This window comes from Ananas comosus, linkage group 6 (assembly GCF_001540865.1).
Source record: "Ananas comosus cultivar F153 linkage group 6, ASM154086v1, whole genome shotgun sequence".
Lineage (NCBI taxonomy): Eukaryota > Viridiplantae > Streptophyta > Magnoliopsida > Poales > Bromeliaceae > Ananas > Ananas comosus.
Window position 1 is genome coordinate 12,791,658 of NC_033626.1, and position 68,422 is coordinate 12,860,079.

The 68,422-nt window shown below is 37.1% G+C and overlaps 8 protein-coding genes and 2 long non-coding RNA genes across 29 annotated transcripts in view; 4 read left to right on the top strand and 6 right to left on the bottom strand.

Annotated features, from left to right (window-relative positions):
• On the bottom strand, positions 1,677 to 10,302 carry LOC109711708 (potassium channel KOR1-like). Of its 2 annotated transcripts, none has more exons than XM_020234878.1 (13): positions 9,898 to 10,302; positions 6,979 to 7,203; positions 6,781 to 6,844; positions 6,060 to 6,399; positions 5,539 to 5,834; positions 5,211 to 5,291; positions 4,827 to 4,925; positions 4,026 to 4,247; positions 3,705 to 3,893; positions 3,418 to 3,493; positions 2,994 to 3,288; positions 2,451 to 2,569; positions 1,677 to 2,213 (listed from the first exon to the last, which is right to left on the bottom strand). In XM_020234878.1, the coding sequence occupies exons 1-13, from the start codon at positions 10,095 to 10,097 to the stop codon at positions 1,963 to 1,965; spliced, it is 2,457 nt and encodes an 818-aa protein (XP_020090467.1). In that variant the 5' UTR covers positions 10,098 to 10,302; the 3' UTR covers positions 1,677 to 1,962. The 2 variants fall into 2 exon arrangements, with proteins under 2 accessions (XP_020090467.1, XP_020090466.1); XM_020234877.1 differs by having other exon boundaries at positions 3,705 to 3,896.
• LOC109711765 (tRNA threonylcarbamoyladenosine dehydratase) lies at positions 16,341 to 23,510 on the top strand. Of its 10 annotated transcripts, none has more exons than XM_020234978.1 (12): positions 16,341 to 16,529; positions 16,728 to 16,792; positions 17,326 to 17,419; positions 17,823 to 17,970; positions 18,444 to 18,656; positions 19,394 to 19,528; positions 20,063 to 20,197; positions 20,998 to 21,213; positions 21,547 to 21,671; positions 22,325 to 22,382; positions 22,840 to 22,970; positions 23,066 to 23,510. In XM_020234978.1, the coding sequence occupies exons 1-11, from the start codon at positions 16,438 to 16,440 to the stop codon at positions 22,948 to 22,950; spliced, it is 1,392 nt and encodes a 463-aa protein (XP_020090567.1). In that variant the 5' UTR covers positions 16,341 to 16,437; the 3' UTR covers positions 22,951 to 22,970; positions 23,066 to 23,510. The 10 variants fall into 10 exon arrangements, 8 of the variants coding, with proteins under 8 accessions (XP_020090567.1, XP_020090566.1, XP_020090568.1 ...); XM_020234977.1 differs by having other exon boundaries at positions 16,342 to 16,529; positions 22,840 to 22,951; XM_020234979.1 differs by having other exon boundaries at positions 16,342 to 16,529; positions 17,335 to 17,419; positions 22,840 to 22,951.
• LOC109712212 (dihydropyrimidine dehydrogenase (NADP(+)), chloroplastic) lies at positions 25,057 to 29,144 on the top strand. The gene is made up of 7 exons (XM_020235653.1): positions 25,057 to 25,514; positions 26,810 to 27,073; positions 27,151 to 27,321; positions 27,552 to 27,664; positions 27,751 to 27,934; positions 28,380 to 28,489; positions 28,761 to 29,144. Exons 1-7 carry the CDS (start codon positions 25,236 to 25,238, stop codon positions 28,915 to 28,917), a joined length of 1,278 nt encoding a protein of 425 aa, XP_020091242.1. The 5' UTR covers positions 25,057 to 25,235; the 3' UTR covers positions 28,918 to 29,144.
• Positions 33,663 to 38,828, top strand: LOC109711153 (MACPF domain-containing protein At1g14780). 2 transcript variants are annotated; one of them, XM_020234074.1, is made up of 8 exons: positions 33,663 to 34,026; positions 35,634 to 35,875; positions 36,522 to 36,723; positions 36,822 to 36,893; positions 37,006 to 37,189; positions 37,319 to 37,488; positions 37,564 to 37,628; positions 37,718 to 38,827. In XM_020234074.1, exons 1-8 carry the CDS (start codon positions 33,793 to 33,795, stop codon positions 38,340 to 38,342), a joined length of 1,794 nt encoding a protein of 597 aa, XP_020089663.1. In that variant the 5' UTR covers positions 33,663 to 33,792; the 3' UTR covers positions 38,343 to 38,827. The 2 variants fall into 2 exon arrangements, with proteins under 2 accessions (XP_020089663.1, XP_020089662.1); XM_020234073.1 differs by having other exon boundaries at positions 37,319 to 37,628; positions 37,718 to 38,828.
• On the bottom strand, positions 35,373 to 39,298 carry LOC109711155. Of its 3 annotated transcripts, none has more exons than XR_002216523.1 (5): positions 39,214 to 39,298; positions 39,057 to 39,129; positions 38,844 to 38,952; positions 36,613 to 36,695; positions 35,373 to 35,879 (listed from the first exon to the last, which is right to left on the bottom strand). It is a non-coding gene; the product is annotated as an uncharacterized LOC109711155 (long non-coding RNA). The 3 variants fall into 3 exon arrangements; XR_002216522.1 differs by lacking the exon at positions 39,214 to 39,298 and adding an exon at positions 38,445 to 38,490 and having other exon boundaries at positions 39,057 to 39,166; XR_002216521.1 differs by lacking the exon at positions 39,214 to 39,298 and having other exon boundaries at positions 39,057 to 39,166.
• LOC109711152 (probable RNA-dependent RNA polymerase 1) lies at positions 39,384 to 45,557 on the bottom strand. Of its 2 annotated transcripts, none has more exons than XM_020234070.1 (5): positions 45,476 to 45,557; positions 43,978 to 44,516; positions 41,586 to 43,477; positions 41,025 to 41,175; positions 39,384 to 40,460 (listed from the first exon to the last, which is right to left on the bottom strand). In XM_020234070.1, the coding sequence occupies exons 2-5, from the start codon at positions 44,503 to 44,505 to the stop codon at positions 39,630 to 39,632; spliced, it is 3,402 nt and encodes a 1,133-aa protein (XP_020089659.1). In that variant the 5' UTR covers positions 44,506 to 44,516; positions 45,476 to 45,557; the 3' UTR covers positions 39,384 to 39,629. The 2 variants fall into 2 exon arrangements, with proteins under 2 accessions (XP_020089659.1, XP_020089661.1); XM_020234072.1 differs by lacking the exon at positions 45,476 to 45,557 and adding an exon at positions 45,404 to 45,427.
• Positions 46,977 to 48,525, top strand: LOC109711154. The gene is made up of 3 exons (XM_020234075.1): positions 46,977 to 47,124; positions 47,599 to 47,648; positions 48,224 to 48,525. Exons 1-3 carry the CDS (start codon positions 47,037 to 47,039, stop codon positions 48,356 to 48,358), a joined length of 273 nt encoding a protein of 90 aa, XP_020089664.1. The 5' UTR covers positions 46,977 to 47,036; the 3' UTR covers positions 48,359 to 48,525.
• LOC109711151 (probable RNA-dependent RNA polymerase 1) lies at positions 50,835 to 56,702 on the bottom strand. 2 transcript variants are annotated; one of them, XM_020234069.1, is made up of 5 exons: positions 56,662 to 56,702; positions 55,409 to 55,947; positions 53,026 to 54,917; positions 52,462 to 52,612; positions 50,835 to 51,917 (listed from the first exon to the last, which is right to left on the bottom strand). In XM_020234069.1, the coding sequence occupies exons 2-5, from the start codon at positions 55,934 to 55,936 to the stop codon at positions 51,087 to 51,089; spliced, it is 3,402 nt and encodes a 1,133-aa protein (XP_020089658.1). In that variant the 5' UTR covers positions 55,937 to 55,947; positions 56,662 to 56,702; the 3' UTR covers positions 50,835 to 51,086. The 2 variants fall into 2 exon arrangements, with proteins under 2 accessions (XP_020089658.1, XP_020089657.1); XM_020234068.1 differs by lacking the exon at positions 56,662 to 56,702 and having other exon boundaries at positions 55,409 to 56,647.
• Positions 61,284 to 67,091, bottom strand: LOC109711904 (probable RNA-dependent RNA polymerase 1). 3 transcript variants are annotated; one of them, XM_020235267.1, is made up of 5 exons: positions 67,074 to 67,091; positions 65,888 to 66,426; positions 63,518 to 65,409; positions 62,924 to 63,074; positions 61,284 to 62,380 (listed from the first exon to the last, which is right to left on the bottom strand). In XM_020235267.1, exons 2-5 carry the CDS (start codon positions 66,413 to 66,415, stop codon positions 61,550 to 61,552), a joined length of 3,402 nt encoding a protein of 1,133 aa, XP_020090856.1. In that variant the 5' UTR covers positions 66,416 to 66,426; positions 67,074 to 67,091; the 3' UTR covers positions 61,284 to 61,549. The 3 variants fall into 3 exon arrangements, with proteins under 3 accessions (XP_020090856.1, XP_020090855.1, XP_020090854.1); XM_020235266.1 differs by having other exon boundaries at positions 67,067 to 67,086; XM_020235265.1 differs by having other exon boundaries at positions 67,038 to 67,081.
• Positions 68,330 to 68,422, bottom strand: part of LOC109711944 — a 1,011-nt gene continuing 918 nt past the window's right edge. For all 3 annotated transcript variants that reach the window (XR_002216727.1, XR_002216726.1, XR_002216725.1), the window contains exon 4: positions 68,330 to 68,401. This is a non-coding gene — a long non-coding RNA (uncharacterized LOC109711944). The remainder of the gene's footprint in view (positions 68,402 to 68,422) is intronic.

Below are 68,422 nucleotides of genomic sequence, written 5' to 3' on the forward strand. Positions count from 1 at the left end.
CAATGGCAAATATATAATTTTTCTGAAAGAAAATATATATCATATTGTGAAATTGCAACGATTCAGGTACAATATAATTTTTGCAATTCTAATGTAAAACATATATAGAACTATAACTCTCTCTCTATATTTTTTTTAACATTTTTTTTGTTACTCAACATTATTAGAAACTCTTTGATACCAAACGGATTCTTACTCTAATTGATAATCAGGTCATACGGATTTTAATCCACCATATAATAAAAATTTAGCATAATTTGGATTTGAGTGGACTACTGTTATTGACTCATTTACGCACCCGATCAAAAGATCAAAAGATTTTACTTTAGCAGTTATTTTTTTTTTTCCTTTTTAAGTCAACATTTGCATTAAACACGTGACATCATAAGGGAGTTACTTGGATAATTCCCTAGCAAACCCGCGCAAAACACATGTTATATGTAATTTTATGCTGATGATAATAATAATAATAATTAGTAGCTATTACTGACCGTTTCTGGAGCAAGTGGCGAAGGGTTTAGTGGTTGGAACCCGAGGTCTCAAGTTTGAATCCTAGTTGATTCACATTTCCAGTTAAGTTTATTTCTAAATGAAATAAACAAAACGGATAGATCTCTCTCAAAAAAAAAAAAAAAAAATAGTAGCTATTTAATTTAGGCTAAATTACATTTTTGGTGTCGTAACTACAATGCATGTAACACTTTGATCTTTTGTCGCAATTTCAAACTTAAACTTGTTGATTGTTACAATTAAGTCTCACGAGCAAATTTGATTGACTAAATATTGACAGGCCGCTAATATAAACGTACACAATATTTTAAGAGAGAGAGAGAGAGAGAGAGAGAGAGGATGGGATTATTTTTTGGCTAAATTACAGAAAACCCCCTGTAATAACCCGCTTTTTCACTTTCCCCCCTAACATTTAAAAACCTACACTTTGCCCCCTTGTAAAATGAAAAATGTGTACTTCATCCCTATCGTTAGGGTTCCGTTAGGGGTTCTGTTAAAAAATATTTTTTTATACCGAAAATACCCCTCTGCCTCTTCTCTGATGCTTCGCTCCCTCCGGCTCGCCGCTTCGCCGCCTCGCCGCCTCGCCGTCCTCCACTGCTTCGCCCTTGCCCACATCCCTTTCGTCCTCCTCTGCCACCTCGCCTTCGCCCTCGTTGTCCCTGCCTACCTCTCCATCAACACCCATCTTAGTATCCTCCCTACTGTCGCCGAAATCGATGGGCGGCGACGGTGTAGGAGGAGAAGGGGAGCAGGTGGAGAAGAAATTGGAGAGGAATCGTGGCCGATTGAGGTGGAAATAGCGGCGGATCGAAGGGGCGGCTGAGGAAGCTCAGGAAGAAGACAACAATGGCGATGGGCAAAATGGTCATTTTACACACCGTGACCTCCCTGTGAACATTTTTCATTTTACAAAGAGGTAAAGTGTAGGTTTTTAAATGTCAAGGGGGGAAAGTGAAAAAGCGGGTTATTACAGGGGGGTTTTCTGTAATTTAGCCTATTTTTTTTTTCAAATTCTCGAACAACGTTACGAAAGATCATCCATATTGAAGAGCCCTGCGATTATCAGCTCCACGCATAAGTTACATAACCAAATTGGTGACAACATATAATAACACAGGATAAAAATGGTATAAAAGACATATATATAGGTAAACAACAAGAAAGCAAAGGAGGAAAATTACATGCTTCAAATTTAACATTCAAAATCCAATATACAAATATCAAATCCACGCCTAAGGAATAGAGAAAACCAAAACTGTACTGCTTGACTATCAATAAGCCCTGCTTATAGAGCTGCTTCTGATTACAATACAACAGCACGAGTAACAATTTGTTCATCACAACATAAATGCAACCCCAACGAAAAACGAGGGCACGCATAACAAGATATGAATTCTACAAGTAATGAGCTTCGTGACGTGTTTATCTACAAATCAATTGAGCTGCACACTATTCGGACTTCACATCCCGATCTGCAACAAAGTACAGCTTCTGCCCGTCGGTAATCATGTCAACATCTACTATCCGGGCTCCATCTTCGGACAACAAGCGCGAGCCTGGGCAATTTAGCTGCTCTTCGCATGATTTGATGAGATCCTCTATTGTGTGTGGGATCCATAACACCACGCCCTCTCTTCTCTTCTCTTTCGGGTCCCATGGATGGAAAGGGAACACAGAGCATCTTCTTGGATGCATTTTATCTGTACGCCAACAAGTTGTCAGCAGATACTCAATACAAGGTTATTGATACTGAATAATTGTATTCATATTGTCATTGAGAACATGATGGGGATTACAATGCTGCTGTAAAAAAGAGAAAACATGATGTGTAAGTTTAATTACATTAATATTGTTATTAATCGAATCATGACATCATCTTAAATTTATTGTCATTAAATACCAAAGAGAAAAGGAAGTAGCAGGCGGCTGGATTTTACCTCGAAAATCTGCACGGTCAGGAAACTTAGAGAGCTCATCGGCTTTTGCAGCTTCCAACAGCATCATCAAAGATTTGCTACCACATTTCCGTCCTTCTTCCAGTGGAGTAGTTCCCCATCTAAAATATTTAGCAGTGTTTTAACAAATTATTGTCCATACAGTACATTTTCCGCATGGAAGAAAAGTAGAATCCAAATATGAAGGCATATCTAAACATTTCGATACAAAAGCAAAAAATGATTCTGGCTATGGTTAAAAAATTCAAGGTTACAATTTTTAAATGTTTTGGCACTAATCGATTCACTTTTCAGTTTTTTTTTTTTAAAAAAAGGCGATAGGTGTTACCTACAGCATTCTAGAACTAATGGTAAATAACAGCACCATTTGATTCCAACAGACCTTAATTTCATGTAATTACAACTGGTCGATAAAAAGGAAAGATGCCAATATTCACGATATCCTGATCAGTTAAATATCTCTCAAAATTTAAAGTATCTATTGAATTAAAAGTCTAGAACAGACAAGTTGTCACACAACAATACCTGTCCATAACTAAAACGCTAGCCCCAGCATCTATCAGTAGTTTGGCTATCAAGTATAACCCTTCAGCAGCAGCTATATGAAGTGGAGTGCGGTGATCATAATCTTTTGAATTTGGATCAGCACCATATGATATGGCCCTTCTGATAAAATCTGCATCACCCCGCGAAACAGCTGCACATAGATGACTTCCAGCATCTTTAAGATTCAATTCAGCTCCTTCTTTGTAAAGTAAAGAAGCCACTCGATCATGCCCCTCCTTGACAGCCTCCAACAAGGGTGTGTTTCCAAATTTATCTAATTGTAAAAAATATATCATTATGCGCATACACCATTACATTATAGGAGCAGAGAGCAGTTACATTTACAATACATATCAACGTAAACGAATATAAACAATTAGAAAGGGGGAAAAGATGGATATACCAGGAAGATTAATGTCCACCCCTTCTCGAATGAGGAATGAAACGATATCTTCATGTCCTCTTGATGCGGCAAGATGCTGGTACAGGAATAGTTTAGGTCAACCGACAGCATTGGTGCCAAATAGAGCATCAAGAGAAATGTAAACTTTTAGCATCTCCTGACAAATGCACTAGTTCTTTGTTTTTTTTCCCTTTTCTTTATGAAGAAGAAATAAAAGTAGGAAAAATAAGAAACATCAAAAAAGATAGAAATAGTTCACATAGAAGGATATTAAAGAAGTTTAATACCAAAGGTGAGCGTCCATCATAGTCGGTCTTCTTGGGATCTGCTCCTGCCCGGATTAGACCTTTTAGGTGATGCAAATCCCCATAAAAAGCAGCACTGTTTACTCTTAAAGCAAGCACAGCTTCTTGCTTTACAATATGGAATGTAATATCAGATTCCAGCTGCTTGATCCGTAAGTTGGATTCGTTACCCTGCTGTTCAATTGGAAATATTTATTAATTTATACCAAATATTTCATGTAGAAGTTATTATATTTCAAATGCACCAAAGAATGTAATGACCAAGTAATACAAATAATATAAAGGTCTCATTTGATAAAATACCTCAGTAAGATTGCTCAAGATTGTCCGACCATCAACAAAATAGATATCCAGAATATTAGACAAATTTTGTTTATCAAGTCGAAGGAGTCTACAAAGTTCACAAACACGAACAGTATAAGGCTGAGGAATGTTGCATAGAATAGCAATCTCTCCAAATGAACTATTAGGCTCCAATCGCAAAACAGTTTCCTCTGTTCCGTCTTCACCAATCCCTACACCTTCCTTTACAAACAAAAGCATTATAAGGAGCTAATATATTGATTACGATAACATCTTATTTCTGTTGCATCCATTGCAATGAACATTATGTATATTTAACTTACAGTGGTTAATAGAACAATGAATAAATTTTATCAAATCTGGAACTGAAAAGATGCATCCCAGTAATGAAACCTAAACTTCAAAACAAAAACACTTCTGTTTTCTAAAGGAACCAGAATCTACAATTTTATTTAGCACCATCCTTCTTCGCTAAACGACTCAACAAAACATGCAACAATTAAATTTGATCCAACTATACAAAAGAAAGAAAAATGGAGCAAAAGAAAACCTCCTCAAAATATTAACATATGTATGACTGTTTCGGGTACATCAAACAAAATGCCTGCCAACTAATGTTTGCAAGAAGTCTTGTCTTTAGAAACATATAGCAGGACATAGACATTCAATGAGATAACATAAAGATCGGATAAAATCACATGCAAGTAAAAGTTAAAGCAGAGCAAACTCTAATGCCTTATGTGCATTGCTTCCGTATAAAAGTTGCAGAGGATTAAACATAGTGATTAGGCATCAACTCACAAGCACACCGTGACAGACAAAATACAGCTGATCAACTGCACTACCCTGCTCCAAAATCACTTCTCCAGGAAGGAAAAATTCTTCTTGTAGCCTAACCACCTGCTCAATCAAAAAATATAGGGCAAAATTTTGTTATAAAAATTTTTAGAAAGAAACTTAAGCACGTCTGAAAAGTAGATTAAAGCAAGTAATTTATATTGCAGAACCAAAGGGACACAACATATAGATAAATATTCTTAGAGAATGAAATGATTTCTTCGAACTCTAAAAAGATACTTCCAAGTCTTAAAACATGACATAACTGTCAACCAAATTCCCTAATATGAGTGACAAAAACTACTATACTTAGGGTAATAAAATATATAGAAGAACAAACACACTTACAATCTGTTGAATGAATTCAGCTGAGCACCCTCTAAACAATGGAACGTTTTTAATATATGGTTTGTACAGTGTTTGAGAGATCTGCATATAAATCTTGCATTAGTCACCACAATTACAGAAGAAAAATAAGATTAAATTAATAGAAGTCAACATCACAAGCACCATAAGTAAATCAAGAAGCTGATTAAAGTCTCAGCTCTCAAGCATTTTCACCAAACGGGAGCTAATTTAGCATTTTTACTAAATGAATAGATACTACCCAGCTCTGTAAAGCAAACTCTCTTTAGGATACAATAATTAAAGGAGACGGTGTCTCTTTTTAATGCACCTTAGCGCGAATTGAAACTGGGATATCCTGGAGAACAGAAGCCTCCGTATAGCTGCTCTCATACTGTAACCGCAAGTGTCCCTTGATCTGGTCCCGTATGTCCTTTCCAAGCCTATTTCGGTTCATGTACTTTATTATATCTTTCATTTTGTCCCTGAATTTTTCTGTCTTTGATCCTTTGACAATCAGCGCAGTCATGTTGCCAATGAGGTAAGCTCCGAGAATCATATCGAAAGAAACATAAATCATAATGAATACCATTTCTCTGATATTAACTGCATGTATGTCTCCATAACCTGCGGAATGCAATACAGTTATGCAAATTAAACAACGAGATGATGAGACGGAAAAATCATGAAACCACTCGATAGAAAGAAAATTTAACACAAAAAGTTCAATAAAAAAGGTATCACTATCAAAAGGATAGTACATAGCCTATCAAAACTCCTATGTGCAGAGTAAGCAGCGGTTGCGACAGAAATAGACAAAAATGAAAATCATATAATGAAAACGGAAGTTACCTACAGTTGCCATGGTAACTATGGCAAAATATAATGAAGTTATGTAGCGGCTAGCAAGATCAATTTCCCTGAAGCGGGCATAGCTGTAGTCTCCCAACCGCAAACTCCCAATCCATGTATAGCCTTCTTTCGCTTCAGGCAGAGTCGTGGCAAGATAGTAAAAGATACAGGCAGCCGTATGCGTGCAATAGAGCTCAACAGCTATAAGTTTCACTATCCTCGTGAACAAGTAATTGATGCGGATGTCCTTCTCCAGCTTTTGAAAGAAGTCTGTAACTTTGCGCACTCGCGTTAACCTAATCCACAGGAGGTACCTCACTTCTTCTCTCCTTCCAGAAGCCTGGTTTGAGCAAGCAAGATTTTTTTTTTTTTTTTTTTAGGAAAAAAAAAAGAAACTTGTAAGAAAGATCTTTAAATTTCTTCTAAGCAGTCATAAAAGCGAACATAACAACCATAATCTGGGAACGATACGAATCACGACGCAAAGAAACAAACGCATTGAATTTGTAAAAGTACGCATAAGGAAGAAGACGAAAGCAGATGCTTTCGCTAACTAAGACCTTCAAATTCAGAAAAACTACCGAATCTTAAGTGGGAATTCACAAAATTCGGCTAAAATAGAGAGTGTAGGTAATTTGATCACAGGTCCTGCGACTAAGCATTATATATTAGACATGCACTGCTGAATGAACAAAATGCAGCATATTCGGGTAGGTGAAACCTTATAGATGATATCCCACGGTAGGCAGCCGAGGAGGTCGAAAATGAAGTTCGACTTACAGTACCTGATGCAGGTTTACAAAAACAGAGGCGAAGCAAAGCATCAGATCGAACACATATATGTTAGTGAAGTTATTAGAGATTTATCCCTCAAAACTTTTAACTGTACATTGATAACTAAAGAGAAGGGGAGAAATACCGGAGGGCGATGGAGGCGGGGCTGTAGACGATGAGGTAGGTGTGGGGGTCGCGGTAGGCGACGAAGAACTGTAGGGCGATGTCGACGAGGAAGGTGAGCTGGCCCACCACGTCCAGGAAGAGGAGGTTCTTCGGCAGCCCCCGGAAGAACCCGAACTCCATGGGGGTGAAGAACGACGAGTACACCGCCCATACCAGTATGAACTTGGTCCACGCCTCGTACCATCTGCGTGCGCCACCACCATTAGACACCACCCGAAAACAAACAACGCTTTAGAGGCCAAAATCAAATTTCGAAATTGACAATAGTAACAAAAAGTATAATATATGTATACAAATGGCCCAAAGTGACCCTGCAGTAGCCTTAAATGTAGTCGAGCCCAGGCCCAATTATGGCCCGAGTACGATGCTGGACTAAACAAAGCTACCTGGTGACACATTCTCGTGGCAGTTTCCTAGCGGTATAATAATAATAATAATAATAATAGTTTAATAGCTAAAAAAGAGAGCAAGGAAAAGGAGGGGAGCAAACACGGGGCTGAAATCGCGCATTTCCTGCGTGAGCATTAAAGAGCTGTCGCGATCATTCACGGAAGTGAGGACAGAAGAAGAACATGTCGATCGATTCCACGTGTATCCCATTAATGACTCGTTAAAGTCGCCATCTCTCAGCATCGGCAAATTTTAAGGAAGCCAAACCTCACACAACCAGATAAATAAAATGAAATGCAATATTTTAGAGAAGGGCAGTATTAGGGATATCCCTAACACTACCGTGCAGCTAAGAAATGATTGGCTCTGAAATAAATTCGGAGAAATGCTTCGATTCCTACAAAAGATACTTTTATATATTTTTTTGAAAAAAAAATAGCACGTTACTGACCGACCGTCCTTAAAGCAAGTGATAGAAAGTTTGGTAGTTGGTATTCGAGACCCAAGTTCGAATCCTAGTTGATTCATATTTCCAGCTAAGTTTATTTCTAAATAAAATAAACGAAACGGGTACCGTGCTTATCTATCTATCTCAAAAAAAGAAGAAGAAGAAGATAGCACACCACCCGCTTCATTCATTCAGAAGAGCCCTTCTATATATTGATAACCTATTAGCATTCTTATTTATTATTTTTAGATTCGATATATTAATTTATTAAAAATTTATATGTTATGCGTGCTAATGTGTTATTAACTTATAAACATAAAAAAAAATAATCTATAAATAGAATTCTTTTTAAATAACTTCGAACAGTGCTCGTATGCCAATTTATTAGCTAGTAGTTTTTTGAAGTGTGGCACATCAATTATACATTGCCATCGCTTATGGCTACGTATAAGTATTTTTCTTTCAGACACACCACATTATTGCAAAGTTATTGTCTGGACCGGGTTTGTCATATTAGCTGTAGACCACCACGACTGTTACAGCACATCATTCTTTTTTTTGGGGGGGATCTCTACCACTTATTAATTAGTTAAACTCTACGTACCAGATTAATTTAATTTTTTTAATATAATATTACAATTTTCATCTCTGAAGTCTATAGAAAGAATCTTTCTAATACTTGTACAAATTGATAACACACAAGTACGGAAAACATTTGTTTTACGATTTCTAATAAATTATTATTATTAGTATTATTATTATTTTATCAAGAGAGAGCAGGAATAGATAACAGATCGATCGTGGCAATTCGCAAGATAAGCACATCTGATAACGAGATACGTCACATTATTTTATGTATTTTCTTACACAAACAGGTTATACATTCACACCATATACAGACAAAATATGATTAAGTACTCGGACTCCAATATGAACAGCTAACGTATGTAGCTTAATAAGCTTAGTCACCAATGAACAAATTTAAAGTATTTTTATATATGGTGTTAGACCTCAATAAGTGCAGTCGCCAAATTAATAAGATTCTGAGAACACGTAGTATATATCCCCCATAAAATTATTTTTTTTTAGAGGTGATCACTATCAATTCTAAGTTCCGCAATTAAGGGCGCAGAGATCTCTTATGCTATGTTGTGAATATTATGTTTATCATCATTTTTTTATATATTTCATTGATCTATAATAATGAGACAAGTCAATTCCGCACCGTAATTTTATTTTTTAATTTGAACACCATATATCCGAATATTTAAAACCCAAGCTGAATCAGATGATCAGATCGACGGTACCCACTGCCCAAATCGATTCGCTTTTGTTCATAAAATCAGACTTGCTTAAATCTCCTTTTGGTCCAATTTGGACCAGCAGTTCAACCGGCAAAATGATGAACCGGCCGATTTCTGTCTTCAATTATATTTTAATAATTAATTAAAAATATGTATTGGAATATATTTTTATAATATAAAAATATTAAATATATTTATGATGAGGCGTCCTTATATTAAATATTTATGCCTGGTCCTACCAATCATACATAACACGGCTGAGAAATAAGCGGATAAGAAACCATGTTTCCGTGTGCTCATCAATGGACGGCCACGATCGGTCCCTTTAGCTGCGAAATTACTGTGCACTCAGTGTATCCGTGCCTCTTATACATCGGACTCCTAAAAACACTACCGTGGAGTCTCAAATTATAATTTAATTTAGTTAACTGACAGTGTAACGTGATTATTCGAAAGGGCGAGTATATATAAATATAATGGATCGAATATCAGGTGTGGTGTATAGAGTGCACCGATACACCAGATGCAGGGAGTAATTCTCCTCTCCACTTCCGTGGGAACGTGCAATTCAGTTATGATCACCTCGATCGCAGTGCCCAACTATGGCAAAAACCGCAGTAACAGAAAATCAAACGAAAAAAAGGGGAAAAAAAAAAGAAATAAGAAAAAGAGGGAGGAGGGATGGGGAGGGAGAGGAGAGGGGAGAGGGGATTTTTATTTATTTTTATTTTTTTACCGGTTGTCGGGGAGGATGACGAAGCGTTGGAAGAGGCGGTGGCGGCTCGCGGCGCGGCGGCGGAGTCGGGCAAGGCCGAACTCGGAGGAGATGAGGGAGAAGCGGCTCCCCTGCGACGACCCCATCCGATCATCCAGCTCCTCCACCTCGTACTCGATCTCCGGCGTCCGTACGCCGTCGTCCTTCGCCCTCGGCGCCATGGCCTCCCCCGATCGGAGACCGTCCACTCCGGGATCGGACGATCGGGAGCGAGCCGCTCCTGCTCGGCCTCCTCGGAACGTCGTCCGTGCGTCGATGGCGCTCGATCGATCGACTGCTCGATTAGGGTTTGGGATGCGAAGGCGAAAGCGGAGGGTGGACGGGGTTCGCGTTGTGTGTGGAGGAGGAAGAGGGGGGAGGGTGTGGGGGATTTGATTGTCTTCGAAAGGAGGGAGGAGAGTTTATATAGGGGCGGGGGCCGGGCTCAGGATTAATAAAAAAAGAGAAATAAAAGCGTGAGGCACTTCGGGATGGATCGGGGATGGTGAGCCAATCAAATGATCAGAATTGTTTGTGGACCTGGTCCACCACGTCGCTGAAGAACCAACAAATATCTATATATATATTTCTTTTATTGAGAAAAAAAATAGAATTTTAATTGTAAATCATGTTATGATCTACAGCTTCAATGATATTGTTTGGAAGCTTATTATTTAGTTCAAAAAACCAACACAATAGTCATGCATGGTTTATTACATACAAAAGATATTTATCAAAAAATATAAATTGAAATATATAGACTTTTAAAAGCATTATAAATCATTTGCAACTAACATTTTATTTTTAAGACATCTATGATAATTTTAAAAACACTTGGTGGGCAATAGAGCTAGCTAGCATTTTACAATTTTTCTACACAATCTTAAATGCCAAGTTATGCACTTACCTGATTCTTATTGTTGGATATCACTAACTTGGATCATAAACTACTGCAAAACAATATTCGATGGCATATAAAATGCATCTAGAAACGACCGATCTAATTATTTTTCTTTACCGACAGAAATATAGCTAGTATAGTACTATTTGTTTTGTTCATTTTTCAAAAATAAATGCTGCTGAAAATGTAAAATAATAAGACTTCGAACTTCTGATCTCGAATACCTACCATTAAATCTTTTGCTACATGCACTCGAGATGGGTGATTTTTTTATTTTTTTGTTTTTCAATTGTGATACAGCGCACGCGATAGTGAGACACAGCACGGGATGACTTGTAATCACTTATCAAGGATGGGTGTCCTCGATCCCACTTGAGTCCAACGGTTTGTACTCTCGTTTCTGATCAAATCGGTGGGACCTTGCTTTTTCGGTAGAAGTCGCATTCTTCAATTTGGTTAGCTGTTCACTTTGCCTTTTGCAAAACTGTTTGCAAAAAAAAAAAACAAAAAGACTTTATGTTTTCATGGTGAAATATGAATGTGGTGGCTATGGAATACCCGTGCTATGGGCGTGTTTGATTTTCTTTAACTCGAAGGCCAAAGTGGAGTGTCCACCACACCGAGAACTATCGTAGCTTCGATATTATTGTTGACGACTCTATATATTTCACTGAGATATGCGCACGATCAATCGCATGAACTGCTGAATTCATCTGCTGCTGCATAGAGTCACCATGTCGCTCGCTCCTTGTGAGTGATCGATGTATATATATAGTTTACTTAACTCACAAGTGCATTACAGTGACAGGTCCAGCGAAACAAACAGTCTCTTTATTTTATTAAATCTAGTTAACCTTTTCGAGTTTACGCTTGAAATGGTAAAGAAGTTATATTAATAATGTGAGATTGCGCCATTCTTTTTTTTTATATATATAAACTAATTATCATTCTCAAAACATTAAGAGAAGTTTCATGTTTTCACAAGCTATAAGGTCGAAGGTTCTTGTGGGATTAAGTACCAATATTAAAGTTTCAAGTTCTTCTAGGCATAGTAGTTACCAAAAAAATCGACTCAGTTGGAAATATGCTAAGAAATATATATATATATATATATTAGACGTATAATTAATAGGTAAGATAGGAATTGACAAATATTTAATTCATTATATAATGCGAAAATTGAATTTGTTAAATGTTAAATATACGAATTAAACTCACGACGACCTCACAGAGTGAAGGGTTTAGAACTTAATTCATACTGATACGTACTATGTTACCAGGAAATTATATCTAGTAGAAAATGAGTCTCAAATAATAAACTTTAATGATAAACACAATCTAGTAGGAAACACGACTCAAATAATGGACTTTGATGATAAACACTAACGCATCGCATGCCTCTCCATTTTCTATCTTAGTGGTGTGGAAAAAAGGGTGGCGTGGTTCTTTCTTTCTTTCTTTTTCTTTTTTCCTAAATGCGCTTCGAGATCTCTTTGGCTTGGTTACAATCTTCGAGTGCACCAACTGAATAAAGTTGTTTGAAAAGTTCATAATTATTCGATTCTGTATATCAACAAATGTCACAAATTAGTGCTACTATAATTTTTGCGAAAGCTAATTTATCTTCAACTAAAAGTATATATATAGAGAGAGCACTACGAACTTTTTTTGTGCTCAAGCATACAGATTATGTATCAAGCAGTAAAACGATGGTCGACGGAATTTAAGCTCATCGAATCTTTGCATTTTCTTTCTCGTCATTAATTTCTTCTGCATCTTATGCCCTTCGAAAGGCCACACTTGTTTGTCATAATATTTATATCCTGTGTAAGTGATCGAGGAGAAAAAGAGATTGAATGAGGTATATATCCTTGCGTTTTCTTTTATTAGTATTTCAATCAGTTGGATGGCTCATTTTATTCCTCGTCTCTTCATTCATCTTTTGGGCATCTGTTCACTCAAATTATGAGTTGTTAAGTGTTAAATTGTGCGAATCGTTTTATATTTTTTAATATGATACGAGAGATAAGAGGTTCAGAGTTCTTGTCTCATCAAGTTCCTTTCTTCATTTAATTTCCTCCTATTTAGTAATTCTACGGTTTAGCTAGGCCCTATAAAAATGTCCAGAGTTCAAACCTAAGGAGCAATTAAACACAAATTTAACTTGATTTGGTTACATTATAGACAAAATGCATAAACTTAGGCCCTTTAAATGGGGAGGCTATGTGGGTTACCTTAATTTATAATGCATGTCACATGCCACATTAAGCTAATAAGTATTATCTAATACAAAAGTATACTCAACTAGGATGTAACTGGATAAAGCTAAGAAAAAGTCAATGCTCAATTGAGCTAGCACAACAAATATTCATAGTACCGGCACAGTTCAAAGAACCAAGGCCTTAACCTCCCTGGCGGCTACTTGGTGGGTTGTCTGGACGGAAAGAAACAACCTCATTTTCAGAACAACGTCTCCTAATGCCACCCGAGCTCTGGAGCAGGCTTTTCTTCTTACAAATTTGTGGTCTAATTCTCCGACGTTACCCTCCGCGCACCACCTTTTTTAATCCTTTCTCCTTTTTTCCTATTTTTTGTTTTCTTTTCGTCTTATTTCCTGTTTTCTTCTTTTTCTTGTTTTGTTTCTCTTCTTGCTTTTCTTTTGCCCCGGAAGCCCTGGCTGCTTCCATACTGTTTGCCTAGTTCACTTATCAATGAATGAAGTAGGTAGCTAGTCTACCTCGTTCTCAAAAAAAAAAAAACAAATATTCATAGTAATCTGCTCCTAAGTATGATGGATATGTCCAATTAATTGTCCTAAGTGAGATTTATGCGGTCGGTCGCTTGCTTTATTCACCTGCTCTCCTTCCCTTCTTAGTAATTACACACCGAATTCTAAATTAAGCTAACAACTTGTGCAGATCATCGCAAAATCTGTGGGTGGATGCCTTTTGAGTGAAGGATAATATATAACAACGTTCACGATATTTGAGTTAAATTGCGATATCCTGCTTGATCTCAGCATCTCAAGGTGTAAGCAAGTACATATATAGGATTACTTGTTCCAGATGGAGCTTATATAAATAAAACAATATACTATTTGGATAGAATTAATTATAGAATATAGGTTCTAATAGTTTTTCCATATCTTTAGATTAAAGATTTTTTGGAACTTACAAACTATACATTCCTCAAAAGTTTTTAAAATTTTATTTTTCAAAACTACATATTTTTTGTTTATAAAGTAGAAAAGCTATTATTTTAGAAACTAATTTCGTAACCATATTGCAGAAGATCTGACCAGTAATATGGTGCGAAGTAATAAAGCGCATTCTTTTCCAAATAGAGTAACGTTGTCATGTCATAGTTAGTTTGTCAAAGATTAAAAAAGAAAAGTTAGTGGGCATTAAGCACAGGGCATTAATTATAACTTTACCAACTCAAATGCCAATCGCGTACATATATAGTATAAAAATATGATAAATGGTGTTGGAAAATACCTTGTGAGGTTGGTAATTAAGAGGATTATATGTTTAATCAATGCGCGTTGCGCTGTGTCCACATCAGCTTCGTTGTCTTTAAGCTCTCTTTTATGCACACTTCAAACTACGTAGTATCTTTTGATGATTTTGGACATGTAATGGAGGTAGTGAATCTCTATTATATCTGTTTATTATTGATTAATTAATCATTATGATCTGAACCAGCTTTTCCCTGAAGCCCATATCACAAAATGCATATATATATATACATATATATATTATATACATATGTATATAGGTGCATCTTGAGTGCTCTAGTCAGGTTCAATATCACCACCATTAATACAAAATTATATATAGGCAATTAGGATCCAGCCATAAAGCAGAGTATGATGCAAAGTGCACTGAGCCTTGCAGAATAAGAAGAAGAACCTAACATTATCCACTGTCGCCCATTAATTTTTATTTCTAATTTTTTTGAGAGAAGAGTAGCACGCTACCCGCTTCATTCAGTAAGTAAATGAATTAAGCTATATGGGTGAGGCAGCAATGCCTCGGTGTAAGGCGAGTCAAAAGCGGAAAAAAAAGAAAAAGAAAAAAAAGAAAAGAAAAAAGAAGCTACTAGTTCATGTAGAAACCGATCAATCGTGAGCTGTTGTCATCCACAGGTCCATCAGCTGCTTGGTCTTGTAGATGCCTACTGATGGATCGGGCATAGTCGTGAAGATAGCATTATTCCTGAGTTCCCAGGTAACCCACTAACCAACTATAAGCCCTATCTATCTGCTCTGTTTTGGCTTATTATTTTTATTTCTAATTTGAAAATAAGAATAATAAGCCAAAACAGAGATGGCGGTTTGATTTATATTTTCAGTTAAGTTTAAACAAAACGAATAACATATTACCTATATATATATATATATAAGGCCACTATCAAATATCAATTCGCTCTGATCCTAGAAGTTTCTTTTTTTTTTCGAAATTAGAGCGTCCACTTTCTACACCATGGTCACAATCCAATTATATATTTTAAAAATGCCCACCTTACATTTTGTCAAAAAGAAAAAAATTTCTTAAAGGAAAGTGTAACCTTTTGGTTGATTTGAATTTAAAATAAAAATTAGATCACTAAAACGTTGGACCGGATTCGTAGGAAAATTTTTTAAGCGCACAAGAGACCAACTTGTGTGTCCGTTCTTTTTCTGAAGCTTATCACCTTTTGACTGTGATGATAAGTTATCAGTTATCACCGCAACATTCACTAAAATAAGTATTAATTAATTTCTCGAAAAAGAGGAAACAGAAACTGCATATCATTAAGAAAAGAGAAAAATTCACTGAGATCATGTGATGCTTACAAGTTGCTAGCTTTAGTGACGGCGCGAATGTTAAATCATGACATATTTGCCGTTTCGTGGAGTTTTAGACCTGCAATCACTGAATTACTGTTGTTGGGTAAAAAAGAAGAATACGAAAGATATGGATGTAAGTAATTTTCAAAGCTTTTTAAAAAAGAGTTTGTGTTATCATGATCTTTGTGGTGAGATTAAGGAAAAATTTTAGAATGTAACGGGTATATTGGTGACGTGACGTAACAAATCAATCAAATATCTCCTTTTAGAAGTATATGTCCCATCATGATTGTAAAAAAATATTTTTATTATATTTTTGTTTGAAAAGAAGAAATGTGATTGGCTTGTTATTGATGACGTGGTGTAAGTGTGATAGTGTAGAATTTCTCGAGATTAAGGCTTAGGTCCTTTTCTTCCTTTTTTTTTTTTTTCTTTTTAACATAGCATTTAATAATCAGAAATTTTTTAAAATTTTTAGCTCTCGGTTGGTTCTTTCATTGGGTTCGGGCTCTGGGCCTTTAAATGGTCCGGTCCACGGTGGCGTGGTGCAACAAGCCTATGGATGATTTCCGGCGCAAAAGGTGGGCCCTTAAACGGGCTTCTCCGCCTCCAGTTCACGAGCCCGACTTAAGTTTATGGACCATAGCCCAACCCAATCCATCCTATAAATGTCCCCTCCCCCGTCCCCTCGCACGAAAACTCGAACGCGTCTCCGCGCCCCCTCCTCTTCTTCCTCCAAATCTCTTCGTCTAGGGTTTATCCTCTCTCGCCTCCGAGATCCAACTGGGAGATGGGAGAGAGGTCGAAGCAGTGGATATTGATCGGGACCGGAGCTCTCTTCGGCTCCCTCTCCACCATCGCTCTCCTCAAGTTCTTCTCCAGGTTAGCCTCTCTCTCTCTCTCTCTCTCTCTCTCTCTCGATCTTTATTTTGAGCCGATGATCATCCAATGTGCCCGAGATCGCATCTTTTATTCTCTCTTTGATTGGGTCTCTTGCAGCTTGGGCCTTTATGGTTCAGGGGTTTAGGGCTTGGTATCGTTGTTGCGTGGAGGTTCTTATGACTTGATTCGTGTTCGCAGATACGCATCGAGGCTACGAATAAAATCTGTAGATGATGGGTTTGCAGCGGATGATGATATGAATGGTTGGTCTTTTTCTCCGTTAATTGCGTTTATCAACGCGTGCGAATCTTGATGCTATTTCCGAGGACAATCTTATGTTTAAACACGTCTTTTCGCTTTAGGGTTTGATTTCCTCATTTGATGCATTTAACGTCTTGTAATGCTCTCAAAGTTATTAGGCGTTTCAGATGCACACTTATCCACGCATCATTAGCCTAGAGGTATTCATTTTCTTTAGATCGTATCCTTTAACCTGTTAAAAGAAGTTAAATGACAAAATAATTTTCCGAACATATTTATATTTTGTGTATGTACGATCTCGTGTTGTTGAGTAATTAGAAAGCTCACCAAGACCCAATTTCAAAAATTACTTGGTGAAACCCCCTTGGCATTTCGTACTGTTTTTTAAGGACCTTTCATCACAGATTTTTTGGTTCTTTGAGCTGTTCTTTAATTATTGAGATTTGATGGCTTGGAAAACTTTAAAACTAAAAAACTATTTTAGATCTGTATTAGATATTTTAATTTTCTACTATTTTGAAGCTAAATGTCTCAGTTGGTAGAGGCAGAAAAAGACTCAAGGATCTTCGGGATGGTTTGGCTGGTTCAGATCTTTTGACAGATGAGGTGGTCTCTGAACAACTTACAAGGTCTGTTTTCAACTTTCCCTCATGTTTGTCTGATTGTTATACTGATGGACAGGAAAGAAGCAATTCACTTCATTGTGCTAGTGTTTTAGTGACATTTTGGACAATATATGTCACTCTGTATAGACACCATACGCCACTCTGTATAATTTTGAACTTCACTTCAACCCTTGTGTTGCTGATTATTCTGGCAACTGATTGTTGTGAATGTTATTCTGCTTTTACACAGCCAAACATAAACTAAAGATATGAACAGGCAAGCAGGAGCAGCCCTTACTAGATATCTGTAGCATACTATATCTTCTTTTTGCTATTGTCCTATTATTAAATCAAGATCTTTTGCATTTGCATTTCCCTTTAACAAATGATATTGACATTTTGTTTCTGTATTTCTTTGTAATCATAGGAATATTCAATTTTTTGGCATGGAATCTCAAAAAAAAGTGACTGAATCATTTGTTGTAGTCATTGGCCTTGGCGGAGTTGGTAGTCATGCCGCCTCTATGCTTTTAAGATCTGGAGTTGGAAGGCTTCTGCTTGTGGATTTTGATCAGGTACGTGCCTTATGAATAGCGAATACATTGATCTGCAAACATATCTAGGGTTAGTTTGAGATCGCATTTAAGATTAGTTTGTTGTTTTAGCCTTATGAAGACGTTGATGAAATCATTTCTTGCAAGCTAAACCAGATGGATTATTTGTGAAAATCTATTCATTGAATTCAAATTCTTCATGGTATTTCTGTGGTCAAAATCAATCCATTTCATCCAAGATTAATTGGACTTTATAAGGCTTGATTAAATTTTGTGCATGAATGAAGGGTGTTCATGATCTGGCTAAACCTGGCCCAGAATATATCTTAAAATGGAAAAGAATTTTTATGGATTTTCTATATGTATCACATAGTTCATATATTATTATACTAGTCAACAAGTAGTGAGAGATTTTCGTATTCTTATGATTCTGTCCATGACATTAGACATTTACAATAGGTGAACTTTAATGAGGAACTCATGATCTGTGAAAGGTATCGCTCTCATCGCTAAATCGACATGCTGTGGCTACTAGAGAGGATGTTGGGATTCCAAAAGCTATTTGTCTACAGAAGCACTTTTCAGCAATATATCCAGAATGCCAAATAGAAGCGAAAGTGCAGTTGTATGACGCATCATCTGAGGAAGAAATTCTATCTGGAAATCCTGATTTTGTTCTTGATTGCATTGATAATATCGACACCAAGGTAGCGAGTCACACCGAAGAATGGCAGTTACTAAGTATTTATTTCAGTACCAATGATGGTATTTTTCATTTTTATATAGTCTGATTTTTGGTTATGTTACAATGCATACTATTGTGACTAGTGGATCAATTGTTGTTTTTTAGGCATAATAACCTTCATGTATCAGTATTTCAGCTTATTGAATTTAATTGATTGCTTGATGCATTAATCATACACATGGTTACATACTGATTTGATGCAGAATTCAAACATGTTAGACAATGCTGGTGATTTATCAAAAAGAAACTTCTTTTACATCGCCCATTTGAAACCAAATAAATGTTCTCTGGTTTGCATTACCACATTGTTAATGCAAAATTATCGTGATTGTAACTGGCATGTTATATAGTGTTTGACTGGCATATTATAATGATGTCCAAAAGGACCATATACATTTCAATTTTGAAGACATTATATTGTTTGTTGTTTGAACAAGTAGTTTGTGAAATGAACTTAAATTAAAGCATATTATGGAAATGCCAGGGAAATTTGATTGAAGAAGAAATGTCAAATCAGTGATTAGATATATGATGAATAACCATGAAATCATGTAATTGTTGCTTATCGGTAGTTGCCTGGCAAACCTTAGAACTTAACAGTTGTAGAACTGGTCTAGTAACCTTGTAGGATAACTGTAATTGGTTTCTGTGCATGTTCACTGAATTTTCTCCTTGCCTAATTCTCCCTGTCTATATTAGGTGGCACTTCTTGCTGCATGCGTGCGTAGAGGCTTAAGGGTGCTTTCTGCCACGGGGGCTGGTGCAAGAGCTGATCCGACTCGAATTCGTATTGCAGATTTGCAGGAATCTAGCAATGACCCTCTCTCTCGGGCTGTAATGATCTCTTAAACTTGCATTACATCTTTTCAGTTAGTATAATGATTTCCGTCTGCTGGCGTTTTTGTTCTATTTGCAGTTTGTATAACACTTCTAGGTTCTAACAAATGTTAATGCTTCACTTAAGCAATTTTTGGCAAATTATTGCTGTCCTTGAATGCTTGTTTAGGTATGTTTAGTTCTTAAGTTGGCAGCTATGCTGCATTGTGGAGCATACCACCTGTTTTTGCTGCTAATAGATACATATTGTAGATAGTTTTGTAAAAGGATAACGTGGAAAGGATATGTGTGCTCCTTCCATCTGTATTCTCTCATACAAATCATGAGCTTGGAGTTTCCCTTTTTAAATATCTTATTTATAAGATCACATGTTTTTATGCCTGATATCCTGCTACTGAAGAAGACGCTTAGTCTTCGGGGAAAACTTGAATATAATATTTGAGTGTTTTAGTTATTTTTCCATCCTTGACATTATTTCTCAAAACTTTGTTGCTTTATACCTAAAAGTAGTTAATAGTTTTACCCCTGTAGGTGAGATATCGTCTGAGAAAAGACTATGGAATTGACGGCGGAATACCAGTAGTTTTTTCTTTGGAGAAGCCCAAGGTGAAGCTACTTCCCTTTAAAATTTCTGCCGCTGAGGAAGAGAACCCATTGGATTATCAGGTGAGGTCCTTGGTTGATAATGAGTTACTATTCATGCAATATTGTAGCCTTGGCTCACGTATTATGACTGTGATTCTAGGAAAAGAAGCTACTAAGTGATTTAATTACCAGCTTTTTATTTGTCAAAAAATAATAACAGTATTTCTTTACAATTGATTGAATTTACATATTCATTCCGTTCAGTTGGACTGAAGTTTTGCTTTTGGCAATTTAGGTAGATTTAGTTATTTTAATTTGAGTTGAGATATCAATTGAATTAACACCAAAGAGTTCATATTTTGAAATCTCTTAGGAGAGAAACTAATGAATGTAAGCTATGCTGGATTTAGTGTTTACTGTATACTGTAGATCTGTTGGTTGCAAACTATGGATATGTAAAAATGATGATAAAGTATTTTCTCTTTGTTATTTCAACGTCATTAGTGATCATGTAATTGTAGTCAGCTCCCTTTAATGTCTTTTTATTTTAATCCATCACCTGTTGTACATAGAGGAATAAAAAAGCAGTCTTTAATCAAGGCACTTAGTCTTTGACATGCCGTATTAAATCAGTAAAATTTGTTAAGATGTTGCCATCACTGTCTTCAACTTGCCACAAGTTGACCGTATTAGTGCTATTTTGAATAAGCTTTAGGTGGAACCGGCCCAAGAGTTTAGTCCTTGTTATGCACTTGTTTCTGTCTGTACCTGCATTTTTGGTGAATTTGATGGTTTCTTAGTAGCCTTCTGATTAAATTTCTTGGTTTAAATATTTGCCTATCGTACTTGATATTCTAACAGCAATTCAACTGCATTATCAGATCGTGCCAGGTTTTAGGGTTCGCATTATTCCAGTGTTGGGAACCATCCCTGCAATTTTTGGACAAGTGATGGCTTCCTATGTGGTCACAAGACTCGCAGGGTTCTCTGTTCAAACTGAACCAGTGGTTAATTTGGATTTGGACCACTATCGCATTCTTCATCAGCGTCTACTTGAGCATGAGGAGCTAATATACGGCTCAGCAGGTCAAGTTCTGGTACGATTTTGCAACTTTGTTTCATCTCTCGCTTATGTTCATTGTTGTAACTTTGGATTATTTTAAAAGATTTACCACTCCAATCAATTGTTTATTCGAAATCAAAATCCACGAAGATGCTCAGGAGATGCCATATTGGGTGGTATAATGGACAATCTGATGGATGAAGAAACTGATATTGTGATATAATCACTCTTTATATGTAGCATTACCACAATGCTTACATCTATAGTATACTAGTCGCTCTTCATTCCTGTCCGATTATTTCAATTGTGACGCTGATTATCCTCTCTCTCTCTCTCTCTCTCTCTCTCTCTCTCTCTCAATTTTTAGGTAGACATTGAAGAAATTATGTATGTTGTTAAAGAATTGTGGCATGGTCGAAGTGCAAGAGATCAAAGCCAGAAGGGCATTGGCCGCAAAATGTGGCGATCCGTCAATGAGTTGATGCTTGTAAGGTATGATTACTTCTCTGACTAGTGATACCTATTTCCAGAATGTTATCATTCTAAATTCGATGCTTTGTATTGCTATTTTCTGAATATAATCTTGAAATTGCTTGCGCGCTTTTTTTCTCTTTTATTATAGATCTGACTATAGAATTTCCCTTTGGCTTATGTTTACATTATCCTACTTTCTAAAGGTTTAGATTCAATGACTTCTACCTACTCTCTGTCATACCACTGATCAGGTTACTGTAAACAACAATATTGGTAATGCTGCCTCTGTATTGTTCAATTCTACAGCCAATTTGCTATTTTGCTTTCTCAGATGCAGGCGAAGCCACTTCCACTTTCTATGGATTTTAACCTTTTCATGCAGTCCCCTTTGTTTATTCTTGAGTCTTGACATCCATCATCTCTCATTTTCAATGTGCTGAATATTTCTCTTCTAGACATGGTTTCTGAATACTCCGTGTACTGCTATGATTGCTTTGATGCTGCTGTTTTTTATGATACTGCAATTGTTATGTACATTAGTGCTAGTGTTAACTGCGTGCACATCATCATTTAGGTGAGAAGGGGAATTTTTAGTCTGCATTGTTATTAGATGTTATATGGTTTGGTGATCCTGTTGGTAATACGGCCGACTTCTGTCTTTTGTTTTGCAGATGGGACAAATCAAAACCTGCTACGGTTTCAAATTTGATACTTCTTAAATTTATTGAGGTAATAATATGTTATACAAATCAACAGATTTCTAAACATGTATAAAATACTTTAATGTTCTATTTTATTTATTATTATTATTTTTATTATTTTGGGTTCTGGCTCATGGCAATTCAGTGGTGAAACATCCAATGCTAGTATAGATTTTATTAGCCATGACTGATAAAATGACCTATTTCTTTTCCCTTGATTCTAGTGGGCACAAGACATTCCCTTTTCTCTTCCCTCTTGTATATAATGCTTTTATTGTTCTGTAGCTCTGGATAGTTATAACTAGCTTGGTAGGAAAATGTCTCTGCTTGAATGTGCTTACTCCACTAGATAATTTATCGGCATTTACAATATAAGTCGTCTTCAAACTCCACTGCATTATGTTTAGTGTTGTACGTGGTCACGTTATTATCATCTCATGGGGCAGTTTGGAAGTTTTTTAAGGCTTGATCTTCTCTTTTTCTAGGCCGAGCAACATGAATCAACTACAATCGACCGCATAAGGGAAGAGGAACCTGAATTTTACTCTTTGGTGACCCGTGTACTGAGGCGGGCTGAAATGGATTTTGCATTATGAAGTATGGTTCCCCTCAGCTGGTTAGTACTTTATTTTTGTACCTCTTCCGGCTCTAAACATATTGCATATATACACTTTCTGCCATCTGATTGCTCATTTTTTCTATTTCGTGCAGGTCCTATTTGGTGCTACAAGCTTATACTACCCACTCGGCTATACAATTTGGTGTATCTGGTACCTCGGATTGCTTATTTTCCAGAGATGAGGAATCTATTTTGAGCAGTCCAAGATACGTTACTGTTTTTTTTCTCCGTGAAGGAATCAGTCAAATGAGCAGCCGAGAGCCCCTAACTTGTGGTGGGCAATGGTGGTGAGCGAGATATATTTGTTGGCAATCTGAATCTTTGAACACCGACAACAGTCTCGCAAATGGTAATCACACTCTTAGATACACGGTTTCTCCTATATTTACATGTGTAATCTATTTCTTGGACTTCAGAAATCCATTTTTTCTTACTGTTTCTGTATTAGCAAGGCATGAATACTTTGTGAAATGTGATTTACTCTAGAGAAACTGTAATAGCTCTATCATTATTAAGGTATGCAAATTTTTCTCGCTAGCTTGTATTCAAATTTCATCATACGCGGCGAAAGGTAATAGTGTGTATTGGCCTCGTATCAGTTAATAGTTTCAAAATTTAGTACCTATACATGTGATTTGAATATGGATTTACCATCTGGTTCTTGCTTCGCTTATTGCCAACTCGTAGCGAGTTTATTTCCAGGGAATTAAAATACTGTGTGACATAAATTAAGGTACCTTAAGAAAGGAAAGCCGGCATGCGTAGTCTTTTATTTGCTCATATATTTTTATATATAAACCAGCTCGAGGACCACTGTTTTAAAGTTAATATTTTAGGGCTGATAAAGATTGAATCTTTAGATAAAGCCCTTCATGTTGAATCTTCAGGCACAATGGCCACCGGCTTTATTCAATTGTCCGGGAGCGCAATGCGACCTTGTAAATAATACTACAACTGGTGGTTATGCATCATAAATTCGATAAAAAGAATTTAGTGATATGCGCTCCTGTCCCTTTTGTGTCAATAAAAGTATATGAATTGAATATTAACACCCACTTTTATGGCCTGAATAATCTCATTTGACTCGCCACTAAGAAATAATCTTAATGGTCCAATATTTTGATAGGATATAGTTCCGTAACCGAGTGCCTAACCAGACCATAAAATGCCAGATTGGATTTTCCTTATCAATTTATCATATGTATATATAGATTCATTAGAGTATTATCGGTAGTAAGTGGTTTGATTTTACTATTGATTTATTCTGATGATAGAGTTTTCAAATTGTCTATCGATATTATTGAACATAATCTAAAATATTTGAACTATTTAAAAGTAAAATTTTATATATTTTTTTGATATCACTAATAGGTTACAAAAATTTTAATAGCCTACAGTGTGTTTGCTCATTTAATAGTATAAAATGGTTCAAATCAGCCAAATTTTTACTAATTTTTTAAAAATTATTTAAAATAAGATCTAGACTTTAGATATTGAATATGGAAATTGTATTCTCACTTTTTAAAGGGTATTCATTTCGAACGATTTATTTTTGTTTTACTTTATGAACAAGAAAATAAATCTTAAAAGTAAAAAATTTAATTTCTGAATAATTTAAATATTTAGACTATTCAATGATATCTATTGTCAATTTGAAAATTCTATAACTAAAAATAAATAGATAATAAACTGAACTGTGTATTATTGATAGAAGCTAAGCAAAGTGCTCTTCCTTTATCTCTCTCTCTATATAGAGAGAGAATTTTGCTTCGCTACGATCGACAATAAATAGCTCGATTTATATATTGATAGTAAATCAAGCTTTATTATCAATAGCCCAACAAAATTCTCTCTCTCTCTCTATGTATGTATATATATTAATGTTCACTAGAGGAGATTGTGCCATAATTAAGGTGAAGTAATCTTTATGCTCCTCTTTTTTTTTTTTTTTTCGAGATAAGGTTGCCATACACGTGAAGGTTCACATGTCAGCTTCATACCAGAATAAAAAATAGAAGACGTGAACTACAGTGATAGCCAGGGCCAGGACCAAGGGGGAGAATCCTCACAGTCACGCCCCTGGGCCCCATCCCCTCTTATTCTTCTTGATCCAAACGATCCGATTAATAAAAAGAGCCTAAATTATAAGATTCCCATCCCAGCTCACCCAGTTACCAAACCCACCATCCTCTCTCTCTCTCTCTCTCTCATTCCTAATCCTCTCTTCCCACAAACCGATCGCTGCATACTCTCGCCATTGCCATGGAGTCTGCGACCTTTGTAAGAGGTTCGGTCGGGAGGGGGAGCTCGGCGGCGTCGGAGCTGAGGCGGTTCCGGCAGCGACCGCGGCCTCTTCCCGACCTCCGGCGGTGGCGGCGGCGGAGCACGGCGGCGATCCGCGCGGAGCCCGATCTCAGGGTGCGGGTGAACGGGTTGGAGATGCCGAACCCCTTCGTGATCGGGTCCGGCCCCCCCGGCACCAACTACACCGTCATGAAGCGCGCCTTCGACGAGGGCTGGGGCGCCGTCATCGCCAAGACCGTACGATCTCTCTCCCTCTCTCCACCCCCCTCTCCTCGTCCTCTCTCCTCCTGTTTACTGGATTAGCCTTTTGCGTAAAAGCCCTTTTTTTCGATTCTATAATTGTAGTAGTAGTAGTAGTGGTGAGAGTAAAGTGGGTGTTAGGAGTAAATCGACTTTTAAAAAAGTAGTAATAGTGGTAGAAAAGGAGGTACTGGATTCTTAAGCTAGAATTGAATCTTAGAGAATCTACAATTCTGAGTGTTAGTTTCAGGGTGTTAAAATCGGAACGGCGAAAAATAGATCCAGAAAATAATTTAATGCAAGAAAAGAAAAGATAAGCGGAAAGAACACACCGATATTTACGTAGTTCGGCCAACGGCCTACGTCCACGGACGAAAACGGAGCAAATACTTTATTAATGTCGAAAAGGCGGAGTACAAGAAAATCTCTCAAAAGACCAAAGCTTAATTAGATTCGAAACGCCGCAATTAGCATTCGTACAAAACTTAAGTGGCTCGACCCTCTTACCGAAGCGCACCACGTCGCACGTCCCAGTTGTGGTACGGACATAAGCATCAAAGAAGAGATGGCTCGACTCAATAGATACTTTAATTAAGCATCACCTCTTAATTAAGGCTGCGGCTCCTCGTAGAGACCAACCTGCATGGCTCGGTCAACTCTCCTCAAATATATAGCTTAATTAGATCATAGCTTAATTTTGAGTCACAGCTGCTTCTTTACCGGACGGAGCACCAACACCTTAATTAATTTCCATGGCTCTTAATCTTTGGTCGCGGCTTTTTTAATTTGGCCGTAGCATGTATATATAATACATGTCTCCTAATTAGAGTCTAATTCTAATTCAATTAGAATTATACTTCTAATTATAATTCATATATGCCAAATTAAATCTAAATAATATCTAATTCCAATTAGATTAGGATTTATCCTCAAATTTAGATAACTACAAATCTAAACCAAATATAACACAGGGTTTTTTTTTTCTTCAACCCTTTGTTTCTATCTCGGGTAAAGATTCAATTTTTGACGGATGATAATGCATGAGGGCTTTTCTTTTAATAAAGTATTTTTCTTGGACCACATGTTGCTAAATTCTGCGTTTGGATCTGGTTGGAACTATTCATATATGCAAATCTGTTGTACAACTATTTAAGCTCCTTGCATATGTTTGTCATGATTCTACTTCACACTTAACAACAATGTACGTGTTAAGAATTCTTCCTGTATCTATGAACTCGTCGAATATCCAGGAAAAAAAAAACTTAAATTTGTTAGTGTAATGACAATGATAGGTGTCTTTGGATGCCTCTAAAGTTATCAATGTGACTCCTCGCTATGCGCGGCTCCGGGCCGGATCAAACGGGACCGCCAAGGGCCAGATTATCGGGTGGGAGAACATTGAACTTATCAGCGACCGACCGCTCGAAACCATGTTGAATGAATTTAGGCAGCTAAAACGAGAGTACCCGGACAGGATACTCATAGCTTCAATAATGGAGGAGTACAACAAAGCTGCGTGGCAAGAACTTATTGAACGCGTCGAAGAAACCGGAGTGGTATTCATTCTTGTATATTCTTTCAAACTTTGAAACTTTAATTATAGCAAATAAAGTTGATTATAACTTTCAATTAGGACGCTCTTGAGATAAATTTCTCATGTCCTCATGGAATGCCGGAGCGGAAAATGGGTGCTGCGGTGGGCCAAGATTGTCATTTGCTTGAGGAGGTCTGCGGGTGGATAAATGAGAAAGCTACCGTACCTGTTTGGGCAAAGATGACCCCCAATATTACAGATATTACGCAGGTAAGGGAACTTACCATTATCACTTACTACCTTAATCTTGTACTCACAAGTTGAAACAACATCCTGTATTCTGTTTCCGTACTTTTTCAAGATGTCATTGATTGTTGTGTTACAAAGTGACAGTTTATTGTTGTTATGAAATTCTTCTCAAACTGATAGCACTTGATATTTTTGCACTTCTTTATGATTTATGCGGCTGTCTCATCTTTTGTGCTGGTTGCACATTTCAGCCAGCAAGGGTTGCTCTGAAAGCAGGATGTGAAGGAGTTTCCGCTATTAATACGATAATGAGCGTGATGGGAATTGATCTCAATACTTTACGTCCGGAACCTTCTGTTGAGGGGTCAGCTGCACTTGCTCAGACTGCTCCTTGCTTCATTTAAATGGTGATATGTATGCCCTTTTTCACTCCGCACCTTCTAAATGCAGATATTCTACACCTGGTGGATATTCTGCAAAAGCTGTGCATCCTATTGCACTCGGAAAAGTAATGCAGATTGCAAAGATGATGAAAGCGGAATTTGATGGTGAGCAATCACTTTCTGCTATTGGAGGGGTCGAGACAGGCGGAGATTCTGCCGAGTTTATTCTCCTTGGAGCAAATACAGTTCAGGTAAAACTACTGATAATTTGCTTGCATGGTGTGTTAAAAGCAAATTCTGATTCCGTCACTTCCACAGCAGAATGGCGAGCAATTTCTTTTCACTTTTTTCACCCCTTCAAACTTGAAAAGGCATTTTGAGTAGTAATTTGTTATCTTATGTTAATGAGTAAGAGAAATAGAGAGATATATTATTAATTACCCTTATTTTATTCTTTAATCCTAAATATTATGGAAGTATTATACATTATCTCTGGGAAATCTCATGATATTAATTGTCTATAGTACTAAGGGAGCATTACAGTTCTCAAACTAGCCATATCTATCTTTTGAAACACAGTTCTCCTGCTAGGCGGTCTTCCCTAGTTTCTTCACCATTAATCTTCTTTCCTTATTTTCATTTCGTGGATGTTTATACCATGGGGCTTCTTAATTAACTAACATCTTCTCACCACAGGTATGTACAGGTGTGATGATGCATGGTTATGGCCTTGTGAAGAAGCTTTGTGCTGAGTTGCAGGATTTTATGAGAAAACACAACTTTTCCTCAATCGAAGATTTTCGGGGGTATGACTTCTGATTTCCTCTTTTTGATAATACACATGTCTTCATGTTTGATCTGCTGCCTTCTCAATTTACTGGACGAAGTTTTAGCACTTAGATCGCAAAGCAACACTAAAGGCATGACCCGTCTCGCTTGTTTATTAAAAAGAAAAAGTTTCAGACGTCTCGGGAAACTGCATTGTCAAGTTTTGTTGTAACAGAATTTCTTCTAGGCATTTATATCTTAACTTTGGTTTAATCCATGTAAAAAAATATTCGTACCTCATCTTTTCAGGGTCTCCCTACAGTATTTCACTACACATACCGACCTGGTGAAGCGGCAACAAGAGGCAATCAGGCAGAGAAAAGCTGTAAGGAAAGGCTTACAATCTGACAAAGATTGGACAGGGGATGGGTTTGTTAAGGAGACCGAAAGCATGGTGTCCAACTGATGTAAACCTCCATCCTCAACGACGGGGTCTCATTCTACTGAAGCGATGAGCAGGTGAAGAACTTTTTAAGACAAAAGATACAGAAACAAAAGAACATTGTTCTCTGTCATATATAATAAAATGTAATAATTTGTTCTCCCTCTCAACATGTAGTAAATATTTGTGAATTTGGCTTCAAGAATGATCTTTGATTTTCTTGATAATCAGCATAAAACGAAGCTATGCTTGCAAATGCTTGTTCTGACCCTTGAGATGAGATGTCCCTTTGAGCTGATTATAACTGGGTTGTGGTGATGTGTTTTGGGTTTTCGATATAGTTATCATGTTTTTCCCATAAATATGTTCGAACTTCTGTAGAAATTTTTTCGAAAAGTGATGCATAATTGGTATCAGAATGTGCGATGTCTAGACTGAGGCATGCTTGTTTTCTGATGAACTAAGATGCCGAAGTGCCAAGGGAACCCGCGCAGGGTGGGAACTGTTTCAGAAGGTCTCTGGTTTCTGCATGGAGAAAACCGGCAACGGTGTGGAGGGGGCGGATGATCTTGAGTTCTTAGAACTCGCACCTTGCGATGAGCTGCAGTTCCGATGGCCCAGTTTCGAAATACCAAACCCAGTCACTGAAGCCGGCTCTGAAGATGCTATTCCTGTGGCGACGCACAGGGTGATTGTGGTAGTGCTTTAGAAAAATAGAATCTAATTTCGTTGACTAAATGTTAATACATTACAGATGTTGAAGTGATGCGATATCTTAATTATTGGTGTATTATTAATCATAATATTGTCGCATTACTTTTATATAAACAGCACGTCAATAGTTTTTTTTGAGAAAAAGGTAGCACGCTACCTGCTTCATTCATTTAGAAGATGAATTAGGCTTACATAATGGAGGCAGCCGGGGCCTCCAACGGAAGAAAGAGCGTCAAAAGCCAGAAAAAACAAAGACAAGAAACGAAAACGACAAGAGACTAAAACCAAAAAAAGGAAGGAAATGAGGGTAAGGGAAGCGAAAGCGACAAATAACTAAAACCAAAAGAGGAAGAAAGAAAGTGTAAAAGCGACAGGCGTCAAACAGCAGGGATCCAGCAGGTTCAACAAGGAGCGATCCAGGTGTCAAGCAGCAGTTTCGCCCGTTCCAGGCATCGAGTAGGGTTGGGGGCAATCCCTCGAAAGATTAAACCATTCCTTTCCGTCCAAATGACCTACCAAATGGCAGAAAGGAGGGAGAGGGAAATAAGTCTCTCTTTGGCGTCTCTTAGATCAATAAGTTTAGATCAGAGGTCTCTCGCATCGTCCGAGGGATCAGACAGAGCCGCCAAGCCGCCTACGCTCAGCAAAATGAAGCGAACAAAGACACAGGAACTCATGAGGTGGTCGCAGCTTTCCAAATTAACGGCACAGAAAAAACATGTTTGATCCGCTAGCCACCCTTGCTTATGGAGCCTGTCTGCAGTGGGGATCCTCTTACGAAGTAGTAGCCATAAGAATACTTTGATCTTGCCAGGGATATTCAATTTCCAGATATGTCGACTTAGGGGGTCCACCATGCCTGAGTCCGTGAGAAAGTGATAAAGGAATCTGACTGAAAACTTTTGGTTGGAGGTCCAACGCCATTTGATCAGGTCCGGAAGCTGAGTTGGCCGGATGGGCCGAAGCAAGTCCATAAGCAGGCCCTTTTGTCTATGGTAGTTCACAGGTAGAGGCCCCGCTGGACCGCGGCAGATATATTGCCACCGCCAACCATTAGGGCCCCAGCACTAAGCAATAGTTGTCTCCTTGTTTCGGATATGGCCGTAGAACAGCACGTCAATAGTTAGTCACGCAAATTATAGATTTTTGCTTATAGAACATATCTAGTGGTTTATATTGACATTTAGACCCAGTCTTTCCAACCTGCAGTCCGTGTAACAATTTCTCCTCTTTTCGTGGACTGTCCTGGACAAATAACCATGAGGCTTAGGAATCCTCCTCTTTCACATTTGTAATCTAAAACCCTCCTCAAATGTGAACTGAAAATTCAGAAATTCCCGTACTAGGAAAAGGACATACATCATGAAATCAAGACCCAACTATCATGGTAGTTTCTCAAACAGAAAATACGTAAAAAAAACAAAAGAAAGCAGTCCATATTACTGTCTACATTGGAATATTATCAAGCAGTTCATATTATTATTATTAAGTACATTCGTAGATTTTTTTCTATCACATCAATTTTTTAAATGATACGAGTAGGAATGTAAATGGTGCGGATTCCAGGACGGAAGGGTTCCTCCACCTCCTGCTTCACTTCTTGTTGTGGTAGGGCGGATTCGGAGCATGCTATTTTTTATTTTATTTTTGATTCGCACTCACCACCCCATTCTGGGCCGATCAGAACGGAAGCGAATTTTTGGTAGAATTTTGATGGATCAGAACGGATTGAAGGAAAAAGAAAAAGGTCTTCCGCCTTCTGCTCTATTTACTTGGTAGATCGGGATAGATTGGGGAAGAATTATATTTTTCTATATTTTTTATTTTTACTTACCGTATCATTCGTAGCGGATCGGGGCGGAAGCCCACCAAGCTGGATCCATAGATACGAGTATTAGAATCAATAATTCCGTTTAATTATTGAGTCCATGCGCTAAAGTATATTTTCTTTTATGCCCTTAAATGAGAACAAGACCAAGTATCCGCTTTAATACCTTGACTCGTGACTTCAACTGCACCTTCCCGCCGTTTCCCAATTAAACAAAATAATAATAATAATAACATCTATAATATTATATAGTTTGAAAGCGAGAAACTTAAATTGTGGTTGGTACTAATTTTGAACTGACCAAACCGATTTTTAATTTACAAATTACGCACAACAAAAGAAGATAATGGCGTTTAAGACTTAGTTTGGTATTGAGATTCATCTAACGCTATTAGATAGAATGGAGTTGAGAAAAAGTATATAGAAATATATTTCTGCGTTCTCCAATAGTATCGCAGAAAATATATCGTAACTGACTAACCGCAATATACGAAACGTAATATTACGTACGGAAACAAACATAATATTTTTGCATCGTCGTTTCTCACCGCACGTGCCTCATTTTCTCTCTCTCCCATTACTATACTCGAATTCAAAAGTTGATATTTGCTTGTGTACCAAATTCAGTTAAAAAATATTGCTATGTTTTTATTTTTTAAAATTATTTTTTTATTTTTTATTTTGATTTAGAGGGCATGCATGGTTTGGATCGTCTCACCGACAACAATGAACGGTCCTCAAACAGTACACCTGAATCATTATTTGCCTTTGATTGTTATATATTTCAAATACTAAAAAAAAATAAATTGTTCTTGTGAATACATAAATTTCTAATGTATTGCCTATTTGGGCTAACTTTTTAGTTGTAGAAAAAAATTATATATATTTTTTTAAAGAGTAGGTAATATTTCACATATTGATTTCCAATGCCATATTTAAAATTGAAAAATAAATAGAGTATCACTTTAATTTATTGTCCTTATAAGCTATTAATGTATCTGTATATGTTAAATATAAAAATATTTATACATCTTTTCCTACCGGCTTAAATTTTAAGAAAAAAATGATTATTTTGTATAATTTGATTTAGTACAATAACAGAAGGCCACTTAATATAAGTACTAGGATTTGATATATATATATATTTATTGGCCCATATGTATAGTTAAAATAAAAATTATATTTATATTTATGGATAAAGTAAGAGCACGTAACAGGAATATTGTTCACAATACAAAACATTTTATTAAATTAATTTAGCCATTTCGACGTGCTAGCCAATCATTTGGCACCTACAAGTACCCCGGGTGGTACGCCAACGACCAAATGACGGAATTGCCCCTACACCTTTTTTTTTTCATTTATTTAAGGAAAAAAAAATGCTCAACTATTTCCAAAACTTTTTAAGCTAATGAAACACTCATTATCTTTTGCGTGACCATCCAACTCTGTTTAATAAATTCACACAAATTTTAAAATTTTAAGTATGTTAATATTTTATTTATTTATTTATTTATTTTGTTTCTATACGTGTTTGTGGGTGAGACGTGGCGTTGGGTTATACGGCTCTAATAATAATAAGCATTAGAGCATAGTTGACTACCTAATTAATTAGGAAGATGCATTGCTAATCCCACCCCTCGTTTTTTTCGGGTAACATAATTTAATTATGGAAAGTCAAATCACTCTCCTATAAAATTAATCAAGCTTGGAAACAATCTCTCCAATAAACTACAAATATCCATTTTTTTAAAAAAAAACTAAATTCCTACTAAGTTTCTAATTAAGTAATGCGCAATCAATTAACGCAGGTAAATTCTAAAGTAAGTTTCTAATCATAATTATGAAAGAATAATGTTGTTTTGGAAACTATACATTTTTCATTCAAAGCTTTATAATTTAGAAAAATTTGTATATAAACTTCTAACTACAATTTTATTTTTTAAAATTTTAAAATTTTGGTTCTATTATCTATCTGTCGTATCGCGCAGGTACCTACACTAGTTATTATCAACCAGTTTAGTTTGGTCCAACATGCGGGGGCAACTTAGTCATTTTAAAAAATTAGCGAGAAAATAGCGGTCAACTTTAACCGATTAACCCCTTCGGAAACTTCCCGTTTTCCCATTACTCCCTATCCTTTTCCACACTATTCACCTCATGTTTTCATATAAATATAAATATATTATGTCCCCCTTATTTATTGCACTCCAAATTCAACGTAACCAACCAGTTGAAGAAGCGAACGTAGTCCTCTTTTGACACCTTCCATTATAGTTTATACCTTAGAGGAGAGGGGGGCGAAAAAAAAAAAAAAAGAAAGAAAAAAAGAAGAAGAAAAAATTAAGGAACAAGAGATGATGAGTGGTAGTGCATCAGTTGAGAACGCTTTGAGATGTTTGGGGAGGGGATTTGATGTTTCATGCGACTTCAGGCTCAAGTACTGCAAGGGGAAGGTCGCGGCGGCGAGCGACGAGAAGGCGGAGCTCATCGTGCCCGGATTCGGAGCGTTTCGCGACGTCCCGGTCGACGTCAAGTGCGACAAGGGCGACCGGATCCGGTTCCGCTCCGACGTGCTCGAGTTCAACAAGGTTTTTGAGCTTTTTTCTTGCCTTGTATCTATTTTGTTGAATATATATGCACTATACTATATATTTTTCATCTAATATAGTTTTTTTTAAAAAATTTTTTGAGCTTGTTTAACATGGTTTATGTATGTATATATATAGATATATATATATATGTAGTGCTTGATGCCATTATCTATGCTTTTCTAGCCAAATGCAACATGTTAAGTTTAAGTAATATTTTTCTCAAAAAAAAAAAGTTTAAGTAATATTTATTTGCTAATTGTTTGATGAGATGTTTTATGTGTTGCAATGATTTAAAAAAAAAAAATTTTTGGGGTAGAAAATTAAGTTCCTTGGCATATGTGACAATATGTTGTTATATTCATTTATATTAATTTCTGGGAGTATTTTTTTTCTTTTGTGATGGTAAATATTTATGCAATACTAAATGTATGATGGTTGCAGTTCCATAAAATCGCTTACTTAATTTCATATATATATATATTATATATATATATATATATATATATATATAGTTCCTTTTGTTCCCATGTGTCCACACTTATACATAGCTTATAGATCTAACTACACACCTCTAATCAAATCACAAAGTTGACTCAGGAAGCATAAGTAATTCCTTTTATTAAAATTACTTCAAAAATATTATATTTATAATAAAACAATAGTTTAATCAGAGCTTCTGTTTCCAACTCTGAAATTTATTTCAGCTCTTTATCTGTCACAGCAGAAGCTTCATTTTCTTGTTAACCAAATGTCTGATTGTTGCTTAATTCTTGTCTCCATCGATCTTCCGGATTATGGCAAAATTAGCTGCGTTGATTTTATTTGCAATTTAATTGAAATTAATTTAAGCTTGATACGACTACATCATCTGAAATCTTCTTTTTTTTTTTCTTTTCTTTTTAAGGTATATCGTCTGAATTTTAAGTAGAAGAAAAGGACATGATTTGTATTTTAGTATAAGCAAATCAATCCATTGGATTGTCACGTAGAAATATTCGAGCAAATTATGAAACTGTGTCAGCATTATTGTCTTACAGGTAACGCTGTTCACATTCGGTCTACACAAATGACTAACACATAGACAAAATGTGGTTCCTCTACAAATGTACACATGACAAATCATGCAAAATGTCATCAGCGACATTGATATTATGATACGCCAAAATATGTGTATATATAGACATGCGCACTCGCGTGTGAGAGAGAGAGAGAGAGAGAGAGAGATTGCAAGTTAGCTCATATAAATCAATCAGAGCCTTTCGTATTATATGTACCAGCACATCAGACGCTCATAGTTGTACTCTTTCGATTGATTTGATTTCTTAGGTGTACTAGATATGCAATTTATGGTAACTGCACCTTGACCAATATAAGCATATAGAATTGCAGTAAACAGATGGTAATAAATAGGCCACCTAAATGTACTATATATATATATATATAGATGGGAGTGGTTGATCATTACATATCATTCTCAACTAGTACTTCACCTGGTTTACCTAATGTGATTAACATTTTTTTTTGAGTAACATTGTGTTAATTAATGGACACATCAAGTAAGGTAAATTAATAGTAGTACTACATTCTTATTAATCACCATGCAGATGTCTGAGTTGTTCAACCAAAGGAGCTCATTGAGTGGAAAGATACCATCAGGTTTATTTAACTCCATGTTCCTCTTTGATGGGAGCTCATGGGCTCAAGATGCTGCAAAGACCAAGTGCTTGGCCTTGGATGGCTACTTCATCTCCCTCTTCAACCTCCGCCTCGATTCGCAGCCGCTCGCCCTCTCGTCGCACATCGTCGACGCAGTCCCTTCCACCTGGGACCCAGCTGCTATCGCAAGGTACCTAGACGAAGATACAACGGTCGCGTAAAATAATACTTTATTAAGATTAAGATAGAATTGCACAGAAAACTACTGCATATGAAATGTTCATCTCGGGTATGGCTACGGTCACAATAGCATTGATATCACAGTAATGTCAGATAAGGACCTGCACAATTTTCTCATCATATAGAAGTAAAAAAAAAAAGTGAGTATTACAGTTCTATTATCGGATCCAGGGGTGGCACAATTAAAATGTGATCCTACATATTTTCCATATTCGTCTCCACCAATTTTTGATCACCGAAGACCGAGAAATTTCTCCCTACGAAGCAAAGCAATTCCGGCGTTGACTTCTATTTTTCCACTTTAAATATGTTCAAAGTAAGGGCAATACTTTGCCTCATATATACTTTTTCTGTGACAACTCTTACAATGGACTTAGTCCTGGTAATAGAATCTTTGGAACTGAGCTAATTTTGGTCAATTATAATCAGTTGCTCAGCTCGAATTATCAACTCTTCATATCATGCATCTACCTACCTACCAAACCATAATCTTATAAAAAGCAGATAATTGTTTCTGACCATAGGAATGCATATTATACTTGTATTAGTAAAGACATTTGCTAATTATATTGCTTGTTTTTGTGTTTCGTAAACAGCTTCATTGAGAACTATGGGACACACATAATAGTAGGGCTAAGTATGGGGGGAAAAGATGTTGTTTATGTAAAGCAGGAAAATTCATCTCACCTTACCCCATGTGAAATTAAGGAGCACTTGGATAAGCTTGGAGATCAACTGTTTACTGGGACTTGCACTCTCCCTCCACTTCCCTGGAAATCGAAAGAACATAAAAACAAGGCTAGTACATATATGTTACACATGTAGTATGCATATGAACATATTAAATACTTTGTTAATATCTAATTAGTGACTCAGATCATACAATTATATGACAGGCTCCAGAGGCTTTTAATGTATTTGACACACAGCCAAAGCTTGAAGGCCTCTGCCCAGTCACATGCAAAGAGGTAACTAAACTACTAAAGAAAATAGAGCAACTAGCCTGAAGCTACTCTGTGTTAAGCATTTAGGTAGAATTAATAGTATTAATGAAAATGTCACTGTGATTCATTGGTCTAGGGTGTGACAGTCATCTGCTCGAAGAGGGGCGGCGATGCATCGGTGAGCAGCCATTCTGAATGGCTTCTAACCGTTCCGAAATTGCCCGACGTAATTAACTTCACCTTCGTACCGATTACCTCTCTCCTTAAGGGTGTTCCGGGCACCGGTTTCTTATCTCATGCCATAAATCTCTATCTAAGATGTAAGACCCCTCTCTGAAAGGCAACTCCATAATGATCTACTAAGATTCCTACACAATAAGTTCCGCATTAGTTCTAAGGGTATTTTCATTATGGTGTTTCTTACATAATGTTGTTGTTCTTGTTAACAGATAAACCTCCTATAAATGAATTGAAGTACTTCTTGGATTTCCAACACCACAAAATGTGGGCTCCTATGCACAATGACCTTCCCCTCGGTCCAAGCTCAAACAGATCAGTCCCAACACCAGCTTTACAATTCACACCTATGGGCCCTAAGCTATGTGTTAACACAAATCAGGTGGGATTATTCTTCATCTACCTCAAATTCTATTGTAATGTACTCAATACCTATTTTAACACTTCATTATCTCAGGTTATTGTCAAGAAATGGCCAGTTACTGGAATGAGACTCCACCTGGAGGGCAAGAAAAATAACCGGTTAGCTCGATTTGATTATACTCTCACATCATTATGCCCCCTTAACCTATCGACATGTTGGTTAATTTTGATTATTCGAACATGATTAGGTTAGCTATCCATCTCCAACATTTAACATGCACCCCAAAATTCATCAAGGTCCAGCCCGATAAGCCGCCACTGTGGCGGGGATCAGATGACATAGCCGACGAGAGGTACTGTGAACCAGTCCAGTGGAAGATGTTTGCACATGTGTGCACTGCGCCGGTGAAGTACGACCCAAACTGGTTGATCTCCGGCAGAGGCACCGCATTCATTGTAACGGGGGCTCAGCTAGATATTAAGGTCCATGAATCTACAAATGTATTGCACCTGAGGCTCCTATACTCTGAGGTGCCCGGCTGCATCGTGAGCCAATCCAAGTGGGTACATAGCCCATCTGGCTTCTCGGAGAAAATGAGCTTCCTGTCGATGTCATTCCCGACATCGTCTAGCGGCCTGGAGAAAGAAAAGCAGCAGGGTCCGGTTTTCAATTTGGACTCCGCCGTGTTCCCCACCGGCCCGCCGGTGCCCGTGGGGGCCCAAAAGATGTTGAAGTTTGTAGACACTTCTCATGTAGCCACAGGCCCCCAGGACAGCCCCGGCTACTGGCTCGTCACCGGCGCAAAGCTAGAATTGGACAAGGGGAGGATTATGCTGAATGTGAAGTTCTCACTGCTCATTTCAGTTTCTTGATTCAGATTGTACAGGTTGATGTTGCTAACTAGAATTCATCAATACAGGGTGATGTTGCTAACTAGAATTCATCAAACCTGATCGAAAATGAAAAAAGCTAACCAGATTTCAATGTTAAGGCCTGATGAGCAGAAAGCAGAAAGTTCACCTGCAACGAATGTACAGATGGATAATTGTGTATAATGAAAGTGGAGATTAAATTGTATCAGCAACTAACAGTCTCGACAATCGGATCATGCAGAATAATAAATATTCTCTATTCAAGTCAATAAAGATTACGTATGAAACCAACAATTGCAGGATGATTTTTATGAGCGACTTTCAGGCAAATATAAAATAATTATATCGTTTGTTCCAGACTTGACTTTCAACCAAATCAAACTTGAAATTCATGCTACGACAAATTTGGGACTTTGAAAAGAATTAAACCCGAAATTTATGGTAGAAAGAGAAATCCAGTACAAATGATATTGTAGGACACCAAGTGGCAACTATATTTACCTCCCGATTGCTCTCGTAGTTTTAATTTTCACATTATCACTGCGTTCCGGAAACAAGAAACTCGTCAGCAGTTACCGATAGTACTTGAAGATGCCTAATTTTCACATGCCTTCACAATTAGCAGAAGAAGGTTAATGTCCCACCAGCAACCATACTTAGGTTCAAGTATTATAACAAGATTCTATCAGAGCATGGAAGAGACAGTACAACTACCTAGGATACTCGACTTCTCACTGTCACTTTGTCACGAGCCAGCAATAGAAACCAGACATTAACAAATGGCACTCTGAAAAGACAAAAAAAAACAGAGAGAGAGTTAGAAAATATAAATTTTCCAATTAATAAAAGACTAAACATAAATAAAACTTACTAAGAATCTTGTGTTACACAAGGTGCTGCTTCAGATCTGCATAGCAAAATCATGGCCCACGTATTATATGCTGGACTGCCTCTTCAAACCACACATCTCAAGAGGAAAAATTATTAGTTAAAAGTACAAGGAAAGAAAAGGAGAACTATCAATGAAGATATCAACTCTCATAAAGAAAAACAATTCTCGCAAGGAAAGCTCAAGGAATATGTTTCGAATTAACACAAGCTTGCTGTTTCAGGGATAACACGCGAAAAATATTACATGCCAAGCAGCCAAACCGTGAACTTCCAATATTATTACAACACAACTGTAAGTCAAAATATTAACAACTTTAACTGATTAAACACACTCTAATAATTATTACATATGTACAAAATGTGTACACATATATCACTAAAATGATTTCAATTCTCTCAAAAGATTCTCAACCCTTGCTCCATCCATGATGACAGTTCAGCTTGCCTCTTTCTCATCTCTATCTTCTTTTGTTTGATGATCACCAGCTTATCGTAGACACTCCAAGGAAAGCTAAGGAAATGGGGCCTGTCCAAACCTTCATTATAGCGACCCCAATAGTCCGGGTGATAAGTAACATAATACCAGGCTGATGCTTTCGCATATAAGTCATCTTCGCTCTGGTCGTTATCACCACTCATATCTTTAAACCATGACCTCGCTTCTTTTCTCAATGATTTTACCGCCAACCTAATTGCTTCTCCATCTTTATACTTGGTAAAGGTCTTTCCCATCTTCAAAATGCTGCCACTGAGTATCTCGGCCTCTGTTTTAATCCCATAATGGTCCATTAAGTTCCCCAGCTTGAAATCGTAATCATCCTTGAAAGAAGAAGCTTCATCGAGGTAATCACTAAAGCCGTCGACTTCCATATCAGGGTCGTAAGACCGCCTTGCCGCCTCCTTTGTGAATTTCTTTATACTGTCTGACTGGGGTGTACTCTCTTTGATCGCTCTGTAGAGTCTTCCTATAACACCCTTTGATTCATAGGTAACTTTGTCGAGTTTCTCCATGAAATCAGGATACTCCTTCACGTGGAGGTGTTGCGGGATTTCGGCTGGCACTCCTGTTTTAGGGAAGTCGACGGCAATAGAAAAGAGCTTCGCGAGCTCTACACAGGCCTGACTTAAAGCTTTAAGTGGCTCCTTATCAGCACAGACTGTGTGGGCATTAGCGATGATCCCTAAACTGTCATTGACAATATAGTTTGTGAAGTATTCCATCACTTCCTGCATGCCGCCACCACAGATAGACAGTTAATATTGCCCACAAAAGATCAACTACACACACACACACACACATAGAGATATTGAGTTTTCTGCAGTATATACTCCTGAAAGAACACGAAATTGCACAAATACCCTTGCAAAGTACGTATTTGTATACATATACTGAAAAGCTCGCTTATTTTGTTGTGTGTCCCACTTGGGGTATCTATGCAAAAAGCATTTTTGCATAGAAACCCCTGGAGGAGGATGAATGCAAATAAATAAAGTTTTAACGGGCACACTCAAAAATACCAACTTTCTATGAGTATTGCATATCTTCGCCTATTTGCAGGGGTTACATGCAAACAAGACCCAAAACTGTTGCAGCTCCTTTGACGAGACCTTTATACATCTAAACTCTCTTGCAAATTTCCATTTGAAAGAGTTTCTGCAGGTATATTAGCATATAAACCAAATTGTTTTATAAAGAGTACATGTATATGCAGTTACTGCTCATAAAATAGCAGATTAGTCATTGAGTAATTTGAAAGGATGAATCACACTTTTAATTTGTTACAGTATTACCTCAATAGAAACATCGTGATCTAGGGTCTCTGTTGGTGCCTGAGTATAATCCATAGGAGAAACCATACAAGGAGGAATAAGTGTTGGGTCCCAACAGACAAAGTATATGTCTCCATCTAAGTCACTTCCCGAACACTCGTTAGGATGGGGTCTGAATAATGACAAACAAATTAGAAATTAAATGGTAGAACATATACAGTACGTATGCGCAAATGCCAAAAGAACGGGAAGCAAGTGATATGCTGATGAAAGAAGTTTGTAAACAAAAAGGCATTACTCAATGATATGGTAAAGAAAGCATTCCTACACGAAGTGCCCAGAATGCCTTACAACTAATAACTACAAAAGAATGCATGTTTTCGCAGTCAAAAGCCTAACTTAGTGCTGCAAATACAAGACAGTCATTTGTAGTTCAAGAAGACTAAAGAAGTTGTAGTACATGGAAAGACACAATTAAATACATTAAGAAGACACATTTGAAAGGATTACGATCTAATCAGTAAAATTGATTAAGATTCAAAGCAAACAAACAATAATAAGGGGGAAAAAAAGGCACTTCACCTCTTCCCTTTCTGCGGAAAGACAACACAATCGACCATATGGCGCAGAGCAGGAACATCAACAGCCATTAAAACACGAACATCACCAGGGTGGAGGCAAGGGTTCTTAGCAACCACTACTTTACCCTTCACCACAACCGTGTGATCATCTGATTCGCTCTCAGCGAACATATACAAGCCATTATTTTGAAACTGTGAGCTCCCAGTACATGAGATCTGAACAAAGACCTGCCCGTATTCTAATTTGCGGGTTTCATCCAAGCAACCCATCATCGCCCTCCCTTTTGGAACAAATATCCTCAACTTAGTTCTCAGTTCCAACAGCCTCGTTGCCCTAAATGCCTGCAACAGCATCGAAAGGAAAGGCTCGCGATTGGGTTTATACCCACATAGCAACAGTTCTTTGAGAACATTGGTTGTTTCACCAGGAGACATAAGCTCAACCGCTTCATAAGCCATTTCAGGATCAGTCAAAATTTTATCCAGCTGATTCACAGCTGCTTCTTGCTTCACTTCAAATATACTATCCCTGATTCCCAAGGTAGAAAGAAGAGTAATTAACTGTCGATTTAGGAAGCACGGCTGGTACTTGGTATAGGCAAGGACATCCAGTTTTGTATTTGTGGACTCATACTTAGACATACTTTTTCGTAGAGAAAGCTTCTTAGAAGAAGTTGGATCGACGGCCACAACACCTTTATAGCCTCCATACCTTATTTGGAAGGCCGAAGGAGTTGAACTCTTCAAGCCATATTTTGCAGCAACTCTTCTTGCAAAATCAGCAGAAATCTTTCCAATTCCATCAGAGAAGCAACAACTTGTCCCGTTATACACATCATCAATGATATCTACTTCATGCCTGCCAACACTTAAAGTTTCCGTGGAGGAACTGAAAGATTGGCCGAGCCTAGCAGCATACTTAGCCACATTTCTGATACTTCGGAAGTCGCCCATCCACTGTCTAATGTCACTTGCAGTCATCTCAATTCCTGAAGCGAACATCCACGCCGAATTGTCCCGCAACTGGCTAGATGAGAAGGCGAGAAATTCGAACTTCTTATTGCCAATGGCAATACCATTTCTCAGGACCGACAATATTCTTTTATAAAGTGCTGTATGTCTTGCACCATTTGAAGAACCAGACCGTGGCGACAAATCGGTTGAGCGCATTTTCTCGCAATCCTCATCAACAAAAGAAACCCGAAGAAAATTATTCATTTCATCCGAAAAATGCCGTAGCACACGATTGGAGACGTTAACTTCAGGCCCGCAAAAGTACACTTTAGAAGGGGTAACTTGAACCCTATGGACATAAACTAAACCATCATCCAAAGATATTCTAGGCGATTTTGGAGGGCAGTCTGATTGTTTATACTTTAAATACTGCTTAGACAGCCAGATAGCCGGATCCAAGCAGGTCTTTTTGAAACAAGACATCTTTTCTATGGCATGTACTATATAATCAACAGGCACAAGATAAGGGCTGACCAATCTAAAGAACTCGTCATCAAGTGTTGGACCACTGATCGTCCCGTTCTGGACCATTTGATTGATCTTGAAGAGTATGTTATAAGGCACTTGAATCAATGGGTGAGGCTCCACAATAGGGACTAGCTCCACATTGCAAGAGTAGGAAGATCCTCTGTTCAGTTCATAATGGCCGTTAAACTCTTCATAAAAGACAAAGTATTCACGGATATTTGGAAGTTCGTAGTCGTAGGGCAGCTGCAAACATATTACAGATGACTGTCCCATGCTGCATGAGGGCGAAAAATCCGTTGATCTAATCCACTTATCATCTGGAGTTTCCTTAAAATAATTTAGAAGAGGATCTTCTTGTACAAGACTGGAACTACGAAGCGGCAACTCATAAATCTTAGGTGCAGCTGCCATCTGAAGTATCAAAACCAGAGCTGAAAATCAGTTTCTGTCAAGCAAGGATTAAAATTTTAAAAAAAGGGCCACCTGATTGCTGTAAATGGTTTCAGTAATGTGCAAGATTAGAATGACAATTTCAAAGAAGATTGATACCATTTTATTTGTAACTGGTACTTGGCCCATTTATAGGAAATAGAGAAAAACACACATCATACAAGTAAAGTTCTGTTAGCAGAATAGATTAAAATCTGTATCAAGGTCTTCCCCTCCAGCGAATGCAAAATGTTCAGGCAAGCGGTTCAAAAATCTACTATTCTGTTGACTGACTTAGTAAGTAGACAAATGGAATGATGTATCAGCATTTGAAGGATGATGTATAATTATTGTAAATTGAATGAAACAAAAAAAAAGAAGAGGAACCAATTGTCATATTTTGGCACTAAAGTATCTAAAAGCCAAGTAATTAAAGAAAAAAAATATGACTTCAACACAGAAAATACTTGAGAAAGACGGACCTGAAACAAAAGGAATTGTGAACCTTGATCAGACGAGCGGTGTAGCTGGATCTCCCATATGCTTTCATAAGAAAGCTCGAGCTTGTATTCAAAACTTCCCTTGGAGAGAAAAAAGTATATCTTCCTCAAATTAAAACCAAAGTTAACGTGAACGTCGGAAGCACTCCAGAGAACACAAAAGCTTCTTTTCGAAACCGGGCAGCCAAAATGAAGGGTTGCACGTTCTACAACAAATAGAGAAGATCTAGGCTTCGGCACAATGTCGCGTTCCATATATCGAGCCTTAAGATAATATCCCTGACACCTCAAGAGGCTATTGTCAGCCAAGTAAATTATTTGTTTGGCTTGCCCTTCTGTTAAGAACTGAACCACAGCATAAGATCTCGACTTTCCAGTGGTTACTTTTGGTTGTCTAAGCTTGAGCGCATAGACGGATCCATCGCTTATAAATCCTTCCAAAATGTTCTTCGCATAATCAGCGCTAGCATGTAGCGGGAAACCATGAATATTAACCGTCTTGCCTCCCATCACTTCAGTTGCTGAAGGACCAGATAAAAACTCAGTTAGCATTTCTTAATTCGACTATGGCTAACAATCTTTGTGAAAAAGAAGTATACGTTTGGCAAACACAATTAGCAACATGTTGAATCTGGATATCTCCCTTAAAATAGAAAAAAAAAACTTTTTATGGGGACAAAAGCTTTCTTTTAGCATCAAATACATTATGTTTATTTTAAAACTTTTCTCCAAACAGAGAGTAAACAAGCTAAGAATGATCACAGTAAAAAAAAAAATAGCACCGAGAGCAACAAAATTCCTCAAGATTATCTCCAGCTATAAGATTTCTAAGGCACAGCATTTTTTACAACAAATATCAAATTGTTTGACAAAGACATTATATATCTAATCTGAATCAAGAAGAAACAAGAGATTTCTCCAGTTAAATCGCAAATAAAACGAGATGACTATAATTAGTAGCACTCCCGATTATTATAAAGAATCAAACCCGAGAGCCCCGTTTCATATCAAGCATCATCAAGCCCAACTGGGGAAGAAAATTACCATAAATGGCAAAAAAAAAATCGACTAATTTGCGAGCTCCACTGTAAGAAAGATCAAAACAATATCTATGAGAGAGACAGTGGTTTCCCACGAAGAGAAAAGAAACCCCCACTAAAAATCGCACCTTCGTGCTACAATACATAGAAACAAAGGAAGAAAACAAAGAATTATGAAAATCCACTGGAAAAAAAACCTCAGATAGAGAAGAAAAATTACCAAAATTAGCTAAAAAAATGCGATTATTTCCGTAAATAGGGGGAAAAAATCGCACCTTTACGCTACTATACGTAACAACAAAGAAAGAAACCAATAATTATGAACACCCATCGGAAAAAAAAAAAAAATCCGATAAGTTACGAGCTACCACACAAGAAGATCACAACAAGATGTCCAAGAGAGAGTGATATCCCGACGAAGAGAAGAGTAAAAATCTCACCTTTAGGATGCTCGAGGAGGGGAAAACACGCGGAGACGGGGAGCGAGAGCGACGAGAGTGGGGGAGTGAGCGAGTGAGTGAGTGCGTGCTCTTCTAACAAGTAAACGTTTTCGACGTGAGTCGCGGGACCCACCATCAGTGGCCACGTCGCGCGTAAAGAGATTCTGTGAATTGGTCTAATTAGTTACCTTCTCCACCCTCCAAAATACTCATTTTATTTTTTTCTCAAAATTTTAATGGATGAAAACTTTTTGATTATATATATATATATATATATATATATATAGAGTTTGGCTGAGCTACTATTGGTAGTAAACTGCTCGGTTTACTACCGATTTATTTTTGATGATAGAGCTTCCAAATCGACGATCAGCACCATTGAACATGATTTAGACCATTTAAATTATCTAGAAATCAAATTTCATGATTATTTGGCATCACTAACTAAACGATTAAAAGGTCACAAAATTTATAATTTTAATGGCCGATGTGGTGCGTTTGCTTGTTTAACGGTATAGAAGAGTTCAAATCAACTAAATTTTTGTTAAAAAAATCTTTAAACTATTTAAAATAAGATCTAAACTCTAGATCTCAAATATAAAAATTGTATTATCACTTTTTTGAAGGATATTCATTTCCAGCCATTCATTTTTCTGTTTACTTGATAGACAAAAGAACAATATCGAAAATGTGTGAAATTTGATTTTTCGATAATTTAAATAGTTTAGATCAATTTTAACGGTGCCGATCATCAATTTGGAAGCTCTATCATCGAAAACAAATCGGCAGTAAACCGAGCCGTTTACTACTGATAGTATTCTAGCAAAACTATATATAAGAGAGAGAGAGAGAGAGGGAGAGTAGGGTTACTATACTCTTATGAGTATAGAGCCCTTTCGTACTCGTAAATTGTTTTCAATGTTAGGGTTTTCGAATCGACGATCCACACCGTTAAACATGATCTAGAGAATTTAAAACTTCTAGAAAATAAATTTTGTAATTTTTTGAAATCATTATAAAGTCCATCAAGCGGATATAAAATGAACGGTCAAAATCGAACGACATCCTAAAAATGGATGATCGGGTCCTTCAATTTAAGATCAGGGTTGTTGATCTTTATCTAAGTAGTGAATAGAATTTTCTATCAAAAATTCAAGCTATTCCGATTCTTTTACACCTTTAAACTAGCAACTATCACATACCGGCCATTAAAAGTTGCCAATTTTATGAGCTTTTGATCGTAAGGTAAATGATGTCGAAATATTATAAAATTTAATTTCTAGAAGCCTTAAATGCTGTAGATAACGTTTAACGGTGTAGATCGTCGATTCGGAAACTTTATCATTGAAAACAACTTATGAGTACGAGGGCGATCGTACTCATAAGAGTATAGTAGCTCTACTCTCTCTCTCTCTCTCTCTCTCTCTCTATCTATATATATATATATATATATATATATATATATATATATAGAGTTTCATCTCTTCTTTGTGCACCTTAAGAAACTGAGAGACATTTTGTGTGACCATTTGTTGGAGAAAAAGGATCTCTCGATCTCAACATGAGATTGATGATGATGGGTTCTAAGCGATGCGCCGTTCTTTTTCTTATGATCATCTTAGCATCTCTACTCTCCACTTCATTCGCAGGTCAATTAATTTGTATTTCATGCATATTTCTTTTTTTGATGCATTTGTTGTCATCTATAGAAACTAAGGCCATGCATGCATCTCTCATGAAAGATGATTCATATTATTTATTCTTCTAATCATACTTTGTTTGTAATTTCTTTTTCAAGAGACTAAAAGTTTAAAACTAGTTTTTGAAATCTTTTTTAATTTTGTTGTAGCTCTATTGTTAGAATACGATCGATAAATATAAGAAGCAACGGAAAATTTTTTTGATCTTCTATGTAGTAGTAGTACTTTGGTGACCCAAAAAAGGAACAACATGAACTTGTTTTTCTGAATTATTGTAAACCCAGTTGTTCATTTATTTTGTTGCATGAATTTTAGAGACAATTAAATAGCTAAATATGAGCAGCATGTAAAATCACTCTTTGTGAAAAGAGATTTTATTTTTAAAAATTTTTTTACTAATTTTTTTTTTATGGTTTTACACAGGAGGGGATCGGCTGTTCTTCGCGAAATATGGAAGAGAAGTCGAAAAGAAGGTTTGTAGTAGAAAAAATAGGAGATTATTTCATCTTTTTTTCCTCCTCTCTTTTTTTTTTTCTTTAAATTTTTTCTGCTATATTTATTGTCAGGATAAATGGTAAGGTTCCACTTTTACATGTGAATAAACCCTACTATATAACATCTAAGAAGAGAATGTATCACTTATAAGAAAATAAAACTTTTAAGTCACATATAAGATCTTATATTTCTATTGCCAAATGGTTAGGGATACATAATTATAGAAGTTGCTTAGGAAGAGGCTAAGTTAATATTATTTTCCAAAGTAAGTGCAAGAATTAATAGGTTCTTAATTCCTACTTAGCATGGCTTCGCGTCAACAATTTCGCAACATTGCAAAGCCATTACGAACAATTTGGCGAACAATTTTAATTTGCTTAAGTCGAGAGCCATTTAAGAGATTTTTATTGAAAAAGTTTAGTGTTTCTTCGTACAGCTATATTCGAAATGTGCTTTCTCAAAAAGTTTATCTCCTTAACGAAAAATATTGTTTTTGTTACTCGGTTTTCTCCGATTCGTAATCATGTTTTTTCTTTCTTTTGATCAATTACAGGATTTAGCTACAAAGAATTTGAAGCAAGAAAAAGTTGTCCACACTAGAATTCTCCAAGCGGAAACAAATGACTATGGAAGCTATGACCCTCCCCCTTCTTTCAACAAGCCTCCATTCAAGCAAATACCAAACTAATATTAATTCCACTCCTTTTTTCCCCCTCTTTTTTTTTCTATTATTCTTGGTCGATATGTAGAATAAATGTCGCGTTGTATCTAATATTTATGTGCGATTTTGTAAATGTATAATATACAAATACTGATTATATATACTATTAATTAAGTGTGTATAAGAAATTGAAGATATGCAATTATTATTGTTTACATTATTTTCCTGTTGAATGGTGCATTAATTCTTTTTTGCTCTAGCTAGTTCTTTTCTTTTGTTTTTCATGTTAATTAATGTAATAGCTCATATCAATATAGAAGTGAGAACATGCAAATGGACTCATGAATCAGTTAAGCAATAGATAGTGTAGTAATAATGAGGAGAACTCGCGAAACTCCATTTCCATTACGAATTTAATAGGGTTTTTGAAGATGTTTTATGAATCTAGTAGTTTTTTTTTAGAAAAAACTTCAAATATTATTTCTGTGGTTTTGCACTTTTTTATTTTATTAGTACCATTTGGTTTAAAGTGTATTAATTTAGTACCCCGTGATTTTATTTTTTTCTTTTTATTATCCCCTCCACTATTTTTTTTTATTAAATTAGTAATAGAGTTAAAACCAAAAGGTACTAAAGTGAATATTCGGTAAATCTAGGTAGAGTATCTGAAATTTTTTGTATATAATTTAACGAAATATTAATAGAGGAGCTAACAAAAATAGAAAAATAAAACCACAGAGTATTAATTAAATTAATACACTTTAAACCATATGGTTAGGAATGTCAACAGGTCGGGTTTGGGTNCCACGAGGATTTTAATGGACTGTTATCATCTGTGAGAACAAAAAAAAAAAAAAAAAAAAGCAAATTGAATGAGGTTGCTATCAAGACGGTTTCGGAAAGCTTTCGTCGAAAGTAGCAAATATGATTAGAAAAGGGAATTGTCTGTAAATAACAATGCTGCGACCACCGTTGTCACCAATGTTCAAAAATATAGAATCAATGACCAAGGGATTCAGGATGTAATATACGGAACAGCGAGCGTTCGTGATGAAATAGCACATTTTCACATAAGTGTCGGATCATCGAATTTGTACGTACAACAAACAAACCATGATCGAGCACCAATGCTCGAATCATTTCATGCTCAAAAATAGAATGACTCCCTCTTAATTTTGAAGTTAACTAGTTGGATCACCACGAGAACCATTTGGTGCTTCATTTGCCGATGACCGCGGAAGTTCTTTTGTACAGTGCCAATTTGCCTTGCTTCTCTTCGTCGGATCCTATTGGCCAAGCCTCTCCATCTTGGGAAACTATTGATAAACTGGCTATAATTTTCTCTGTCTCTACTTTCTTTAAGATTGGATATGGCACATTGGGCCCCTTTTGGAATTGCATTTGGCTAGGCGAGACCTCTCTCAAGCGTAGATTCCCTAACCTCTTTTCTTTTGCAATTGACCCGAATGCACGCATCGGTGCACGCTATGCTGCGCATTCATGGTACATCTCAACCAGGAGTGACCTATCCAGAGAAGCAGAAGAAGATCCCCAGAACCTACATGATGAACTACACTCCATCTCATTTTTGCTTGAATCAAATAAAATCATGTGGCGATGGGCCTCAAGGGAGTGCTTCTCTGTTTCATCAGCTCACACTCTCCTAATCAACAGGGGTGTTAGGTATGGTCACCGTATTATGATCCGGAGGCAAGTCATTCCTCTGAATGTCAAGATTTTCACTCGGCTCGCCATTCATAATAAAATACTTACTGCCGATATTTTGGCCCAAAGAGGTTGGCCAAACTCCGAAAAATGTGTTCTTTTTGGAACTTCCGATGAAACCTGTAATCATCTTTTAATCTACTGTCCCTTTACAGTAGATGTTCTGGCCCTCCGCCTTCGTAGGACAAACCTCACCCACGCGGGTTCACTACATCTAACTGATTGGTGGCGCACCGTCAGATATTCTTTCTTGAAGGAACTGCAGCCTGGCTGTGACTATCTCATCATGGCTTTCTTTTGGTGCATTTGGTTGGAACGAAATAGCAGGATTTTTCAATGTGCCACAAAGATTACAAGATCAATAGCAATCAGAATCAAATCTTCCTTAGCTACTTCTCTATCTAAATTTTAGCTTGAGTTATTTCATCGAGAGTAATTTTTTGACTTTGAAATGAAATACCAGAGAACTACATATGTAAACCTTGGAGATGTACATAATTTCATGTAGTAGTATTATTCTGGTAAACAGGCCTACCTACCACTTTCCAAAAGAACAGAAAAAGAAGAAAAAAACTGAATAGGTACCTCGTGTTAGTCTGCAAGGTGCTGCATCCGATCTGCACAGCAAATTCATGGCCAGCGTAGCACATCCCGTACTGCCTCTTCAAACCACACATCTCAGAGGAAAATTTATTAGTCAAAAATACAAGAAAAGAAAAAGAGAACTATCAATGAAGATATCAACTCTCATAAAGAAAAAAAAATATTCTTGCAAAGAAGGCTCAAGGAATATGTTTCGAATTAATACAAGCTACGTGAAAAATATTACAAGCCAAGCAGTTTACAATATTATTACAACACAACCATATTAACTACCTTAACTGATTCACAAGCACACTCTAATAAAGTTTACAATATTATTACAACACAACCATATTAACTACTTTAACTGATTCACAAGCACACTCTAATAATTATTACATATGTACACAATGTGTACACATAGATCACCAAAATGACTTCAATTCTCTCAAACGATTCTCAACCCTTGCTCCATCCATGATGACAATTCAGCTTGCCTCTTCCTCATCACTATCTTCTTTTGTTTGATGATCACCAGCTTATCGTAGACGCTCCAAGGAAAGCTAAGGAAATGGGGCCTGTCCAAACCTTCATTGTAGCGACCCCAATAGTCCGGGTGATAAGTAACATAATACCAGGCTGATGCTTTCGCATATAAGTCATCTTCGCTCTGGTCGTCATCACCACTCATATCTTTAAACCATGACCTCGCTTCTTTCCTCAACGATTTTACCGCCAACCTAATTGCTTCTCCATCATTTTTCTTGGTAAAGGTCTTTCCCATCTTCAAAATGCTGCCACTGAGTATCTCGGCCTCTGTTTTAATCTCATAATGTTCCATTAAGTTCCCCAGCTTGAAATCGTACTCATCCTTGAAAGAAGAAGCTTCGTTGAGGTAATCACTAAAGCCGTCGACTTCCATATCCGGATCGTAAGACTGCCTTGCCACCTCCTTTGTGAACTTCTTTATACTGTCTGGCTGGGGTGTACTGTTTTTGATTGCCCTGTAGAGTTTTCCTATAACACCCTCTGATTCGTAGGTAACTTTGTTGAGTTTCTCCATGAAATCAGGATACTCCTTCACATGGAGGTGAGGGGGAATTTCGGCGGGCACTCCTGTTTTAGGGAAGTCGACGGCAATAGAAAACAGCTTTGCGAGCTCTACACAGGCTTTACTTGAAGCTTTAAGTGGCTCCTTATCAGCAAAGACTGTGTGGGCATTTGCGATGATTCCTAAACTGTCGTTGACAATATAGTTTGTGAAGTACTCCATCACTTCCTGCGTACCGCCACCACATATGATAGACAGTTAATATCTCCCACAAAGGATCAACTGTCTATATATTTGTACACTACATAGAGATATTGTGTTTTCTGCAGTATATACTCCAGAAAGCACATGAAATTGCACAAATACCCTTGCAAAGTAGGTATTTGTGTACATATACTGAAAAGCTCGCTTATTTTTGCATGTCCCTAGAGGGGTATCTAGTATCTACACACAAATATTTTGCATATACACCTCTGGAGGAGGATGAATGCAAAAAAATAAAGTTTTAAAGGGCACGCTCAAATCGCCTATTTGCAGGGGTTACATGCAAACAAGACCCAGAACTGCTAAGCAGCTATTTTGATGACACCTTTATACATCTAAACTCTCTTGCAAATTTCCATTTGAAAGAGTTTCTTCAGGTATCTTAGCATACAAACCGAATTGTTTTATAAAGAGTAAATATATATGCAGTTATTGCTAACAAAATAGCAGATTAGTCGTTGAGTAATTTGAAAGGATGAATCGCACTTCTAATTTGTTAAAATATTACCTCAATAGTAACATCGTGATCTAAGGTCTCTGTTGGTGCCGGAGTATAATCCATAGGAGGAACCACCTGAGAAGGAATTAGTGTCGGATCCCAACAGACAAAGTATGTGTCTCCATCTAAGTCACTTCCCGAACACTCATTAGGATGGGGTCTGAATAATGACAAACAAATTAGAAATTAAATGATAGAATATATACACTATGTATGCGTAAATGCCAAAAGAACAAGAAGTCAGTGATATGCTGAAGAAAGAACTATCTAGACAAAGAAGCATTGCTCAATGGTATGCTAAAGAAAGCATTCCTACACAGAAGTGCCCAAAATGCCTAACAATTAACAGCTACAAAAGAACGCATGTTTTTACAGTCAAAAGCCTGACTTAGTGCTTGCTAATACTAGACAGACAGGTGCAGTTCACCAAGGAAGATGTTGTAGCACAGGAAAAGTCGCAACTAAATATGACAAGAAGACATTTGAAAGGTTCACTGTCTAGCTAGTAAAATTGATTAACATTTAAAGCAAACAAACAATAATAGGAAAAACAAAAAAGAAAAAGCACCTCACCTCTTTCCTTTCTGCGGAAAGACAACACAATCGACCATATGGTGCAGATCAGGAACATCAACAGCTGTTAAAACACGAACATCACCAGGGTGGAGGCAAGGGTTCTTAGCAACCACTACTCTTCCCTTCACCACAACCGTGTGATCGTCCAATTCGCCCTCAGCAAACATATACAAGCCATTATTTTGAAACTGCGAGATCCCAGTGCATGAGATCTGAATAAAGACCTGCCCGTATTCTAATTTGCGGGTTTCATCCAAGCAACCCATCATCGCCCTCCCTTTTGGAACAAATATCCTCGACTTAGTTCTCAGTTCCAACAGCCTCGTTGCCCTATATGCCTGCAACAGCATCGAAAGGAAAGGCTCGCGATCGGGTTTATACCCACATAGCAACAGTTCTTTGAGAACATTGGTTGTTTCACCAGGAGACATAAGCTCAACCGCTTCATAAGCCATTTCAGGATCAGTCAAAATTTTATCCAGCTGATTCACTGCTGCTTCTTGCTTCATTTCAAATATACTATCGCTGATTCCCAAGGTAGAAAGAAGAGTAATTAACTGTCGATTTAGAAAGCACGGCTGGTACTTGGTGTATGCGAGGACATCCAGTTTCGTATTTGCGGACTCGTACTTAGACATACTTCTTCGCAGAGAAAGCTTCTTAGAAGAAGTTGGATCGACGGCCACAACACCTTTATAGCCTCCATACCTTATTTGGAAGGCCGAAGGAATTGAACGCTTCAAGCCACATTTTGCAGCAACTCTTCGTGCAAAATCAGCAGAAATCTTTCCAATTCCATCAGAGAAGCAATAACTTGTCCCGTTATACACATCATCAATGATATCTACTTCATGCCTGCCAACACTTAAAGTTTCCGTGGAGGAACTGAAAGATTGGCCAAGCCTAGCAGCATACTTAGCCACATTTCTGATACTTCGGAAGTCACCCATCCACTTTCTAATGTCACTTGCAGTCACCTCAATTCCTGAAGCAAACATCCACGCCGAATTGTCCCGCAACTGGCTTGACGAGAAGGCGAGAAATTCGAACTTCTTATTGCCAATGGCAATACCATTTCTCAGGACTGACAATATTCTTTTATAAAGTGCTGTATGTCTTGCATCATTTGAAGAAACAGACCATGGCGACAAATCGGTTGAGTACATTTTCTCCCAATCCTCATCAACAAAAGAAACCCGGAGAAAATTATTCATTTCATCCGAAAAATACCGTAGCACACGATTGGAGACGTTAACTTCTGGCCCGCAAAAGTACACTTTAGAAGGGGTAACTTGAACCCTATGGACATAAACTAACCCATCATCCAAATAAATTCTAGGCGATTTTGGAGGGCAGTCTGATTGTTCATACTTTAGATACTGCTTAGACAGCCAGTTAGCCGGATCCAAGCAGGTCTTTTTGAAACATGACATCTTTTCTATGGCGTGCACTATATAATCAACAGGCACAAGATAAGGGCAGACCAATCTAAAGAACTCGTCATCAAGTGTCGGACCACTGATGATCCCGTTCTGGACCATTTGATTGATCTTGAAGAGTATTTTATAGGGCACATGAATCCATGGGTGAGGTTCCACGATGGGGACTAGCTCCATATTGCAAGAGTAGGAATATCCTCCGTTCAGTTCATAATGGCCGTTAAATTCTTCATAAAAGACAAAGTATTCATGGATATTTGGAAGTTCATAGTCGTAGGGCAGCTGCAAACATATTACAGATGACTGTCCCATGCTGCATGAGGGCGAAAAATCCGTTGATCTAATCCACTGATCATCTGGAGTTTCCTTAAAATAATTTAGAAGAGGATCTTCGTGTACGAGACCGGAACTACGAAGGGCCAATTCATAAATCTTAGGTGCAGCTGCCATCTGAAGTTTCAAAAACCAGAACTGAAAATCAGTTTCTGTCAAGCAAGGATAAAAGAAAAAGAAAAAAAAAAAGGGCTCTCTGATTGCTGTAAAAAGTTTCAGTAATGTGCAAGATTCGAATCACAATTTCAAAGAAGATTGATACCATTATATTTTAACTGGTACTTGGCCCATTTATAGAAAATAGAGAAAAACACACATCATACAAGTAAAGTTCTGTTAGCAGAATAGGTTAAAATCTATATTAAGGTCTTCCCCTCCAGCAAATGCAAAATGTTCAGGCAAGCGGTTCAAAATCTACTATTCTGTTGACTGACTTAGTAAGTAGACAAATGGGATGATGTATCAGCATATGAAGGATGATCTATAATTGTTATAAATTGAATGAAACAAAAAAAAAGAAGAAGAGGAATTAATTGTCATATTTTGGCACTAAAGTGTTAAAGAAAAAAGTATGACTTCAACACAGAAAATACTTGAGAGAGACGGACCTGAAACAAAAGGAATTGTGAACCTTGATCAGACGAGCGGTGTAGCTGGATCTCCCATATGCTTTCATAAGAAAGTTCGAGCTTGTATTTGAAACTTCCCTGGGAGACAAAAAAGTATATCTTCCTCAAATTAAAACCAAAGTTAACGCGAACGTCGGAAGCACTCCAGAGAACACAAAAGCTTCTTTTCAAGACCGGGCAGCCAAAATGAAGGGTTGCATGTTCTACAACAAACAAAGAAGCTCTAGGCTTCGGAACAATGTCGCGTTTCATATATCGAACCTTAAGATAATATCCCTGACACATCAAGAGGCTATTGTCAGCCAAGTAAATTATTCGTTTGGCTTGCCCTTCTGTTAAGAACTGAACCACAGCATAAGATCTCGACTTTTGAGTGGTTACTGCCGGTTGTCTAAGCTTGAGCGCATAGACGGATCCATCGCCTATAAATCCTTCCAAAATGTCCTTCGCATAATCAACGCTAGCATGTAGCGGGAAACCATGAATATTAACCGTCTTGCCTCCCATCACTTCAGTTGCTGAAGGACCAGATAAAAACTCAGTTAGCATTTCTTAATTCGATGATCAGCTAACAAAACAAGAATGACTCGACAGATTCGTACTACAATCTTCGTGAAAAAGAAGCAGAGATTTGGCAAACACAATTAGCAGCATGTTGAATCTGGAATTCTCCTTTAAAAAAAAATTTATGGAGAGAAAAGCTTTCTTTTAGCATCAAATACATGATGTTTATTCCAAAACTTTTCTCCAAACAGAGAGTAAACAAGCTAAGAATGATTACTATACATTTTTACAGAAAACTTCAAGAACAGAAACACCAGAATTTTAGCAAAAAGATAAAATAACAAGGCATTAACGTTGGATTAAAGACCAAGCATGCACAGTAAACCAAATTAGTATGAAAAATAGCACCGAGAGCAACAAAATTCCTCAAGATTATCTCTGGCCATAAGATTTCAAAGGAACAACATTTTTGACAATAAATATCAAAAATTGTTTGACAAAGACATTATGTAACTAATCTGAATCAAGAAGAAACAAGAGATTTCTCCAGTTAAATCCTTAGTAGCACTCCCAATTATAAAGAATCAACCCGAGAGCCCCGTTTCCTATCAAGCATCATCAAACCCAAATAGGGAAAGAAAATTACCATAAATGGTAAAAAAATCCACTAATTTGCGAGCTCCACTGTATGTTTTTTTTTTTTGGGAGAAATAGAAAATAAACTTAGCTGGAAATATGAATCAACTAGGATTCGAACTTGGGACCTCAGGTACCAACCACCAAGTCCTTTGCCACTTCCGATAGGGACGGTCGGTGCGAGCTCCACTGTAAGAAAGATCAAACAAAATATATGAGAGAGATAGTGGTTTCCCCCGAAGAGAATAGAAACCCACACTAAAAATCACGCCTTTATGCTACAATACATAGAAACAAAGGAAGAAAACAAAGAATTATGAAAATCCACCAGTATATATATATATATATATATATATATATATATATATATATATATATATATATATATATATATATATATATATATATATATGCTGTTACACTGTCGATAGTATAAAATATTTGATGCTATCAAGTTGTTAGATGAAAGGATGTGCGGTTAATTAAGATGTTAGTGATCCCCTAGGCTTGAGTGAATTGTTGATTGAATAGTATAATCTAACGAGTAAAAATGATCAAAGGATAGATCGGCAGAAAATCCGATAATAGCAAGAGTTTGGTACATAGCTCTAAAATTTTTTATTAGAGATATTGATCTTGCAGTAAATAGTACAAAAAAATTTCTATCAAAATTTCATCAAATTTGAATACTTCTACACCGTTAAACTTGCAAACGATATATATCCCCCATTAAAACTTATTGATTTTGAATTATTTCGATCGTTAGGTAAATAATATCCAAAAATCACAAAATTTATTTTCTAGATACTTCAAATATGCTAAATCAAGTCTAACGGAGCCAATCTAAGTTCCATCATCGAAAACGGCTTAGAAGCACGGAGGCTTCCATACTCCTAACAGCACACAAATCCTACTCTCTCTCTCTCTCTCTCTATATATATATATATATATATATTTTTCAGTCAACTGATTTAAATTAATTCTGGAGTAATTTTATTTTCAGTCTAACTATGTATTAAAATGGAGGGTAGATTTGCAAGAAGCTAAAATTTTAGAGGATTAAATCTTATTACTAAAATTTTTAGGAGTGGCATTTAAAAAAGCCAAAGTAGTTCGTTTTCATAAAATTAAAAACTATTTCTAGACTAAAAGAAATTAACTCTAAATATATATTAGAAAGAAGTTTAAAATTTAGAATAATAAGTTGTTCACTCAATTTTGCAAGGATAAATATACAAAGCGATTATTTTTGAAGAGTATTTTAAAAGCACTGAGAATAAAAAAAAAATAAATAAAAAGAAGTTTGAAAAGGAAACGTATAGTGTTATGATATTTATATGGTTAGATTTTAAAAATAGTCAAAGAAATAAACAAATCAATTAGTTTTTAAGAGATGGGTAAATTAATAATTTTATTATAGAAGATTTATCAAGACTACATAAGCTTAATAATCGTATTATGCAGGTCTTGGGTCAACTTGAAGTCCTCTTCATCATTAAGTTTTCTTTTTTTTTTTTTTTTTTATTTCTGGTGGGCCCAGGAGAGGGGCAAGCCAGAAAAATTTGCTTGCCTAACGAGCAAGGATTCAAATCTCACCGTATAGTAGTCCACAAAAAAGAAACTGATTAACAGTAATAATAAATTACTATTTTGTTTTAAATAAAATAAAATGTTTGAATTTTTACCTGATAATAACTTATTCTTCATATAAGGTAAGAGTTTTACCTGAATTTCTTGTTTAATTAAAAGGTAAGACTTTAATTTTTTACTTCAGGAAAGGTCTTAGCATTCATAATAATCTTATTTTGAGAAAAACAACTTAAAATAAGCTGAATATGCGAAGTCATTTGAAATTTTTGACCACATGCATATATATAGCTACAATCATAATAGAGAATTTTCATACCAAATAAAATATTACTGTATAACTCGGAACTATGCTAGAATACTATTAATAACACCAAGTCATTGGTGTCATTAAGTTTTCGGCCCTTGATTATAGCGATGTATGGTTAGGATGACAGTGATCTCCTAGAATTGAGTGAGTGGTTGGTTGATTGAATAGTATAATTTAATGAATAAAAATGATCAAAATAATTGATCAGAAAATTTGATCGCATCTAGTGCTTGGTGCTATCAATATTTAATAGTACTGTCGCCGGATTTATACAACTTATTATATCATACAAACTTGGGGGTTAATTTGCATGGACATATCCAAAGAAAAAAAGACAGTGCATATGATTAAACAATAGAGTAGGTTCCTCTCTCTTCACATTAAAAAGGAGAAAAAAACAATGTTTGAGGATAGGAATCGCTTCTCTAAGTTCTCTATTCCATCACCATGTATGCATCAAAGATTCTTCGCTTCGCTGATTGGAGGGGCTCATCTTTTTCAGTTACGAAGGACACCAAAAGCCAAACCTTGCTCACCAAGTAAAGAGATTTTATTTGGCAATTGACTTGACGAGGACCCACCGAGTCAAGGAGAAGAAGATGCTTTCAGTTACGAAGGACAAGGGCGTGGTCGTTAATGTGGACTCGACGAGTGCAATACGCTTGCCACTGTACGGAACTCGATATTATGCTGAGTCTCCACGAGGATTTTAATGGACTGTTATCATATGTGAGAACAAAAAAAAAAAAAAAAAANAAAAAAAAAAAAGATTCTTCGCTGCTCTCATTGGAGGGGCTCATCTTTTTCAGTTACAAAGGACACCGAAAGCCAAATCTTGCTCACCAAGTAAATATAGCCAAATCTTGCTCACCAAGTAAATATATTTTATTTGGTAATTGACTTGATGAGGACCCACAGAGTCAAGGAGAAGAAGATGCTCTCAGTTGTACTATTACTAGTATTTTTTTCCCTGCCACTAAATGGCTGCAACTGGAGTTGTGAGTTGAGTGTGGATTTTGACACGCGAGCTGGGTCGGGTCGGGTCGGGTCGGCTATGCTTGTTTTTAACATGCATTGATTCGACAAGGGTAGCGATTGTGCGGAACTCGATTTTACGTGAGTCCTGCAGAGATTCAGGTAATAGGAGGATTTTCATGGAGTGTCACATGAGAAAATAGTAAAGATATTGAATCATGTTGAGTTCCACAGATGAAAAAAAATGAATGACCAAGGGATTCGGGATGTAATGTACAGAACAGCGAGTGCTCGCGATGGAATAGCACATTTTCACATGAGTGTCGGATCATCGAATATGTACATACAACAAACAAACCACGATCAAACACCAAAGCTTGAATCATTTCATGCTCAAAAATAGCATGACCCCCTCTTAGTTTTGAAGTTCACTAGTTGGGTCGCGTGAAAACCATTTGGTGGAGCCTATTAGCCAAGCCTCTCCATTTTGGGAAACTATCGATAAACTGGCTATTATTTTCTCTATCTCTACTTTCTTTAAGATTGGAGATGGCACATTGGCCCCCTTTTTTTTTGAGAAATAGGTAGCAAGCTACCTGCTTCATTCATTAAGGAAAATGAACTAGGCGTACAAGATGGAGGCAGCTGAGGCCTCCTTAAGAGCCGAAGGCAACCAAAAAGTCACTAAAAAAGTCCATTGTACAGAACAAACCAAGGAAAAAAAGGCACATTGGCCCCCTTTTGGAATTACATTTGGTTGGGCAAGACCTCTCTCAATTGTAGATTCCCTAACCTCTTTTCTTTTGCAATTGACCCGAATGCACGCATTGGCGCAAACTATGCTGAGCGTTCATAGTACATCTCAACCAGGGGTGACCGATCCAGAGAAGGAGAAGAAGAGCTCTAGGACTTATATGATGAACTACACTCCATCTCATTTTCGCTTGAATCAGATAAAATCATGCGGCGATGGGCCTCAAGGGGGTGCTTCTCTATTTCATCAGCTCACGGTTTTCTAATCAACAGGGGTGTTAGGTATGGTCATCGTATTGTGATCTGGAAGCAAGCCATTCCTCTGAATATCAAGATTTTCACTTGGCTCGCCATTCATAATAAAATACTTACTGTCGATAATTTGGCCCAAAGAAGTTGGCTAAACTCCGGAAAATGTGTTCTTTGTGGAATTTCCGATGAAACCCGTAATCATCTTTTAATCTACTGTCCCTTTACAGTAGATGTTCTGGCCCTCCGCCTTCGTAGGACAAACCTCACCCACGCAGGTTCACTACATCTAACTGATTGGTGGCGCACCGTCAGATATTCTTTCTTGAAGGAACTGCAGCCTGGCTGTGACTATCTCATCATGGCTTTCTTTTGGTGCATTTGGTTGGAGCGAAATCGCAGGATTTTTCAATATGCCTCAAAGATTACAAGATCAATTGCAATCGGAATCAAATCTCCATTGGTATCTTCCTCAGCTACTTCTCTATCTAAATTCTAGCTCGAGTTATTTCATCGAGACCTATTTTTTGACTTTGAAATGAATTACCAGAGAACTACATATGTAAACCTTGGAAATGTACATAATTTCATGTAGTAGTATTATTCTGGTAAGCAGGTCTACCTACCACTTTCCAAAAGAACAGAAAAAGAAGAAAAAAAACTTACTAGGTACCTCGTGTTAGTCCGCAAGGTGCTGCTTCAGATCTACACAGCAAATTCATGGCCAGCATATCACACCGCAAGGTGCTGCTTTAGATCTGCACAGCAAATTCATGGCCAGCGTATCAATGAAGATATCAGCTCTCATAAAGAAAAAAAAAAAATTCTTGCAAGGAAAGCTCAAGGAATATGTTTCGAATTAATACAAGCTTGCTGTTTCGGGGATAATACGTGGAAAATATTACAAGCCAAGCAGTTTACAATATTATTACAACACAACCATGTTAACTACTTCAACTGATTCACAAGCGCACACTAATAAAGTTCACAATATTATTGCAACACAACCATATTAACTACTTTAACTGATTCACAAGCACACTCTAATAATTATTTCATATGTACACAATGTGTACACATAGATCACCAAAATGACTTCAATTCTCTCAAACGATTCTCAATCCTTGCTCCATCCATGAAGACAATTCAGCTTGCCTCTTCCTCATCTCTATCTTATTTTGTTTGATGATCACCAGCTTGTCGTAGACACTCCAAGGAAAGCTAAGGAAATGGGGCCTGTCCAAACCTTCATTGTAGCGACCCCAATAGTCCGGGTGATAAGTAACATAATACCAGGCTGATGCTTTCGCATATAAGTCATCTTCGCGCTGGTCGTTATCACCACTCATATCTTTAAACCATGACCTCGCTTCTTTTCTTAATGATTTTACCGCCAACGTAATTGCTTCTTCATCTTTATACTTGGTAAAGGTCTTTCCCATCTTCAAAATGCTGCCACTGAGTATCTCGGCCTCTGTTTTAATCCCATAATGGTCCATTAAGTTCCCCAGCTTGAAATCATAATCATCCTTGAAAGAAGAAGCTTCATCGAGGTAATCACTAAAGCCGTCGACTTCCATATCAGGGTCGTAAGACCGCCTTGCCGCCTCCTTTGTGAATTTCTTTATACTGTCTGACTGGGGTGTACTCTCTTTGATCGCCCTGTAGAGTCTTCCTATAACACCCGTTGATTTGTAGGTAACTTTGTCGAGTTTCTCCATGAAATCAGGATACTCCTTCACGTGGAGGTGATGCGGGATTTCGGCTGGCACTCCTGTTTTAGGGAAGTCGACGGCAATAGAAAAGAGCTTTGCGAGCTCTACACAGGCCTCACTTAAAGCTTTAAGTGGCTCCTTATCAGCAAAGACTGTGTGGGCATTCGCAATGATTCCTAAACTGTCGTTGACAATATAGTTTGTGAAGTACTCCATCACTTCCTGCGTACCGCAACCACATATGATAGACAGTTAATATCTCCCACAAAGGATCAACGGTATATATATTTGTACACTACATAGAGATATTGAGTTTTCCGCAGTATATACTCCTGAAAGCACATGAAATTGCACAAATACCCTTGCAAAGTAGGTATTTGTATACATATACTGAAAAGCTCGCTTATTTTGATGTGTGTCCCACTAGGGGTATCTATGCAAAAAACATTTTGCATATAAACTCCTGGAGGAGGATAAATGCAAATAAATAAAGTTTTAACGGGCACACTCAAAAATACCAACTTTATATGAGTATTGCATATCTTCGCCTATTTGCAGGGGTTACATGCAAACAAGACCCAAAACTGTTGTGGCTACTTTGACAAGACCTTTATACATCTAAACTCTCTTGCAAATTTCCATTTGAAAGAGTTTCTGCAGATACATTGGCATATAAACCAAATTGTTTTATAAAGAGTAAATGTATATGCAGTCATTGAGTAATTTGAAAGGATGAATCACACTTTTAATTTGTTACAGTATTACCTCAATAGAAACATCGTGATCTAGGGTCTCTGTTGGTGCCGGAGTATAATCCATAGGATAAACCATACGAGGAGGAATAAGTGTTGGGTCCCAACAGACAAAGTATATGTCTCCATCTAAGTCACTTCCCGAACACTCGTTAGGATGGGGTCTGAATAATGACAAACAAATTAGAAATTAAATGGTAGAACATATACACTACGTATGCGCAAATGCCAAAAGAACAGGAAGCCAATGATATGCCGATGAAAGAAGTTTGTAAACAAAAAAGCATTACTCAACAACATGCTAAAGAAAGCATTCTTACACTAAGTGCCCGGAATGCCTTACAACTAATAACTACAAAAGAATGCATGTTTTCGCAGTCAAAAGCCTAACTTAGTGCTGCAAATACAAGACAGTCATTTGTAGTTCAAGAAGACAAAATAAGTTGTAGTACACGGTTCTCTCAAAAAAAGTTGTAGTACACGGAAAGACACAATTAAAAACATTAAGAAGATACATTTGAAAGGATTATGATCTAGTCAGTAAAATTGATTAAGATTCAAAGAAAACAAACAATAATAGGAAAAGAAAAGAAAAAAAGCACCTCACCTCTTTCCTTTCTGCGGAAAGACAACACAATCGACCATATGGTGCAGATCAGGAACATCAACAGCCGTTAAAACACGAACATCACCAGGGTGGAGGCAAGGGTTCTTAGCAACCACTACTCTTCCCTTCACCACAACCGTGTGATCGTCCAATTCGCCCTCAGCAAACATATACAAGCCACTATTTTGAAACTGCGAGATCCCAGTGCATGAGATCTGAACAAAGACCTGCCCGTATTCTAATTTGCAGGTTTCATCCAAGCAACCCATCATCGCCCTCCCTTTTGGAACAAATATCCTCGACTTAGTTCTCAGTTCCAACAGCCTCGTTGCCCTAAATGCCTGCAACAGCATCGAAAGGAAAGGCTCGCGATCGGGTTTATACCCGCATTGCAACAGTTCTTTGAGAACATTGGTTGTTTCACCAGGAGACATAAGCTCAACCGCTCCATAAGCCATTTCAGGATCAGTCAAAATTTTGTCCAGCTGATTCACTGCTGCTTCTTGCTTCGTTTCAAATATACTATCCCTGATTCCCAAGGTAGAAAGAAGAGTAATTAACTGTCGATTTAGGAAGCACGGCTGGTATTTGGTGTACGCGAGGACATCCAGTTTCATATTTGTGGACTCATACTTAGACATACTTTTTCGCAGAGAAAGCTTCTTAGAAGAAGTTGGATCGACGGCCACAACACCTTTATAGCCTCCATACCTTATTTGGAAGGCCGAAGGAGTTGAACGCTTCAAGCCACATTTTGCAGCAACTCTTCTTGCAAAGTCAGCAGAAATCTTTCCGATTCCATCAGAGAAGCAATAACTTGTCCCATTATATACATCATCAATGATATCTACTTCATGCCTGCCAACACATAAAGTTTCCGTGGAGGAACTGAAAGATTGGCCGAGCCTAGCAGCATACTTAGCCACATTTCTGATACTTCGGAAGTCACCCATCCACTCTCTTATGTGATTTGCGGTCACCTCAATTCCTGAAGCGAACATCCACGCCGAATTGTCCCGCAACTGGCTAGACGAGAAGGCGAGAAATTCGAACTTCTTATTGCCAATGGCAATACCATTTCTCAGGACTGACAATATTCTTTTATAAAGTGCTGTATGTCTTGCATCATTTGAAGAAACAGACCATGGCGACAAATCGGTTGAGTACATTTTCTCCCAATCCTCATCAACAAAAGAAACCCGGAGAAAATTATTCATTTCATCCGAAAAATACCGTAGCACACGATTGGAGACGTTAACTTCTGGCCCGCAAAAGTACACTTTAGAAGGGGTAACTTGAACCCTATGGACATAAACTAACCCATCATCCAAATAAATTCTAGGCGATTTTGGAGGGCAGTCTGATTGTTCATACTTTAGATACTGCTTAGACAGCCAGTTAGCCGGATCCAAGCAGGTCTTTTTGAAACATGACATCTTTTCTATGGCGTGCACTATATAATCAACAGGCACAAGATAAGGGCAGACCAATCTAAAGAACTCGTCATCAAGTGTCGGACCACTGATGATCCCGTTCTGGACCATTTGATTGATCTTGAAGAGTATTTTATAGGGCACATGAATCCATGGGTGAGGTTCCACGATGGGGACTAGCTCCATATTGCAAGAGTAGGAATATCCTCCGTTCAGTTCATAATGGCCGTTAAATTCTTCATAAAAGACAAAGTATTCATGGATATTTGGAAGTTCGTAGTCGTAGGGCAGCTGCAAACATATTACAGATGACTGTCCCATGCTGCATGAGGGCGAAAAATCCGTTGATCTAATCCACTGATCATCTGGAGTTTCCTTAAAATAATTTAGAAAAGGATCTTTGTGTACGAGACCGGAACTACAAAGGGGCAATTCATAAATTTTAGGTGCAGCTGCCATCTGAAGTTTCAAAAACCAGAACTGAAAATCAGTTTCTGTCAAGCAAGGATTTAAAGAACAAGGGCAGCCTGGTTGCTGTAAAAGTTTTCAGTAATGTGCAAGAGTCGAATGGCAATTTCAGAGAAGATTGATACCATTATATTTTTAACTGGTATTTGGCCCATTTATAGAAAATAGAGAAAAACATATATCATACAAGTAAAGTTCTGTTAGCAGAATAGATTAAAATCTATATTAAGGTCTTCCCCTCCAGCAAATGCAAAATGCATAGGAAAGCGGCTCAAAATCTACTATTCTGTTGACTGACTTAATAAATAGACAGATGGAAGTATCAGCATATGAAGGATGATGTATAACTGTTATAAATTGAGGGAAATTGAAAAAAAAAAAGAAGGAGAAATTAATTATCATATTTTGGCACTAAAATATTAAAGAAAAAATATGACTTCAACACAGAAAATACTTGAGAGAGACAAACCTGAATCAAAAGGAACTGTGAACCTTGATAAGACGAGCGGTGTAGCTGGATCTCCCATATGCTTTCATAAGAAAGCTCGAGCTTGTATTCGAGACCTCCCATGGAGAAGAAAAGGTATAACTTCCTCAAATTAAAACCAAAGGTAACATGAACATCGTAAGCACTCCAGAGAACACAAAAGCTTCTTTTCGAAACCGGGCAGCCAAAGTGAACGATTGTACGTTCTACAACAAATAGTGAAGATCTAGGCTTCGGCACAATGTCGCGTTCCATATATTGAGCCATGAGATAATATCCCTGACACCTCAAGAGCCTATTGTCAGCCATGTTAACTATTAGTTCTGCTTGCCATTCTGTTACGAACTGAACCGAAGCATAAGCTTCCGACTTTCGAGTAGTTACTATTGGTTGTCTAAGCTGGAGCGCATAGACTGATTCACCGCCTATAAATCCTTCCAAAACTTTCTTCGCATAACAAGCGGTAGCATGTAGCGGGAAACCGTAAATATTAACCATCTTGCCTCCCATCACTTCAATTGCTGAAGGACCAGATAAAAACGTAGCATTTCTTAATTCGATGATAGGCTAACAAAACAAGAATGACTCGACAGATTCGTACTACAATCTTCGTGAAAAAGAAGCAGAGGTTTAGCAAGCACAATTATCAACATGTTGAATCTGGATATCTCCCTTAAAAAAGAAAAAAAAAAAACTTTTTATGGGGAGAACAGCTTTCTTTTAGCATCAAATACATGATGTTCATTTTAAAACTTTTCTCCAAACAGAGAGTAAACAAGCTAAGGATGATCACAGTAAACAAAATTAGTATGAAAAATAGCACCGAGAGCAACAAAATTCCTCGAGATTATCTCCAGCCATAAGATTTCAAAGGCACAACATTTTTTTACTATAAATACCAAAAGTTTTTTGACAAAGACATTATGTATCTAATCTGAATCAAGAAGAAACAAGAGATTTCTCCAGTTAAATCCCAAATAAAACGAGATGGCTATAATTAGTAGAACTCCCGATTATTATAAAGAATCAAACGCGAGAGCCCCGTTTCATATCAAGCATCATTTTTTTTTTTTTAATAGATAGGTAACACATTATCCGCTTCGTTTTATTTTATTTAGAAAATAAACTTAACTGAAAATATGAATCAATTAGGATTCGAACTTGAAACCTCGGGTACCAATCACCAAGCCTTTTGCCACTTGCTCTAATTGATTCGAACTTGAAACCTCGGATACCAATCACCAAGCCCTTTGCCACTTGCTCTAGAGACGGTCGGTCATCTCAAGCATCATCAAACCCAAATGAGGAAGAAAACTACCATAAATGGCCAAAAAAATCCACTAATTTGTGAGCTCCACTGCAAGAAAGATCAAAACAAAATCTATGAGAGATATAGTGGTTTCCCACGAAGAGAAAACCCACTAAAAATCGCACCTTTTTTCTACAATACATAGAAACAAAGGAAGAAAACAAAGAATCATGAAAATCCACCGGAAAAAAACCTCAGATAGAGAAGAAAAATTACCAAAATTAGCTAAAAAATGCGATTATTTCCGTAAATAAGGGAAAAAAATCGCACCTTTATGCTACTGTACGTAACAACAAAGAACATCGAAAAAAAAAGAATCCGATAATTTACGAGCTACCTCACAAGACGATCACAACAAGATCTACAAGAGAGAGTGATATCCCGACGAAGAGAAGAGTAAAAATCTCACTTTTAGGACGCTCGAAGAGGGGAAAACATGCGGAGAGGGGAGCGAGAGCGACGAGAATGGGGGAGTGAGTGAGTGAGTGAGTGAGTGCGTGCACTTCTAAGTAGTAAACGCTTCGCTGAGGAGGCGACTTTTTAATGACGTGAGTCGCGGGACCCCACCATCAGTGGCCACGTCGCGCGTAAAGAAATTCTGGGAATAACTTACCTTCTCTGCCCTCCAAAATTTTTGATTTTTATTTTTTTCTAAAAAGTTTTAATGGATGAAAACTTTTTCCTCTCTAAATTATTTTGGTTATATATATATATATATATATATATATATATATATAAAATTGAGCTAGAATATTTTTAGAAGCACCAAGCTCTTGGTGCTTCTAGATTTCTAGCCCTTGGATCTACTCCTTGATTACTAATAGCCTTTGGATCAAACACTATTTCACCTACCACCACCTACCACCATTATCTCAACCCTACATCTCTTCATCCAATGGCTAAAAACTCAAAAATATCACTCTTTTGGTGCTTTTGAGAGTATTCTAGCTCAACTCCATATATATATATATATATATGCTAGTATTGGTAGTATCTAGTGCTAAGTATCAAGTATATGGTGTTATCGAATTTTCGATCGTTAGATGAAAGGATGTACAGTTAGAATGTTAGTAGTCCCGTATGGTTGAGTGAGTGGTTGGTTGAATAGTATAATNCAGGAGGGAAAAGCTCAAAGTGCTCACAATCGTCATTGAGCCCTTTCATTTCAGATGATATCCAAACAGAGCCTGGTACCAGTAGTCTAATTA

Bases quoted from the DNA above. Each gene is read 5' to 3' on its own strand.
- LOC109711708 (XM_020234877.1), bottom strand. From the start codon at position 10,097: ATGGCGCCGAGGGCGAAGGACGACGGCGTACGGACGCCGGAGATCGAG. The intron at 7,204-9,897 runs GTAAAAAAATAA...TGGCGCACGCAG, and splicing joins GTCATCCTCCCCGACAACCG to ATGGTACGAGGCGTGGACCA. The intron at 6,845-6,978 runs GTATTTCTCCCC...AACCTGCATCAG, and splicing joins CCCGCCTCCATCGCCCTCCG to GTACTGTAAGTCGAACTTCA.
- LOC109711765 (XM_020234978.1), top strand. From the start codon at position 16,438: ATGGGAGAGAGGTCGAAGCAGTGGATATTGATCGGGACCGGAGCTCTC. The intron at 21,214-21,546 runs GTACGATTTTGC...CTCAATTTTTAG, and splicing joins GCTCAGCAGGTCAAGTTCTG to GTAGACATTGAAGAAATTAT. The intron at 22,383-22,839 runs GTAATAATATGT...CTCTTTTTCTAG, and splicing joins TACTTCTTAAATTTATTGAG to GCCGAGCAACATGAATCAAC.
- LOC109712212 (XM_020235653.1), top strand. From the start codon at position 25,236: ATGGAGTCTGCGACCTTTGTAAGAGGTTCGGTCGGGAGGGGGAGCTCG. The intron at 25,515-26,809 runs GTACGATCTCTC...TGACAATGATAG, and splicing joins GCGCCGTCATCGCCAAGACC to GTGTCTTTGGATGCCTCTAA. The intron at 27,665-27,750 runs GTCAGCTGCACT...TTCTAAATGCAG, and splicing joins CCGGAACCTTCTGTTGAGGG to ATATTCTACACCTGGTGGAT.
- LOC109711153 (XM_020234073.1), top strand. From the start codon at position 33,793: ATGATGAGTGGTAGTGCATCAGTTGAGAACGCTTTGAGATGTTTGGGG. The intron at 34,027-35,633 runs GTTTTTGAGCTT...ATCACCATGCAG, and splicing joins ACGTGCTCGAGTTCAACAAG to ATGTCTGAGTTGTTCAACCA. The intron at 37,190-37,318 runs GTAAGACCCCTC...TCTTGTTAACAG, and splicing joins CATAAATCTCTATCTAAGAT to ATAAACCTCCTATAAATGAA.
- LOC109711152 (XM_020234070.1), bottom strand. From the start codon at position 44,505: ATGGGAGGCAAGACGGTTAATATTCATGGTTTCCCGCTACATGCTAGC. The intron at 43,478-43,977 runs GTCCGTCTTTCT...TTGATACTTCAG, and splicing joins CACAATTCCTTTTGTTTCAG to ATGGCAGCTGCACCTAAGAT. The intron at 41,176-41,585 runs GTGAAGTGCCTT...GTCATTATTCAG, and splicing joins TTTCCGCAGAAAGGGAAGAG to ACCCCATCCTAACGAGTGTT.
- LOC109711154 (XM_020234075.1), top strand. From the start codon at position 47,037: ATGAGATTGATGATGATGGGTTCTAAGCGATGCGCCGTTCTTTTTCTT. The intron at 47,125-47,598 runs GTCAATTAATTT...GGTTTTACACAG, and splicing joins ACTCTCCACTTCATTCGCAG to GAGGGGATCGGCTGTTCTTC. The intron at 47,649-48,223 runs GTTTGTAGTAGA...GATCAATTACAG, and splicing joins GAAGAGAAGTCGAAAAGAAG to GATTTAGCTACAAAGAATTT.
- LOC109711151 (XM_020234068.1), bottom strand. From the start codon at position 55,978: ATGCTAACTGAGTTTTTATCTGGTCCTTCAGCAACTGAAGTGATGGGA. The intron at 54,918-55,408 runs GTCCGTCTCTCT...TTGAAACTTCAG, and splicing joins CACAATTCCTTTTGTTTCAG to ATGGCAGCTGCACCTAAGAT. The intron at 52,613-53,025 runs GTGAGGTGCTTT...GTCATTATTCAG, and splicing joins TTTCCGCAGAAAGGAAAGAG to ACCCCATCCTAATGAGTGTT.
- LOC109711904 (XM_020235267.1), bottom strand. From the start codon at position 66,415: ATGGGAGGCAAGATGGTTAATATTTACGGTTTCCCGCTACATGCTACC. The intron at 63,075-63,517 runs GTGAGGTGCTTT...GTCATTATTCAG, and splicing joins TTTCCGCAGAAAGGAAAGAG to ACCCCATCCTAACGAGTGTT. The intron at 62,381-62,923 runs GTAATACTGTAA...TGCGGTACGCAG, and splicing joins ATCACGATGTTTCTATTGAG to GAAGTGATGGAGTACTTCAC.